This window comes from Triturus cristatus, chromosome 8 (genome assembly GCF_964204655.1).
Source record: "Triturus cristatus chromosome 8, aTriCri1.1, whole genome shotgun sequence".
NCBI lineage: Eukaryota > Metazoa > Chordata > Amphibia > Caudata > Salamandridae > Triturus > Triturus cristatus.
In genome coordinates, this window is record NC_140591.1 from 476,520,708 (window position 1) to 476,592,796 (window position 72,089).

Consider the following 72,089-nt stretch of genomic DNA (forward strand, 5'->3'; position numbering starts at 1 on the left):
CTGAGAGAGTTCAGTTATGGCTGCTTTTGCTAAAATAATCCGGGTTTGAGCAGAGTCGCTATCCCCACCCATCCGTATCTGAACTACCAGATTCTGCTCTGCTTCTACCAATTCTGTATATAACCGCTGCAATTTAGCCCTTTCCTTCCTTTGAGATTCCCAGCCGAACCGTGTTGTCTCGCCCCTTACCCCTGCCTTTAGCGTATCCCACACATTCTGAATACCTGTACTGTCAATATTTTCTTCCAAGAACCTAGGAATCCATAAAGACATATAATCAACATATTCCATGTCCTTAAACAGACCCCGATTAAACGTCCAATTTCTGGGATTAATCGTACAAACTGATGTATTTATTTCAAGCAGAAGCGGATTATGATCCGACATTACTCGCGGAAATCTAGTAATTCCGGAACCTTGAAGCAAAACAGGTGAAGCAAAAAAATAATCCAGCCTTGAGCAAATTCTATGCGGTGCAGAAAAATATGTAAAGCCAGGATCATCCGGATTAAAAAAAGCCCATACATCAGTTAGACTATGCAGATCTAATAAATGCTGTAGAGCACGGTATACCCTTGGCTTCCTCCCAGTATATACACTCCCTGTTTTATTTAAAGTTCCACATTCTATATTTATGTTCAAATCTCCACAGATAAGTCGCAGTCGCGCTGTGGAGAAGAGTCTTGCCGGTGGCAGTGGCAGGCTCTATCCGCTCGTGCTGTGTTTATTTCATGTGGCACACTGTTAGCGCTGATCCATAGCGTGGTATTTTAATTTTAGCGAGTAAGGCTAAATTTTAAAAGTTTTTGTGTGCTCACTTAATCTCCTGTCACTCACTTCCTTGCCGACTCCCGCCCCGGTCCGCCGCCTCCATTTCTGGGCGTTTGTTTGCGGAGGGTGAGGAGGAGCCAGCACTTCCGGGCTCGGGCGGCCAGGTCAGCGTTCTAGTTGCCCCTACTGCCTATAAATGTGTGTTGGCCAGCGACCGCGCAGCGGACGCGTGCAGCGGGCGCGCCGGAAGCGCGCCGAAGTCGAGCCAAAGTCAAGCCCGTCTGCGCCCATCCGCGGCCGGACGAGGCGCGGGGCCATACACCCTGGCCTACCAAATCCCCTCCACATACGGTATGATAAACAAATCTTGTTGAATTTTCGTCCTGCTATAACACTACCATGTCTACACTCTATGAAGGCTCTATCATTACACAACTGTTCTATATGCCCTTTTACTCCTGAAACTGGCTCCTTAATAGACCCCCCTAAAAAACTAATAAAAGCCGCACTGCTTAACTGTAGATCTCTCAGTAAACACTGCATCCAAGTTTATAATCTACTCGAGGATGAAGCACTTGATATTTTGCTGTTAACTGAAACCTGGCTTGGCGAACACTCTGACCCAGACATCATAGAGTCGTTGCCTCCTGGATATTCTCTCGCTAGGCTTGACAGGCAAGACGGTAGGGGTGGAGGAATAGCTATCGCTGTTAGAGCCCCACTGGAATGCTCCCTATCCCCCCTGACAATTGACCACTGCGAAGCCGCTTCATTCACTATCACACTGGGGCCCCAACGCTCCCTATCAGGTATTCTTATATACAGACCCCCAGGCAGACTGTTTGATTTTGCAGCTAGCCTAGTAGAGGCGACAGCACATCTCGCCTTGAGGAAATCCAGACTCCTGGTGCTTGGCGACATGAACATTCATTTTGATGATGTCCAAGACAAGGATGCCTCCTGTATAAAAGCTGAATTACTTTCCCTGCAGCTAGCTCTTAAAAACCAGGACCCTACTCACAGACAAGGTCACCTGCTCGACCCCATATTTGGCAACTGGAATGGAGTAGAAGCGCTTCCTCCAATACCCGTTCCCTGGTCTGACCACTTTGTCATTCCCTTACAAATATGGGTGTCCGAGTCTGAAACAAGGAGCGATAGCACGCAGATTTACCAATGTCGAAAGTGGAAAAACTTTAACTTAGACACTTTCATCGACAATCTTGAAGCGGCAGGACCTCCTGGAGGGTCCGACTGTGAGACCGCCTATACATGCCTTAAGAACTGTGTCCTAACTGCCCTAGACAATACCGCTCCCATCCGTAGGTCAGTAATTAACAAGAAGATGAGGAAACCCTCCCCGTGGTTTACTTCAGAACTTCAGGTTGCAAAATCTGCATGCAAAAAACTGGAACGTGAATGGCGCATTAAATTTTGCCCCACAGCCAAAAACCAATATAAAAAAGCGCAAGCGAGCTATTATAAACGTATCCGTTCCGCTAAAGCACTTCATTATAAGACCCGCATTGGAGAGGCTGAGAACTCCTCAAAGGAGCTTTTCAAAATTTTCAAAGAAATTTCGGTGGTAACTAATGAGAGCAATGCCCAGAATGACTCTGTTGAAACGTGCAATAATATTGCTAAATACTTTGCCAGTAAAATCACCAACATCTACGCAAACTTCTCTAAGGATTTGCCCTTGGGCTCTGACTTTATTGAGAATTTGGAGATCACTCATGCTAAGACATGCCTAAACTGCTTCTCTGTCCCTCCTACCACAACCTTAAATAGTATCTGTAAAAGCATCAAATCAGGCTCCCCTCGGGATCCTGCCCCTCCCAAGATACTAGCAGCTAGCCTTAAAGTCTTAGAACAACACTTTAGATACATTCTCCAACTCTCCTTTTCTACGGCCACCCTCCCTGCGGAGTGGAAGAAAGCCATTGTACTTCCGATAAAGAAAAAACCGAACATAAGTCAGGATATCCTAGAAAACCTGCGGCCCATCTCGTTGCTACCTTATCTGGCGAAGGTGGCCTAAAAAATAGCTAACAGCCAACTCATGGCCCATCTAGAGTCTAATAATGCCTTCCACAGTTCTCAATCAGGGTTTAGGGCAGGATACTCCACTGAAACCGCCCTTCTGAGAGCGACCGAAACCTTACGGGCAGGCGCTGATGAGGGCCAGACTATGGCACTGATTATGCTTGACCTTAGTGCCGCGTTCGACACTGTGGCACATTCCATCTTGCTGTAGTGTCTGAACAAAGCCGGGGTCACCCAGGAAGCACTGGGCTGGCTAAAAGCCTTTCTCACCAACCGCTGCTTCCAGGTTCAGAGAGGCATGTACCTCTCTGATAGCATAGCTTTAGAACAGGGGGTACCTCAGGGCTCTGCCCTGAGCCCCACCCTGTTCAATCTTTACATGGCCCCCTTGGCTGAAGTGGTTGAATCGTTCGGCATTGAATTAGTCTCATATGCCGACGATACCCAACTCCTCATCTCCCTGTCCCAAGCACCCTCCATTGCTGCCGACAACTTTAAAACCTGCATGCAGGCTCTGGCAGGCTGGATGACCCAGCACTGCCTGAAGCTAAATGGTTCAAAAACGGAGGTTCTGGTAATTGGAGGCAGGGATACGAGTTGGACCAAGGAGTGGTGGCCATCATGTCTGGGGCCGTTACCCACTCCCTGCAAAGCAGCTAAGAACCTGGGGATCTGGGTTGATCCCAGACTCTCCTATGACAACCATGTGCACAAAGTGGTAGGGAAATGCTTCGGGGTGATGAAGACCTTGAACCGTACCCTAGACCTCCTCCCTCTTGAAGCCAGGCGCACTATGACCCAAGCTCTAGTGACCTCGAGGATAGACTATGGAAATGTGCTTCTGCTCGGAACAACACAAAAAAACATCAGGAGACTTCAAGTACTCCAAAACACGGCAGCACGCCTAGTCCTTAGACTCCCAAATAGATCAGCCTCTAAACCAGCCCTAGCCACTCTGCACTGGCTCCCCATAAAAAAGAGAGTCCTATTTAAAGCACTTCTAATGTGCTACAGGATCATCTCACACAAAGCTCCCCCCTACATGACTGATCTGGCTATCCCCTACGAGCCTAACAGAACTCTCCGCTCTGGGGGAACTGGATTGCTTAAAATTCCCCGCGTCAAGAACGCCAGAATGGGTGGTTGTTCTTTTCGTGTAATGGCTGCCAAAGAATGGAACTCTCTCCCCATGAGTATCAGACTAGCGGATTCAGAGACCTTGTTCAGAAAACTTCTGAAAACCCATCTGTTTTCCCTTTAATTTCCCTCTCCTGGCTCTGACTTTTCTCCACAGCGCGGGGACACGCCGGGATGGCGTCACCATGCGCTTTACAAGCCCCTTTATTATTATTATTATTATTATTATAATGAGCGGGGAGGGCCATCCTACCAACTCAGAGCTAAGCCAATTAACTAATTCGGGATCGTCCAGTACTGGACCATAAACGGAACAAAGTGTAACATTTTTACCCTGAAAATTACCATATAACATTACCCAACGACCCAAGCTGTCAGCTGCAGAACGCATAATATTAGCCTTTCCTCGTCTTGCTAAGATTGCGACACCCCTAGTCTTAGCCTCAAATTTAGTCCAAGATAGAAGCTGGAATCCCTCAAACTCCAAAAATTTATGCCGACTGGCTTCAATATGTGTTTCCTGCAGGCAGAGAACATCTGCCCGCAGGAAACGCAGATCTTCCCTGATCCGGCATCGTTTGGACGGGTTATTAAGCCCACATATATTTATTGATGCAATTCTTATATTAGCCATACAAAAGAAAAGATAATTCCAGTAGCCGTTTTTTTAATCCTTTGCATATATTCAAATTTAATTAGGTTATCAAAAAATTAACTGCCAACTCCTCCCATAACAATTGTCCCCCAACAGCTCCCACCCCCTCTGAACCCCAACCCTCCCTCCCCCCCAGATACAGGCAATATAGGTCAGCAGACCCATATGATGGCACCCACTACCCGAGAGGCAGAAGGTCACTCCCTGTCTCTAAATTCTCTATCAAGCATACAGAAAAAAAAAGGGACAACCCGCTTGGTATACTAGCTAGATCTTTAACCTTCCCCCAATCCTTTTAAATATTCTTCAGCCTGAACCTCTGATGAGAACACGCGAACTCTGCCACCACAAATAACCTTTAAGCGTGCAGGATTCATTAAGAACACCTCACACCCCTTCTTTTGAAAAGGAGTAATCAGTGAGCGAAGCCGCCACCTTCGCTCCACTGTTGTGTGGCAAAAATCTGGGCATACGAAAAAGGTATGCCCTTCTACAGATCTTTTAGAATCAGGACGAGCTTTCTCAAAAATGGCTTGTCTCGAAAGAAAATTACCAAAAAAAATCAGGATTGCTCTCGGTTTAGCTCCCAGATCAGGACTCTTTTTCAACATAAGAGGAAACCGGTGGACTCTCTGTATCTACGTATCCCAAGACCAATGAGAAAGTTCTGGAAAGGCGGCTTTAAACAATTTTAGAACAAAACCTCTAATATCCTACCCCTCCACATTTTCTTCTATTCCTAATAATCTAAGATTATTTCTTCGAAGTCTATTTTCAGAGTCTTCCAATTTCCACATTATGTCGGCTAGTCTATCATCATTTGCTGTAGTTTTCAAATCGGTCTTCTGTAGACCCGTCTCTAGATCGTCAATTCTTTCCTCCAATGCTGCTGTCCTGGCGATTACCACGGAACATGCTTTTGTATTTCTTCGAATTGCACCCTGAATCTTCATCGTAGCGAATTGGGCCCTCTTGTGCTCTTGTCGCGCCTCCCCTTGTATTGACTTTAACAGAGCATAAATCTCAGAATTGGAAGGAGGGGAGTTAGATTCCTCCTGATCTTCTTTTTTTTCTTTTTTTTATAAGCACCGGGCCCCCCTAAACTTGCGAGACTGATAGCAGCCTGAGTGTAGTCCCATTGAAGTTTATCACTAACTTCAGAGCCATCACTGTCCACACCCCCTAAGCCACGATCGGAAACAGATTTAGGGTTGTCGCGGCGAAAAGAAGCCTTCTTAGACGTACCCGCAGTTCTTGGGGGGCTACCTAGCTCACCGCTTGAAGTAGAGTTATCATTAATAGAGCCTGCCAAGGACTCCATATCTGACTCCTCCGCTACAGAGAAAAAGCTGTCCCCATCCATAAGTTCATGTAGAGGGCCTTTAATCTTTTCTAACTTTCCTCCAATGGGGGTTTGAAAAGTATAGGAGGTTGCTACAGAGTCCTTCGAGCCCACTGGTTTCTCTCCATCAATAGGTTTGTCATTTATTTGAAGGAATGCAGCATTTGAAGATTCTGTTAAAAGTACAGAGTCAACCAAATCTCCAGTAATTTTAGCCGCCCCCTCAGATTTTTTTAGCCGTCATAGCCAGGGAGCCCTCGTTACACACCTTTAATAGACCCGCAGGGGTACTTAAAGTTACTGGTGGGTCCTGTGTCTGATTTTTGGTTACCATACTTCCTCCACCCAACATTCCTGGGACTATTAGTGGTTTCCCCTGGTCGGAGTTATCCAAAACGGAAAGAATCGTTCCTGGAAGGCTAAACATCGCCTTAGCAGAATTACTAGGCAGCAGCTTCTCGACAACTTTGTCTGCCTTATCTCCTTGTTTTCCTCTAATCGGGGCGACCTTACCAGCATTCACTCCCGAACATTTTCCAGCCAGTCTCCCACGCTTCTCCACCTTGTCCGCCTTGTCCGCACTCTCCACCTTCTCGAATGCAAGGTTTCTCCTCCCCCCGGCACCAGCGGTGATCGCGGATGACTCGTTCGCCGATTTCATTCCCGCTACTCCGGAACTCACTCCTCTGCGAACCGGCATCCCGGTGATCGCGGGAGCCTCGCTGACTGCGTTCCTCTCTTCCTCTGCTGGGAGCCACACCCGCCAGGCCCTCAGGTGCGCACGGCTCAGAAAGGCGGTGATCACCCGCCGCCAGGGTTCGTGAACGCCAAAAACGGTGAGCATAGAGATTTTTAGTCTCCTTTCTCGTTAGAAACTATTTACAAGACTTACAAATAATTTCCTTCCACGGTTGTCAGCATAATAATTCCAACACCAGCTAGTATTTCTGGTCAGAACTTCATATCTGTTTTTGAGCCAAACAGGAGCAGGGAGTGACCCTCACTCGGTGATCAAGCGGCCGCCATCTTGCCTTTACATAATCTCCGAAGATTGATTTGCTAATCACTTAAAGAAGTTAAGTTGGTATTAAACTCTGAATTTGACTACATCTAATCTGCTTTTAGAGAAACATGCCACTGAGAGATAAATGTCAATACATTATGTGTTCAATTTTTGTAATAATACTAATGATTACCATAGTATTAGTAAACTTTTATATACCACTCGAGAAATGCAAACACAATGAAAACACATACAAACCTGAATGATGAAGAGCAATTGAAAGCTTCATTTTTTGCATACAATAGAGAAGATTATTCAACAAACATGTATTCTAGATTAGTACTGGAATACACACATGCCATGGCAGTAAAGGACTGTTATGTCTGTGCTCAGACACCATCATCTGCTTCAGAAGAAGTCAATATTATCACATGCCATTATTTTATGAGATTACATGTAGTATGCTGCTTACATTTGTATATAGATGCAAACATTTTGAATATTTCTATTCTAAATAAGACTTAATTTTTAGAGTGCCTTTAGTAGAAAGTAGGAATTTACACTCAGAAAGAAAAGAAATGGACACAGCTTGGTACTATTTTATGCCACATAGATCTATAGTTAGTGTTAAGACTCATCAAAACAATCTAACCTGCTTAAGGAGACCACTAGAGAAAGCTTTAATTGTGGCTCTAGAGGAAAGAAACACTAATATAACACGTAGTTAAGATACACATAGTGATGTTTTGAAAAAAGCTTGGAAGAAGGAAGAAGATGAATTTAGAAAGAAAATGGTTTACCCGAAATTGAGATTCGACAGTCAACATAAAGGGACAATTTACGTTTACAGTACAAGGACATCCAAATGAACCAGACATGTAGGGATTAGTAGTTGTGCAATCATAATGAACAAAGGTACCCCCTATTCTGATTCTTTTAGGTCTGGGCAGAGGGGGAGAGAAAACACTATAAAAAGAAAGACACCCACCGGACCTGCATTTCTTCTCGTATGCCTACCAAGTGTTAAAGGTTCTGTTCCCCAAATGAAATTTTGATATCCATAACATGTTGTTTTATACAAAACCAAGCGTATTCCATTCTTCAAGATGACTCATAATTATTAATCTCAAACAACACATATCTTTGCAAAATCTTTGAACAGTCTACAGGCCTGATTTACAAAGGTAAACTGAGACAAAAGTCTAACTTTACAACTTTCGGTATACACAAAGGGCATTTACAAGTAGTAAAGGTAGACTTTTTTCAGTTAAACTTAAGTTTCGGTCTTATGTTTAAATGAGACAAACACTGAGACAAAAGTCTAACTTTACAACTCGTAAATGCCGTTTGTGAATATCGAAAGTTGTAAAGTTACACTTTCAACTCAGTATACCTTTGTGAATAGGGCCCTACATGTACATTCTAGTAATTCTTTCCATGTACTGTGACATAATAACTGTATCACAAATTGCGACATATTTTTGTCATTGCTGTAAAAACAAGAATGCAACAATGTAGAGAAAGTCCCCCACATACCAGATCCACTCACTCTTACATGCAACCGATATCAAACACTCTCTAAGACTCAACATTCTTACCACATCCCAGCATACTACACCTGCATTGGACAGACAGCAATGGAAAAACCAAATTACATTTTTATACGTTGAGATGTTGTGGGCTGGGATCCCACATTTAGGTGTGGGCATAAAGTTCAACCAACCTCCTTCTTCAAGACCACACAACAATGCAATGTATTCATATGGGGGAAAAAGATATCTAAATATATATTGCCCAGTTACTTAATCAAGTAAACACAATAAGATGATGGACAGAGTGCTGAAACTTTTCAACCACTCACCCCCAGTCACAGATCTGGGTTTGATCCATCATTCTTTTTCTCACTATGCCACCCCGGTTTGGACGCAGCCATATGCAAATCAGTCTTGACTCTCTTCCTCATGGGAACAGTCCAGCCCAATCTGCCAGGCCAGGTCCTCCCTGGACCAGAAACAAGTATCCTGGGACCAGTTTCAGGGTTCCACCCCATATCAACCAGGCTAGCTTGAATCCAGTGGCACAAAGAGCAAGGTACTCAGGTCTGGACATACCCTTGGCCACTTAGGGCAAACATAGCAACCACAAAAAGATGATGGACGGAGTGCTTTTAAAAAAAAATGTGTTTTATTGAGTATTCAACATGAATAGTAGAATACACCATAGTACACAAAAAAAATAAAAAAATAAGAAGAACAGAACCCACAATAAACGATCCTAGTACCCTCCCCCCTCGGCACATCAGATGACATTACATTGTTCATTTGGTGAATCCTAGGCATCGCAGACAAATATAAATGGTACATCAAAAATGGATTCCACAATTCAGGTAAACAAAGTCCTTGCAATGAGCAGCACATAGACAAAAAGATGTTACAGATCCGGATGACTCAATAAATATGCAGTGGGGCCCAGAAATCTTTGGGTCGTGAGGCCTCGGGCAGCTCCTCCGCATAGGCCTCCAGCTGGTCCCTGCAGTAAATTAAATTACAAATCAATTTTTTTTACAGTGGGAGTCGTTTTCGCCCCCCAGCACTGTGCCACAGCCCTCTTAGCCAACAGAGTAGAGACAGCGACAATACGTCGACTGCAGGGCTTTAGGCTCTTCACACTTCAGAGGCGGCAAACTTCCGGTGCACAGCGCACAGGTTCCAGCACAACATCAGTAAGTACGCTCACCACCCTGGACCAGAATGCAAATATCCCTGCGCACAGCCATGCCAGATGCAGAAAATCGGCATCCGCCTGTCCACACCTCACGCAGCAAGCAGTTTCACGCAAACCAAACCTACACAATTGCAGTGGAGTATAGAATAATTGATGTACGTACCTAAAATGGATTATGCAAAGATTGCAATTCGCAGTGAGGCGACCCGTTAACTCGCAGCAGGACTTCCAGTGTTCAAGCGGAAGGGTGGACCCCAGCACTGCATTCCATTTAAGATAAAAGAGGTGTTCCCCTGGTTCCCTCTCCCGCAGTGAAGCATTATATAGCCTAGTGATCAAACCCCGTCGCTCTGCCCCTGCCAGCACCGCCTGCAGTGCCAGCAGTGTTTTAGGTTCCGTCGGATAATTCAGGTAGATAGCTCTAATTGCTTGCCTTACTCTTACATAAGTAAACCCTAACATCGAGCCGTGGTGCAGACCCCCCTGTACATACTATAATGAGCGGAACTGACCCTGTTTACATAGGTCCCCCATCTGTGTAATGCCGACTGCTGCCAATGCCCGTAGCGTGGACCACTCTCTAGCCCCCGAAATATCAGGGTGTGTAGCCAACAGCAGAGACGGGGTGTATAGATATGGGAGCTGTGACCACTTGGCTAGAGCTCCCCAGGCCCATGCAGTGCAGTGTACAGGGTTGATCTTGGTCCTGGGCCACCCACACCCCCGAAAGGGTCGCCCACTCCAGTGGCATTGTGAGAACAGCATCAGACTCTATAGCAGTGTGGGGTTGAAACCGCTGTGGAAAGTGCCAGTAGTGCGAAAACTGCGCTTGCACGCATAGGTAATATAACCTAAAGTCGGGAGCCTCAAATCCACCCCGGTCGAATGGTTGCACAAGAACATCCCAACTGCACCTGGGCTTCTTACCACCCATTACAAATTTAAGTAAAGCAGATTGGAGCGTCCTGAATAGTGAGGCGTTCAACCTAATAGGGATATTTACAAATAGATAGAGAGGTTTGGGCAAAATGGACATTTTGAGAACCGCAATATGATGAGCTAGCGAGAGAGGCAACCTAGCCCACCGCTCCGCCTGCTCAGTGATCTTTGTGATAACTCGGCCATGGTTCATAGAGATGACCTGATCCGGATCTCTATGTAACCATATCCCCAAGCACTTCAACGGGTCCCGAGACCACGTCAGCGGGAAGTCCAGCGCCACCTCCCGCGTGCCAGCTGTAAGCGGGAACACCTTCGAGTTTGCCCAATTGATCCCTAGGCCGGAGAAAATCTCAAATTTGATATACTCTCGCAGCAATTCCGGTAAGTAAGTGTCAGGCTCGTGCACATACAATAGCATATCATCGGCGTACAGTGAGACCACTAGTGGTCTCTGACGAAAGCATAACGCAGCCGCCGCATGCCGCCGATGCAGCTTACAGGCAAGAGGCTCCATCGCCAATGCGAAGCAATGGCGACAAGTGGCACCCCTGCCGTGTGCCTCTTTCAATGGGAAAAGTTAACGACACCCAACCATTGATGCACACTCGTGCTACTGGCTCCGTGTACAACACCTTAATCCACTGGAGGAAGAACTGGGGGAGGCCCATCCTATTTAAAACAGTAAACATGTAGTCCCATTGAAGGGAATCAAAAGCCTTTGCTGCGTCAAGCAGCACTGCTCCTGCCTGAAAATCTGGGTTGAAATAATGTAGGGTTGAGAACGCCGTATGCAGGTTGTGCGTGGTAGACCTAGCAGTCACAAAACCCGACTGGTCAGGGAGGACCAAAAGGGGAACAAGCGGCTGAAGCCTGTTGGCAATGATCTTAGCCAATATCTTGGCATCTATATTAATAATCGAAAGGAGCCTGTAGGATTCTCACTGATTGGCAGACTTGTCAGGCTTCAGAAGTGTCACCAGAAGAGCCTCCTTGAGGGTGGGCGGGAGACACCCCTCCTCATAGGCCTCCGCATAGACTTTGAGAAGTCGAGGGGCCAGATCGTCCACATATGCCTTATAAAACTCACTGGGAAGCCTGTCTGGCCCCGCAGCCTTACATGTTGGGAGAGACATTATAGCAAGTTTTACGTCCTCAACATAAAATGGCTGTGTAGTGTATTCCCTGTGTTCCTGAGACAGCCATCCAAGTGCGACGTCATCAAGATAGGAGTGTATAGCCGCTATCGGCGCTGTGGCCCCGGTTGCATAGAGTTTGGTATAGAAGCTAAGAACTATTTCACTAATCTCGGGGGTGGTATAATGCGCAACCCCATCCTCATCCAGCAGCTCAGTGATACATTCCTGACTGCGTGGCTCTGCTAATGTTTGAGCCAGAGAGCAACCCTGTCGACCCCACTCCCCATAGTAGCGAGCTTTACAACGTCTGGATCTGTGCAACAAATCTTGATCCACCGTGTCATTATGCTCTGTAACAAGGTCCCGTATTGCGGATAACGTTCCTGGAGAGGGTTTCTTCTCATACACGCGCTCGAGTGTGGAAATTTCAGCAGCTAATTTATGTATCCTGCGCCTTAGGTCCCTCAAGACTCCAGCCTGTGCGCCCATGCAGATTCCCCTGATGGTCACTTTATATGCTTCCCACAGTACCCCAGCACTCACGGCAGAACCTGCGTTCTCCCTAAAGAAATTTTGGATTGCCACCCCAATAGTATGTTTGAAAACTGGGTCAGTTAGAGCAGCCTGCTGTAAACACCAAGCAAATGGCGGCCTGTCACATGTAGGGACCTGTAGTTCAAGGACCACCGGGGAGTGATTTGAGAGCGTCCTGGCCATATGACTAACTTTCACTGCCCAAGTGCAAACTGCCAAGTACCAAGCCAGAAATCTATGCGTGACCACGTACCATGTGCGGAGGATATGAAGGTGCTTTCCCGCACCCCAGGGTGCTGAATACGCCAAACATCATGCAAATTCCCCGCATCCATTATGCCCAGCAGGGCTTCAGAGGCCTGCTTGAGCTGCACTACACCAGTGCTCAACCGGTCCAGGGCCATATCTAGACATACTTTAAAGTCCCCTCCCCATAAAATCTCGACCCGAGGAAGCCCTGAGATGCGGCGCCATACATCCGCAAAAAAAGATGGATCATCTATAATCGGTCCATAGACATTGACCAGCAAGACATGCATACCACCCAATTGGCCATGAACCATCGCTACTCATCCCTGTTCGTCCGTTTCAGCACGAATAACATTAAATTGCACCCTCGTGAGTAAGTAGAGTAAGAGGACACTATTCTGCCAGTTGCCCAGCGTGCACCTACATTCTGTTCCGTGACTTTAGTGAGGCACGTCTCTTGAAGAAAGGCAAATTGTACATTCATCCTGTCCAAATACGCCAATACAGATCGGATTTTCTTGGGGTGTTCAGTCCCCGTACATTCCAGGTCAAAAACTTTACCTTACCACTCATTCAGCCAATACCATGGTAATCTAACACACATACAATAGAGTTTTTCCACGGATGCCCATACGTGCAGAATGTAACTCAGTTGCAGATTCACTACATAAGAATAGTGCCAGTCTACCCCCACTATCCCAACACCCCCAACTCCCCACCCACTTCAGCATCCCCAAAAGCCATCCCGAAGAAGTGTAACCCTTCCCCAACAAAGAGAAAAAACTGAAATTTGCATATGGGGTTCTCCCATTTGGGGGGTGTCAGAGCACTACTAGCCTCCCATCAAGTAGGAGGTGACTGAGCAGGTCTAGTACATGTGCCAACATTTATAAACATGACCACACTAGTGTTTATCTTGAAACGGGCCCAGAGTCACTAGGATGCACAAGAGGTCCAACATAAAGAGAAGCATATAGATAACATTACATTAAATGATACAAAATGTACCCCTGAATGATAGAGTGAAATGGCGATTCAACAGAATGCTGTCCCGCCTCCTTACCTCATCGTCTGGTACAGCGCTGGACTCGCGCCGTCTGCCCTTCAGTTGTTTGGCAGGTTCCAGAGCCACCTTTGGATTGGAAAAGATTTTTGAATCTCCGTTGGGGCCAATCCACAAATGAGCGGGATGCAACATTGCATAGGGGACCCCCTCTGTCTGCAGGAACTTTTTCACAGCACCAAATTCCCTTCTAGCAGACCGCACAGCAACTGTAAAGTCAGGGAAGAAGGCAAGTGTGTTACCTTGGTGAACAATATTACCCTTGTCCCTGGCCATCCACAAAATGGAGTCATGGTCCCTGTAATTTAACAGTCTCGCTATTATTGGGCGAGGAGGAGTGCTCGGGACAGGTCTCGCTGCAAGAGAGCGGTGGGCGCACTCGATGATAAACATGGTAGACAGCTGCTTGATGCCAAAAATGTCTTTGAGTAAGTTCTCCACAAATGTCTCCATCTTTCCCACATTCGTGGATTCCAGCAGCTCCTTGATTCTAATGTTATTGCGCCGGGACCGCGCTTTCAAATCCTCATTCTTGGCCTGAATGAGAGCCAGGACCTTCTCCATATTGAATGCCTTCCCAGTGACATCCTCTGTTGTAGATACCCGTTGTTCTACCTCCCCCATTCGGGTGTTCTGTTTTTCCTACTGCGCAGACATGTGATCCAGGCGCCATTGTGCCCTCAATGAATTAAAGGCTGCGCTGCATCGCCAACAGCGTGGTTTCAAGTGTGGGAGGGACATAACTTTGAGCATCGGCCTCCGAGTCCGAAGACGCTTCCTGCTGAGTGTTCGTACTTTTTCGCGCCTCAGACGTGAGGCGAGGTTGAGACTTGTCTGTTCTCCGCATATCCGCCACCGCTATGAGCCAATCTTATCACAGTGGTGATAGAGGAAAAGGGAGCTCAGTAGGTTGCACACACCACAATCCTGTACCATATAAGAGAAAGTTTCATGAGGTGATTCAGGCAGTGGGCTCCCAGGACCAATGAGCCCAGAGAATCCCCTCCCACAGGCGCTGCTAGTAGAGGATCACTCAACACAAGCCAGGGAGACTCAAAGGCCCACAATTGGCCTAGGCCAGACAGCAGGGTCCCCCAAAAGCGCTCCCAACAACGTACAGCCGTGCACGCCCAAGGCAGCGAGCAGGCCCAAGAAGCACAGCCCCGCAGATCACCAAACTAGTGCACCAGGCACGTCAGTCAACTATGCGCTGTGGACAGAGTTAGCGCAGCGCCCAACACACAGAGTCCATCAGCTGGAGTAGGCGGCACGCGGTGCTCCCAGCTCCAGTAGGTAATTGCTAGCAGTTGCTGCAATGCAGAGTTGGCAGAATCATGCAGCAGGCGACATCTATACAGCAGGCTGAAAAGCAGGTATGGGAGACACTCAGGCAAACCAGCATGGCGGCAGGCCCCACACCACCTTACTCCTCCAGTCGGCATCAGCTGGAAACGTAAAGGTAAGCCACCCTGTGTGACAGCTGATGTCAGCAGTCCCCCGCCACCCGTGTGCTCCCCCGGCACCCCCCACAGCTCACAGGACGCAGCACGTGCCAAAGACCTGCACCCACCGCTGCAGCCACAGGCCCAGGCAGGCCGTGCCCCACTCACCGCAGCCGGCACCCTCCATTGCAGTCCGGGCCTCAGGGAAACTCAGCCGGCCCCCTGCGCTGCCTCACACTTCTTCTCAGGCTCCGTATTCACCCAGTCGGCCCACGTTGCTCTTGCGGCAGACACCAAAGCAGCAGAGTCCCATCTATTCAGGGGCGGCGCAGAAGTCAATTGCCCTCCGCCCAGGAGCGATCCGCATTGCTCCCCCTCACCACACTGCATGGACAACGGGACCCACAGCAGGTGATCTCTGCCTCAGGGCAGCACCGTGGCTGCCATGTTTCGTGCACGAGCTCGGGACACAGCAGGCAGGATATGAACGCCGTGGCAGTCCTAAGCACTCCGCAATCCTCCCCAAGTGAAGCAGGTGGGTAACATCATGCAGTCCATGCCCTTTAGAGGCATAGATGCAGAGTTTTGAGGCAGATACTTTACGGATATTAGCTCAGCCGGGCAGAGCTACACTAGGGTGCGGCCATCTTGACATGCGCCCTCTAGCGCCCCCATGGACGGAGTGCTTAAAACTTTACAACCACTCACCCCTAGTCACAGATCTGGGTTTAATCCATTGTACTTTTGCTCACTATGCCACCCCTGTTTGGACCCAGCCATATGCAAATCATTCTTGACCATGTTCCTCATGGGAACATTCCAGCCCGAACTGCCAGGCCATGTTCTCCCTGGACCTGAAACAAGCATCCTGGGATCGTTTCGGGGTTTCACCCCTCATCAGCCAGGCTAGCTTGGATCCAGTGGCACAGTGAGCAAGGGACTCAGGTTTGGACATACCCTTGGCCACTTAGAGCAAACATAGCAAACACAAAAAGATGATGGATGCAGTGCTTAACACTTTTCAACCAATCACCCCCAGTCACAGATCTGGGTTTAATCCATCATACTTTTGCTCACTATGCCACCCCAGTTTGGACCCAGCCATATGTAAATCAGTCCTAACTCTGTTCCTCATAGGAACCGCCCAGCCCAAATTGGCATGCCAGATCCTCCCTGGACCGGAAACAACCATCCTGGGACCGGTATCGGGGTTTCACCCCTCATCAGAAAGGCCAGCTTGAATCCAATGGCACAGCGAGCAAGGGACCCACGTCTGGGCATACCCTTGGCCACTTAGGATGAACATTGCAAACACAAAAATATGATGGACGGAGTGCTTAAAACTTTTCAACTACTCACCCCCAGTCACAGATCTGGGTTTAATCCATTATACTTTTGCTCACTATGCCACCCCAGTTTGGACCCAGCCATATGCAAATCAGTCCTAACTATGTTCCTCATAGGAACAGCCCAGCCCAAACTGGCATGCCAGATCCTCCCTGGACCGGAAACAACCATCCTGGGACCGGTATCGGGGTTTCACCCCTCATCAGAAAGGCCAGCTTCAATCCAATGGCACAGCGAGCAAGGGACCCATGTCTGGGCATACCCTTGGCCACTTAGGATGAACATAGCAAACACAATGAGATGATGGACAGAGTGCTTAAAACTTTTCAACCACTCACCCCAGTCAGAGATCTGGGTTTAATCTATCGTTCTTTTGCTCACGATGCCACCCCAGTTTGCATCCAGCCATATGCATATCAGTCTTCACCCTGTTCCTCATGGGAACAGTCCAGCCCGAGCTGCCAGGTCCTCCCTGGACCGGAAACAAGCATCCTGGGACCAAACTAGGACCAGTTTTGGGGTTTAACCCTCATCAGTCAGGCTAGCTTGAATCCAGTGGCACAGCAAGCAAGGGAACCATGTCTGGGCATACCCCTGGCCACTTAGGGCGAACAGCATCACTAAAGATTACACTTTGGAAACCATTGTGCGTTCCTGAAGAAGGTGGATGGTCGAAGTTTGTGCCCACCTCGAAACGTGTGTTGACCATTTTCGGAAAAGGAATCCCAGCCCACAACATCTCAACCGATAAAAATTCAATCTGTTTTTCCGTTGTCATCTGTCTAATGCATGTGTGGCATGCTGGGATGTGGTATGAACATTGAGTCTTGGAGTGTTGATATCAGATGCATGAAAGAGTGAGTGGATCTGAGATGTGGGGGACTTTCTCTGCATTGTTTTATTCATGTTTTTGCAGCAATGACAAAAATATGTCTTAATTTGTGATATAATGGTTTTGTCACAGTACATTGAAAGAATTGCTAAAATGTACATGTAGACTGTTCAAACATTATACAAAGATATGTGTTGTTCAAGAATAACAAATATGAGTAATTTTGAAAAACAGAATAAACTTGGTTTTGTATTAAAAAATTGTATAGCTATCACAATTTCATTTGGAGAATAGAATATTTAGCACTTGGCAGGCATACAAGAAGAAATACAGTCAGGTTGGTGTTTTTCTTTTTATAGGGATTAGTAGCTGTGAACACACATTTGAATTAATAAGAGGGACATGGCAATTCCAGAGGTTTATTTTGTTTGTGGACCTACCTACCTGCTGACTGGGAGGGTGTCTTCTATCTAGCTGTGCTATTTCCTCAAATGTATCATTTTAATATTATAGATGCATAACAATGACACCAGCACACAGCCATACATGTGGTGCAGAAAATGGAGAAGAATTTATGGGAGACATATTTGGTGGAATCATTCCAACTGCAGGAGTCATATTAAATGATGAATGATTAGAAAACTGTCACCTGTTTTCAACAAGCTGGGAATTAGTACTTCTGAAGCTTTGTTAGCCGTAAACACTGAGCTTGTAGCCATACAATTAGTGGTTTTGCAAGATCGCTAAGCATTAGATATTTTAGTCACAGAAAAAGGCAGTCCGCAAGATGCTTAAACTAACCCCATTGCTGCTCCTACATACCTGACGAGAACAATAAAATACAAGATTTTGAAGGGAACATTTTAGACTTAAAACCTGAATTAGAAGAGTTGGAAACACATAGTAATTTTGAAAAATTTGGGAAAGGGAGCCATACCATTGAATTACAACAGCAGGAAGAGGTATATTGTAAGAAATACTTATGCCAATACTAATAATTGGGCTTTGTCTGTTATGCTTATTTGTTTTATTCAAGGACTGTAGATATTACTTACACAAGAGAAGGGACAGGGAAAGAAATCAAATATTTGAAAAAGAAATAACTTTAAACAACATTATGAATGACTATTACAGGAAATCATTGAAATTTCAAAGTCGAAAACGAAAAAGACAGGATACAGTTGGTGATGAAAGTGTCCTTTGAGTGGAACTCACATGTGAAATCAAGATAGGCAGATGGTTAAGATAACCATCAGATGGGGGACTAATAAGGTCTATTAATTAAAAAGCAAATTATTTAGTTTAGCAGCTAATTGTGCAATGATTAATGTAAAATTCAAAGATGAAATGACACGCATTTAAAATGTGCCAAACTGCAATAGGCAGTCATAGATATTTGTATAGGCCCATAGCAATGTTAAGAAGCAAGTTTCTTTTAACTAAAAGCAAACCTAATATTACTGAAACATGCACAACATCATTTAGAAAGCTTGATCTTAAAGTGAAATGCTCAACATAACAGCAGAAGGTTCCAGTTTAACAAATGTATTACTTTTCAATAAGCAACATCTTATTTGTAAATAATAATGACTTCCTATTTTCCCATGTCTCACAAAATGTTTGAATAGAATAGATGTACATTTTAAACAATGATAATTTGTGTTCTGTTAAATGAAATGTATTACCTAACCAGTCTGTTCTTTTTAGTATAGTACATTGTTGTCAGAGTAAAAACATTTTAAATGTAGAAGGCTAATATGTGTGCGAATGCCTATGGAAACCGAGGCTTATGTTTCCAGAACTTGACTACGCAAGAATGTCTGTAGCTAACTTGTGATAAAAAGTTACAAGCTGCATGTTGTTTCGTGAGAAAGGAAGAACTGGACCTGCTCAAAGTTGAGTGCTGCCAGTTGATTGGTCCACAGAGGAAGAAGCCTGCTACAATGTCTGCAACATGTATTCATGTCTTTTTTATTAGTCCATGTTCCTAGTTAGATTCAATGCTTCTCTAAAGGCTTTCCCCCGACCCATTCCTTTGTCCTAGGCTGACAGTTGTGACTACTGCTGATCCTGTTCATCTTTATTTTGATGCTTTATTTTACAGATTGCTAGGGAAACTGTATGACCGTTTGTTCATATTACTGAGACTAGGCTGAGTTACATGAACTACTCTTTATGGGAAGCTCTGGTGCTTTAATTTGGCTTTGAGCTTTGTGCTCCTTTGATATCACTATTTTCCTTGAATTTGAACTCTTCATGAGTTCTACTAACTCTGAAATTCTTGTCCTGATCTTTATAATAGGGTTTTATTCCTTTATGAAATTCGTTTGATGCACTATTTGATTATTTATTCTAACCAGGTCTTTTTATGAGATTTCTGTAAGCTGACTTGATTATCTGACTCATTTGAATAAAGAAAGAAAAATAAATCTTACTAATCTCTTAATAAGAATAAAGGTTTTGAAAACCATTCCAAACTCTCATCATTGACTGAACTTAAACTATTAATGCAAATTGATTTGAAATGCTGGAATAGCTCCTTGATAAAAAACACAGTAGCAAAGGTCCATCACCTGGTGAGAAGAAATTAGCACGGGAACGGGCCCTGACTTGACCCTGTATGTGATGGTAATCAGAAGGATGACCCATATTATTTAAATTTGGGACCAGTCCACGCTATCACAACTGTTAATCGTGATCACAACAGCAGAAGGAAATGTGAATTTAGATAATGGGCTCAGTGTGGTTGCTGGGCAGAGCAGGGTAATGTAGGTTCCATGAACGCCTATCAGCAAGGAACAAACATGATAGTTGCCACCTACATCCTTGCTTTTCTCAGCTAGCTACTCACTCCATCAATGATGACACCCTTTGACTGGATTACCATATCCTGACCAAGAAAATGGACAGGGTCAGGCAGATGACATCAGAAAGGGTATCTTATTCTCAAAAAGCAGGCCTCCCACATATAGTCTTCACAGACAACTGGTGAAGGTCAACGTAGTCTTCATCGACAACTGGTGAAGGTCAAGAGTGATAGTTACCATTTTGAAAAGATGAGAACAAGCAGTCATGTTCTCTAAACAGGTTTCAAGGAGACAGCAAAAGTTTGTGTAAATAGGGTATCGCTAGAGGAGTCACACTACATTACACAAATATTTATTAGAATTTTCAGCAAGGGAATCTTATATTAGGAATGGTTGATTGAAATAGTAATTTACTATTTCACTTACATAAATGACTAGACAGAAATTAGCAATGAAAATCAAATTTACTAGTAAAAGATGGCTGCAGTAGTTACAGAGCAATGTGGTTATCTTGATCTTTAACTTAACTCTATCACCTGATAAGAGAAGGTGCACAATACTTAAGTTTCTAATATCAAATCTTCCAATCGGGCTAGTTGCTGATTTGGATAGAGTAGCGAGTAAGGACCCTTGTTCCTTACCCTGCTTTTGCCCAGCGGACAGAATTGCATAGTATGCATTAAGGCAGTTAAGGTGTCTGCTACTGCTACCTACTGATTAAAACACCCAGGAATCTGAAAGGCCCATTAGAACCCAAAGTTCCCACAGGACTGTATCCAAGGGTTAATGTTAGACCTGTCATCCTTAGGGTGGTCTTTCCCCAGACTTCTTTGCCTTTTGCCTCCTGTTTTTGCTGATTCTTTTTGTTGGCACTTTTCCACTGTTGACCAGTGCTACAGTGCATGTGATTGTCCCCTAAACATGATGACATTGGCGTATACCTGATTGACATATATGTTGTACTGGTAGGTCCCTTGTAAAGTAATATACTATCTACCCAGGGCATGTACTTCAAATGCTTATAGTGGGCTGCAGCACTGATTTTGTCACCCACAGAAGTAGCCTTCCAAACCTGTCTCAGGCCTCCAGTCCCTGTGTGTGCAGTTTAAGACCACTTTGACTTGCCGTTTAAAACCCCTTGCTATGGCTTAAACTCCCTTTTTACTATATATAAGTCACCCCTAAGGTAGGCCCTAATTAGCCCTAAGGGCAGGGTGCCATGTAAGTAAAAATGCACCTTTATGTTTTGCATGTCCTGATAGTGACAACCAGACTCTCAAAGGCCAGCATAGGAAGTTCTTTAATATACTTTTAAGCTGTAATTCCTGATCAGAACGGAGTAGTTTTTTCATGTTTCATATCTTTGGAATGGTAATGATAAATCTGGTGAAGTTGGACTTAATATTACTGTTTTAGAAATGCCACTTGGACATTTCTCTGCTCTTGGCTCTTTTGAGCCTTACAGCCTGTCTCCAATACACATCTGGGTTGGGTGACAGCTACACTTTGAGAATCCGCTCTAGACAGCAACAAACCATGGAAGGTGAGGTTTGTCTGTATTCTGAGTACTTGTCTGCATTCATCTGCATTCAATGGGTCTTCCTAGGTAGTGTTCTGTCAACACACAAAGCACTTATTACCCCCCACAGATAGCCTGGCAGACAGACCTGGGTTGGAAGAGATACTTGTGCATATAGCTGCTTTGATGTCACCCCATACATAACTGGCACTTTTGGGTATAGGCAGAGGGCCTCTGACCCCTAAACCCAGACACTTCTGGATCTTGAATTGAACCTCCACCAGAAGGGCTGCTGTGCTGCTTAAAGGACTCACCTGGACTGTTTTTCTGGAAGAACTGCTTTTCTGCTTGTTGCCCTGCTGCTCCCTGACAAGGAAAGCTGGACCCTGCCTTCCCTCCAAGTAATCTCCAAGGGCTTTGCTTTCTTGCCTCTTGTTTTCTGAAGTCTCAGGGACACAAAAGACTTCCTACAATCCTGCTGGTACTGCCGTACTCTGCCATCTGTGAGTCCTACCCTTGCCTGAGGTGCCATCTCCAATTCTGGGCCTCAGAAGAGGTTTCTGCTGCTGTTTTATGCTTTAGATCATTTACTGAGATTTTATGAACAAATAACTTGTCCGACATACCAAGGCATACAAAATACCAAGGGCGGTAAGGGCCCTAAGCGGTTTATATACTTTAAGCAGGGGAGTCGGAACAAACCAACAAAATGCAATGCTAAAAAAAAAATTCAACTTACTCTATCCCCCCACCCCCCACCCTTTCCCCCGTCCACCGGGATATTCAAAGTTGTGGAAGCTAGCGGAGAGTCAGCTAACGAGTAGTAAATTATGGCGCTGGCAGTTGCTGATCGGAAAGACGCAAGAGTCGCAAATACCTAGGGCAGGTGAGTTCTCGAAATTCAGAAGCAAGAAGATGCAAGAATAGTTGCCAGAGCTCTCCGAAAGTGGAACCCTTCCCAGCCAGTGCAAGAGACATCTTCTCCATTCCATGGGCATGCCATAGTCATTGTAGCCAGCCCGTGAGTGTAGGGATCTGAGAGGTGCACCAATGTGTGAGAATATTCTGAGCTGCTGAGCCTAGAGCGATCGCGACTAAGCGGCCTCTTTGGGATTTAAGGGGGTATGTCAAGGGGTTTGGGAGACCTAGTAGGACGTTAGCAGGAAATCTCGGTATTTGTGTGTCCAAATATTTGTCTACCTCATCGAGGACTTGGGTCCAATACGCTTGTAACTTTTCGCAATCCCAGAGAAGGTGCACCAAGGTGCCAGGTTTACCACATCCACGACAACAGCCAGAGCTTTGTCATGGGTCCACCGAGTGGATGCGCGCAGGGGTGTAGTACCAATAGGTGGCTATTTTTGTCATCGTCTCGGTCAGAGCTGCATGGTAGGCAGAATGGCGAGCCCTATAATATACCCCCTCCCATTTTTTATGACTGAGTGACCTTCCCAGATCGCTCTCCCAGCGAGCCTGGCTAGCACTGTACATGTGTGTGTTCCTGGCCAAGAGCATTTGGTACAAGTCGGAGATGAGTTTTCTGTCTGATGTACATGTGAGAAGCCATTTTTCATATGTGGAGAGGTGTCAGTGAGCATGTGGCTTGACTTGTGGGTGTAGAGCCCAATGTCGAATCTGAAGGTACCGTAATCGCTCAGCCTCAGGTATCCCGTATTCCTGCTGAAATGATATGATCCTTTCCACATCAAAGAGATGACCCAGAGACCGACATTCGGAAGAGCGCGCACGTGGCTGCCACTCTGCCAAGCCAGTAAAGTGGATAGTGTTTCCATTGACCCAGTTCTTTGCGAATTCCTGAGCATAGGTTAGCGTAATTAATAGCTACAGTAGCTGGAATGGAGGGTGCCAATTGGATCCCTAGGTAGGTGACCGAGTCGTCTGACCACTGAATAGAGTGCTGCTCCTGGAGACACACCCGGGTAGCGGGGGACAGGGAAAGGTCCAGCGCCGCGGACTTTTCCATATTAACTCTAAACCCTGAGGCATTCGCAAAGCGTTCCAGTTCCTGAAAGCAAGCTCGCAACGCCGGCTCATGGTTTGACAGTGATCAATACGTCATCCACATATAAACTAATAGTGAGGACGTCACCTCAAAACTTGATCCCTGTTATTAGCGGGTGTTGTCTAATTTGCTGGGCCAAAGGCTCCATATAGAGCGCAAAAATAAGGGGCGAAAGGGGACACGTATGACCCTTTATGCGGACCGTGGCGGTGGGGAATCGATAACAGTTTAAGGTGTTCATTCTATGTTTATCGCCCAACCCCACCCATGTGAGCACTTGTTCCAAGTAGGGCCAGTGGACACTATCGAAGGCCTTCTCGGTGTTGATAGCGAGCAGCATGTACTCCCCTGACGTCCGGGATGTCTTTTCGATGAGGTGGAAGGCCCGTTTGGTGTTATCGCTCATTTGGCGGTGGGGAATAAAGCCTGCTTGATCCGGGTCTATCAGCCCCGGCATGGGAGGCCGCCAAAATGCCAGTGTACAATTTAATGTCAATGTTAAGGAGGTATATGGGACGAGACGCTCCGCAGGTAGTCTGGTCTCTCCCTGATTTGGGTAACACCACAATGGATGCTTCGAGCATATCTGCGGATATTGCCCCTGGTTGGGCAAAGGAATTAAAAAGCCTAGTCAAGATGGGAGCCACCAGAGCACAAAACGTTTTATAAAAGGCAGCGGAATAGCCATCAGGCCCAGGGGATTTAACTGGTTTAAGGTGTGAGATAGCTGCTATAATCTCTTCCAGCCTAATTTCCCTCTCTAGGTGATCTGTCTGAGCTTGAGTTAAGATGAGTAGGTCGGCCTCCGCGAGGTACGCAGAGCCAGCAGCGTTGTCCAGCGGCAGGCTCATATAGAGTTGAGCATAGAAGTCACGATAGACTTCGGCGATCTCAGAGTCGTCCGTTACCTGTCCACCATCCCCCCGGTGAATTCCCTGAACCCCCTGTCTCTGCCTGGCTTCCTGGAGCTTGTGAGCCAGAAGGCTGCCACATCTGTCTCCCCTGGTGTAATACGCGTGGCGTAAGCGAAGGGTCACAAACTCCACCCAGTCTTGGTTTAACGCCGCCAGCTGTTGTCGTATAGCCCGTAATTGACACCAAACGATAGGAGCCCCGGTTCATTGGTGGATCTGTTCTAGCTCCTTTGTTTTTTGGGTGAGATCGTCCCTCTTGCGTCTACGTTCCGCGTTGTCGGCCGTGGAGATAGCTACAAATTCCCCCCAGATGACCACTTTAAGTGCTGCCCATTGTGTTGCGAGGGAAGTGTCGTGATTAGCATTATGTAGAAGGTAATCCTTGCTGGCGCGCTATATCTTCTCCCTGACATCTGCGCAGAGAAGGAGAGTGTCGCGGAAGCACCACAGGCGCACGGGTCACTGCAGGGGAGGGAGTGTAAAGAAGGCGAGCACTGGGGCATGGTCCGACAGGGAGGCAACCCCTATTTCAACATCAGTCATGAGCGCGCGCAGAGGTGTGGAACCCCAGAGGTAGTCTAATGTAGCGTAAGATTTGTGTGCATTGGAGTAAAAGGAATACTCACGACTTTGGGGGTGGGAGCAGCGCCAAAGATCACTATGGCCTAGGTCTCACAGTCGTGCTAGTCCTGTCACGGAGAGCGTGTCCGTCTGTCCTGTGCGCTGGCATGACCTGTCCAGAACGTTGTCAAAGACTAGATTCAAGTTGCCCCCCAGCAGTAGCCTGCGGTCAGCTGTTGCTGTGGCTTTAGTAAGTGCAGTGTGTAGGAACTTCTCTTGGCCCTCGTTGGGAGCGTACACTGACCCGAGAGTGAACGTCAGGCCTCCCAAAATGAATTGATAGGTAAGAAGCCTCCCTCTAGTTTCAGCCTCTTTCTGAAGGACTTTACCCTGGAATGCACGGGAATATCACCAATGCAATTGTAATTACGGGGATTCATATTTTCCCTAGTAAACTGCTTCCAAAAGTGGAAAACCAGCTACCTATAGTGGAAAGGCATTTATTAGGTGTCTCCCAAACACCCTCAACCTCCAGTTGGGTCAAATCTTTATTGTTAGAAATGGGATTTCTGGTTGGCTAAGGCTTGCGCCAAAGCCAGGCAGAAACCACCACTCTAGTCAGGGCAAGGAAGTTACACGCCAAAGATAACCCCTGCTCACCCCCTTGGTAGCTTGGCACGAGCAGACAGGCTTATCCCTGAGGCGATGTGTAAAGCGTTTGCGCGCGCACCCAGCAACAACACCCAAGGCCCACCACAAAGGAAACTCCACACAAGGTATTCTATAAAAATAGCCTTTGTATTATACACAACACATTAGATAAAAACACACACTTTACAAGGTGCCAACAGGCACGGGCAGAATTTACAAGGGATTATATATACAGGGGACAGGGCCACATGGACCACTGTCCGGAATCAGCACTTTGTAGAAATTAGCACTTAGAACATAGGAATAATACCACAGTAGCACAAAATAACATGTAGCACACAACCGGTAACTACTGGTATCAGAAAGTACCACCTACGCAACCCTAACCACCTTAGGAGAAATAATGCGCAGGGAATCAGGACCTCACTAGCACCACCTGTACTAGGAGAAAGCAAACAACCACCTAAGTATCACAATACCTGTAGGGGTAATAGAACGTTACACATGATGCATGAAACATTCAGAGGTGTAGAGCAAGGGAAACACATGATGCATGAAAACATTCAGAGGTGTAGAGCAAGGAACAATTGCGCCAGAACTCATATACCACCACCTGTGGCAGTCCCCAGGCCAACTGGCCTTGTCCAGGCTAAGACGCCCAGTGTCCAGCAAAGTCAGGGGCAAGACTGCGCAGGAGGCACAGTCCAAAACTCAGAGGGGCACAACCTAAACGTGGCAGCTGGCCACTAAGTGCTGGGCAGCTATGGAACGAACTCAGGCACCGGCGTGCCTCTGTAGCCTTCTCTGGGCTATAAAACAATTGAAATGCTCCCTAGAGCCTTCGTGGCCCTAACCGTTACTGTGGGGCAAAGGGGGAGCGACCCGCTGCCATCTGGGGCCGCTCCGTAAAGAAACAACTGGTGCCCCCTGTTGGTGGAGCCTCGCTGGGCTCTTTCAAAGATCGCCCCGTCGTTGGAGCCTTCTCGGGGCTCTACACAGCACCAAAGAACAATGTCCCCTAGAGCCTCACCGGCTCGAGAAATAATGCCCCCAACGTCGGAGCCTCACGGGGCTCATGAGCACTGCCCCCGCACCCCCCAGCACCTGCGTGGAGTCCCCCAGCCCGTCTGTACTCACCGGCCGTTCTCCGGGGACTCCGCTCCTCTCCGGGCCGGAACTTCTAAGTGGAGCCTCGCAAGCTCCCGGCGGCCGACCCCCATCACAATGGCGGCACTTCCGCTTCCGTCCCGCGGCCCTGCCCACAACCAGGCGGGCCGCGGACTCGGCGGCGGTTTTGAACTGAAGCTCGGGCCGCGGCGGTGATTTCTCCTTCAATGATCGCGGGGTGGGCACCCGCAATAGAACAACCATAAGCGGGGTGGGCACCCGCATTAGTGATAACACGGCAATGAAGACGCAGGGTGGGCACCTGCATACAATTAGCGCAAAGACAGCGGGGTGGGCACCCGCGAGACCAGCATTACGGGGGGAATCCCTACGTCGGGATTCCCTCGGCGGAGATCGCAGCCCAGCGCTGCCAAGGCCCACATGTTCCTCCTTCCTGGGGGAAAAGATAGCGCTTTCCAGGCGCTAGGTCAATAAAGTCCTGGAGGCACAAAGAAATGGAGCAAAAAGCTCCCAGCAAAGAGGCCTTTAGAAAGTATGGGGCAATGGCAAAGAATGGTCCCAGAAGTCCTCCAGCGTCCAGGGCATCAGGGGCTGGGCAGGGCCCAGGGAGGCAAGCCTTCCCCTGAGCCCCAGCAGCAGCACGCCCCTGGCAGATTCAAGTACAGAACGAGAACATTTTGTAAGGGGACACAGCCCCTTTTTATACACCAAATCCCTTTGTTCTGGGTTCAGGGTGAGGGGGAAAACCAGTCGCAGCTGGTTGGGGAGCAACCTTGATGTGCTCAGCCCCTCACTCTATTCATTGGCAGGGCTAGGGTCGTCAGTCGCACCGCAGGGGGCGGGGCCAGCATTGTGTGTGGAAAACCCTGTCCTATTCAGGACCCAGGTGTACTCCTCCCACCCATCTAGCTGTTGATCTCCCCATTCACCACTGGGTGACTCATCCTGACTCTGGGGAATCCCTAGCCCGTCACATGACACGACCAGCCAATCACGCGACAGACACACTGCACACAGAAGTGCCCACTTCTAGAAGTGGCACTTCCACACTAGGTACATGCACGCCGCACACATCATCGCGCAGCATTCACTCCCACGAGTCCGCACATATCAAACTCGGGCCTGCACACCCCACGCATCAGGAACTACTAGGGACACATACATTCCCCATGCATTCCTATGGGAGGGCAGGCCTATCTCACCACATGCACTCAGAGTGTGCACGCACTTTACCCTGGGACACAGGGAAAGTGCGCAGAAACCAAAAATCACCACACCAAGTCACCAATAAAAAGCAAAAAGTTCAGGGGTGAACCTGCCAGAAGGGCCAAGTCCAACACAACCCCCTTCCAGCCAAAACGCAGGGCAGACCAATCACCACCGTGATGGACTTCCCTGCTTGGGGCGATAGAACACGGACGCAGGCCCGCACTGCGTTGACACTCTCCGGTTCTACGCAATTCTCAATCAACATGGTTCCATCTGAAAAAAAACAACCGAAAAGAACTCAGGCCCAACTAGGCTACCCCACTGGTACTACCTAGTTGTCCACGGCCAGGACCAGGCCCTAGGCCACCCAGATACCACTGGTCCTTGCCAAACCCAGAGTGGGGGGTAGTAACCCCTGGCATACAAGCCATTCTCCACTCTCCCTCTCAGTGTAGTTCCCAACTACCACTGATCCTTCAACCTAGGGTCCGCACCCTCAGGTTGACCAGAGGTCACGGGCAAGAATGCCCCACCCTACCTCTACTTCTGGGGTTCCGCACCCTCCCAGGGAAGCACCCACCAGAACACAACTCTCCCACCAGTTCAGGACCTCTCTCCACCAACTGGTCTACCACCTGGGATCCAAGTTCGCCGGCTGCACCGGGGTCAGAGGCGAGGCCGCCCTCCCTCTGCACCCCCTTCCAGAGTTCCGCACCATCCCAACTGGAGTGGTACCCCTAGAAGGCAAACCGGCCAGGACACTGACTACAGTCGTCCTTACGTCCAGATCCGGAAACACCGGCTACTGGCTCCCCAACCGAGGGACGTACCCTTTGGTCAGATGCCTGGCGGACCAGGACTTCCTAAGGGTGACACATACCTAGCGTGTCGTGTGACAGTCTGCCTGGCGCAGAGCTCACGACCTCCTGTCCCTCTGACAGTGCGTGAAGATGCCCCAGCAACCTGGCGCAGAGCTCACGACCTCCTGTCCCTCCGACAGTGCGTGAAGATGCCCCAGCAACCTGGCGCAGAGCTCACGACCTCCTGTCCCTCCGACAGTGCGTGAAGATGCCCCAGGACAGAAGTGGCGTCACCATGGTCACTCATTGGTGGCTCAGCCCATCTGGCCGGCTCCCTGACCCACTGGTTCCCACTGGGGACCTCTCCCCCTCTCACCCCTCACAACTGTACCCCACCTGCTATCAGGGGGGTATCACCTCACAATTGCCCGGAGAACCAGGACTTCCAGGGAGTACATATACCCTCCCGAGGGTGACACATACCTAGCGTGTCGTGTGACAGTCTGCCTGGCGCAGAGCTCACGACCTCCTGTCCCTCTGACAGTGCGTGAAGATGCCCCAGGACAGAAGTGGCGACACCACGGTCACTCAGTGGCGACTCAGCCCTCCTGGCTGGTCCCTGACCTACTGGTTCCCACTGGGGAATCCCTCCCCCTCTCACCCCTCACTCTGGACTTCCGCACCCTCCCATCTGGAGCGGTACCGCCAGACACCAGGACTACTGGAGCTCTGATTACAGACGCTCCACGTCCTCTAGACACTGGGAGATCCTCCTCAAATGACCTATTGGTACAGCCTAGGCCCCCGACCTGATGTTCCCTAAAGAAACCATCCAGGCCCTGACACTGGGTTTCGGGCACCTGGAGACACGCAGTCCCACCCACTCCTTCTCCGCAGAGACAGGCCGTGAGCCCCTACACCGAGACCTAGCTGGGCTACTCTGAACCTCTTCCACCACGCTGGGCTGGAAGACACCTCAGCCACTACTTTTGGAATCACTCCCCAATGCAAGCTCCCTATCCCAGAGAACTCACACCATTCATCCACACTCACACCCCCCCAGACTAGTAAGACAGTTTCTACCGCCCCTGATTTCTCAACCTGACCACCACGTGACACAGGTACCACTACCCCGGGAACTGGGAATGGGAATACATGCACTGGACACACATCTGCTGCCACCACTGGATCCCACCCTCTGGTGAATCCAGAAAACACAATGCACTAAGGGGGATGATCTACCCTCCCGAGCTAGGGACACCTAACTCACAGTGCACAAGAACACATTTCCAAATAAATGACATTTAAAAGCAAACTTTAAAACAATAATCCCTATACCATGTGATTTATCTAAATGCAGAGTTTTGTAGTGCGGCCAGTTGCTGCTGCGGTACAGCGCAAACGCAAGTCCAAATCCCACCGCTGATCACCAATGTTAGAAATGGGATTTCTGGTTGGCTGAGGCTTGCGCCAAAGCCAGGCAGAAACCACCACTCTAGTCAGGGCAAGGAAGTTACACGCCAAAGATAACCCCTGCTCACCCCCTTGGTAGCTTGGCACAAGCAGACAGGCTTATCCCTGAGGCGATGTGTAAAGCGTTTGCGCGCGCACCCAGCAACAACACCCAAGGCCCACCACAAAGGAAACTCCACACAAGGTATTCTATAAAAATAGCCTTTGTATTATACACAACACATTAGATAAAAACACACACTTTACAAGGTGCCAACAGGCACGGGCAGAATTTACAAGGGATTATATATACAGGGGACAGGGCCACATGGACCACTGTCCGGAATCAGCACTTTGTAGAAATTAGCACTTATAACATAGGAATAATACCACAGTAGCACAAAATAACATGTAGCACACAACCGGTAACTACTGGTATCAGAAAGTACCACCTACGCAACCCTAACCACCTTAGGAGAAATAATGCGCAGGGAATCAGGACCTCACTAGCACCACCTGTACTAGGAGAAAGCAAACAACCACCTAAGTATCACAATACCTGTAGGGGTAATAGAACGTTACACATGATGCATGAAACATTCAGAGGTGTAGAGCAAGGGAAACACATGATGCATGAAAACATTCAGAGGTGTAGAGCAAGGAACAATTGCGCCAGAACTCATATGCCACCACCTGTGGCAGTCCCCAGGCCAACTGGCCTTGTCCAGGCTAAGACGCCCTGTGTCCAGCAAAGTCAGGGGCAAGACTGCGCAGGAGGCACAGTCCAAAACTCAGAGGGGCACAACCTAAACGTGGCAGCTGCCCACTAAGTGCTGGGCAGCTGTGGAACGAACTCAGGCACCGGCGTGCCTCTGTAGCCTTCTCTGGGCTATAAAACAATTGAAATGCTCCCTAGAGCCTTCGTGGCCCTAACCGTTACTGTGGGGCAAAGGGGGAGCGGCCCGCTGCCATCTGGGGCCGCTCCGTAAAGAAACAACTGGTGCCCCCTGTTGGTGGAGCCTCTCTGGGCTCTTTCAAAGATCGCCCCGTCGTTGGAGCCTTCTCGGGGCTCTACACAGCACCAAAGAACAATGTCCCCTAGAGCCTCACCGGCTCGAGAAATAATGCCCCCAACGTCGGAGCCTCACGGGGCTCGTGAGCACTGCCCCCGCACCCCCCAGCACTTGCGTGGAGTCCCCCAGCCCGTCTGTACTCACCGGGCCGTTCTCCGGGGACTCCGCTCCTCTCCGGGCCGGAACTTCTAAGTGGAGCCTCGCAAGCACCCGGCGGCCGTCTCCCATCACAATGGCGGCACTTCCGCTTCCGTCCCGCGGCCCCGCCCACAACCAGGCGGGCCGCGGACTCGGCGGCGGTTTTGAACTGAAGCTCGGGCCGCGGCGGTGATTTCTCCTTCAATGATCGCGGGGTGGGCACCCGCAATAGAACAACCATAAGCGGGGTGGGCACCCGCATTAGTGATTACACGGCAATGAAGACGCAGGGTGGGCACCTGCATACAATTAGCGCAAAGACAGCGGGGTGGGAACCCGCGAGACCAGCATTACGGGGAGAATCCCTACGTCGGGATTCCCTCGGCGGAGATCGCAGCCCAGCGCTGCCGAGGCCCACATGTTCCTCCTTCCTGGGGGAAAAGATAGCGCTTTCCAGGCGCTAGGTCAATAAAGTCCTGGAGGCACAAAGAAATGGAGCAAAAAGCTCCCAGCAAAGAGGCCTTTAGAAAGTATGGGGCAATGGCAAAGAATGGTCCCAGAAGTCCTCCAGCGTCCAGGGCATCAGGGGCTGGGCAGGGCCCAGGGAGGCAAGCCTTCCCCTGAGCCCCAGCAGCAGCACACCCCTGGCAGATTCAAGTACAGAACGAGAACATTTTGTAAGGGGACACAGCCCCTTTTTATACACCAAATCCCTTTGTTCTGGGTTCAGGGTGAGGGGGAAAACCAGTCGCAGCTGGTTGGGGAGCACCCTTGATGTGCTCAGCCCCTCACTCTATTCATTGGCAGGGCTAGGGTCGTCAGTCGCACCGCAGGGGGCGGGGCCAGCATTGTGTGTGGAAAACCCTGTCCTATTCAGGACCCAGGTGTACTCCTCCCACCCATCTAGCTGTTGATCTCCCCATTCACCACTGGGTGACTCATCCTGACTCTGGGGAATCCCTAGCCCGTCACATGACACGACCAGCCAATCACGCGACAGACACACTGCACACAGAAGTGCCCACTTCTAGAAGTGGCACTTCCACACTAGGTACATGCACGCCGCACACATCATCGCGCAGCATTCACTCCCATGAGTCCGCACATACCAAACTCGGGCCTGCACACCCCACGCATCAGGAACTACTAGGGACACATACATTCCCCATGCATTCCTATGGGAGGGCAGGCCTATCTCACCACATGCACTCAGAGTGTGCACGCACTTTACCCTGGGACACAGGGAAAGTGCGCAGAAACCAAAAATCACCACACCAAGTCACCAATAAAAAGCAAAAAGTTCAGGGGTGAACCTGCCAGAAGGGCCAAGTCCACCATTTATGAATCTTTATGATATTCTTAATATATCCCTCAATACCTTTACTTTTATCTGGGATATCTGTACAGCAGTGCTTAACTTTCAACATGCCACAGACTCCACCCTCTTTTGCCAATAGTATATCAAGGGCAAGTCTAGTTTGTAAAACCATAAATCTGATCGCAACCATTTCAGTATTGATCATTAAGAATCCTCATGCTGTATCTGTTGATAAATGATCAACCACTGTGGATAATTGACGTATTTTATACGAATTCAATACGACTCCAACTGACGGTATCAGTGCACCAAATATGTTATCTTCTATTTCTGAAAAACTTGCTCTTTTATTTCTTGTTAATCCTTTACTTATTTCACTCATTTCAGTGTTCTTTCGGATGTGGTATACCTTCGGAAATACAATGGCAACATAAAAACTGCCATACCATCGTGCCGGTAACCTATAATAGGCATTTGCACTGCACACATAATAAATTCCAGGAAATACAGGATAAGTTCCTCCTTTTAATCCCCATCCCTCAATAATTAGGAAGGTATGTTCACATTCGCTAGTACCAATGAAGACACTGTTATATTCAGTTTTTAGTCTATGTAGACAGAATTTCCCCAATTTTGACAAATCTAGGGACATTGCAGCATGAGTCTTGCCTTTATTATAGTCCCCTTCTAAAGCACCAGATGGAGGTACATGTGACTTGCTCAACAGCTTTCATTTGGAAATCCTTCCTTCTTTCTTCTACTAAATTTAAAAAAAAATATTCTTCATCACGCAAAAGACAAGATAGGTTATTTTTACGAGCGTGTGTTATGTCTATAGGATTTGTTGTTAGGAACAATTCACCCATGAATTCTGCATTCTTACTACTAAGGACAGGGTTTAAATTTCTACGAATAGGAATTTCTGAACAGACTAAATCCATATTACTATAATAGTATTGCAACTTACCCGTAACATAAAACAAGCTAGTTATAACACTACAAGTTACACCATAAGTTAATGGAAGATGGTGATAGGTTGTACCTTCCAAGACAGAAGTAGGTAGTTTCATGCAAACATAACAATTACTCACATCCATTGTATTTACGTACTAATACAAGAGTTTAGTGAATACATTTAATGAGGAATCACTACTTGATTGGTCATGATAATACATGCTCTTATCCATTAATCTTAAATCTGTAGTATTCGTAGTTCTTTTAGTAACTGCACTCACTCTCTCACTAGTATTTGTGTTATTCTGAGTATTAGTTACCATTAGGATAGGAATCACAACTGTTAATAATAACCACATTAAGATTAGTACAACACATCCAATTGGCCGCACACTGCTCGTCTTACCAGCAAGTTGCCCCAAGGAACTATGGTCCATGTAGTGGCGACGGCGAGTACGCCTGTGCCACAGTGTTGAAAGGAAGGAAATGTAGCATTAGCCATCCCTGAACACGTGTTTCGAGGTAGTTGCTGATGAGCCCCGGACCAGCACCTGCGCGCCATGAGTGGTACTTTACCTGATAATACTTTTTTGGCAGTCTACGCGGCAACCCCACACACTCACCTACTCCCTGCTGATGAGAGGCAACTACCTCGAAACACGTGTCCAGGGATGGCTAATGCGACACTTACTTTCTTTGAACACTTTTGGCACAGGCGTAATCGCCGTCGCCACTACATGGACCACAGTTCCTTGGGGTAACATGCTGGTAGGACGAGCGGAGTGCGGCCAATTGGATTTTTTGTATTAAGGCTCCCTTGAGCAATTGGGCTGACGAGCCCCGGACCAGCACCTGCGCGCCATGAGTGGTACTTTACCTGATAATACTTTTTTGGCAGTCTACGCGGCAACCCCACACACTCACCTACTCCCTGCTGACGAGAGGCAACTACCTCGAAACACGTGTCCAGGGATGGCTAATGCGACACTTACTTTCTTCGAACATATTTGGCACAGGCGTAATCGCCGTCGCCACTACATGGACAACAGTTCCTTGGGGCAACATGCTGGTAGGACGAGCGGAGTGCGGTCAATTGGATTTTTTGTATTAAGGCTCCCTTGAGCAATTGGGCTGACGAGCCCCGGACCAGCACCTGCGCGCCATGAGTGGTACTTTACCTGATAATACTTTTTTGGCAGTCTACGTGGCAACCCCACACACTCACCTACTCCCTGCTGACGAGCGGCAACTACCTCGAAACACGTGTCCAGGGATGGCTAATGCGACACTTACTTTCTTCAAACACATTTGGCACAGGCGTAATCGCCGTCGCCACTACATGGACCACAGTTCCTTGGGGTAGCATGCTGGTAGGACGAGCGGAGTGCGGCCAATTGGATTTTTTGTATTAAGGCTCCCTTGAGCAATTGGGCTGACGAGCCCCGGACCAGCACCTGCTCGCCATGAGTGGTACTTTACCTGATAATACTTTTTTGGCAGTCTACGCGGCAACCCCACACACTCACCTACTCCCTGCTGACGAGAGGCAACTACCTCGAAACACGTGTCCAGGGATGGCTAATGCGACACTTACTTTCTTCGAACACTTTTGGCACAGGCGTAATCGCCGTCGCCACTAAATGGACCACAGTTCCTTGGGGTAACATGCTGGTAGGACGAGCGGAGTGCGGCCAATTGGATTTTTCGTATTAAGGCTCCCTTGAGCAATTGGGTTGACGAGCCCCAGACCAGCACCTGCGCGCCATGAGTGGTACTTTACCTGATAATACTTTTTTGGCAGTCTACGCCGCAACCCCACACACTCACCTACTCCCTGCTGACGAGAGGCAACTACCTCGAAACACATGTCCAGGGATGGCTAATGCGACACTTACTTTCTTCGAACACTTTTGGCACAGGCGTAATCGCCGTCGCCACTACATGGACCACAGTTCCTTGGGGTAACATGCTGGTAGGACGAGCGGAGTGCGGCCAATTGGATTTTTTGTATTAAGGCTCCCTTGAGCAATTGGGCTGACGAGCCCCGGACCAGCACCTGCGCGCCATGAGTGGTACTTTACCTGATAATACTTTTTTGGCAGTCTACGCGGCAACCCCACACATTCACCTACTCCCTGCTGACGAGAGGCAACTACCTCAAAACACGTGTCCTGGGATGGCTAATGCGACACTTACTTTCTTCGAACACTTTTGGCACAGGTGTAATCGCTGTCGCCACTACATGGACCACAGTTCCTTGGAGTAACATGCTGGTAGGATGAGCGGAGTGCGGCCAATTGGATTTTTTGTATTAAGGCTCCCTTGAGCAATTGGGCTGACGAGCACCGGACCAGCCCCTGCGCGCCATGAGTGGTACTTTACCTGATAATACTTTTTTGCCAGTCTACGCGGCAACCCTACACACTCACCTACTCCCTGCTGACGAGAGGCAACTACCTCGAAACACGTGTCCAGGGATGGCTAATGCGACACTTACTTTCTTCGAACACTTTTGGCACAGGCGTAATCGCCGTCGCCACTACATTGACCACAGTTCCTTGGGGTAACATGCTGGTAGGACGAGCGGAGTGCGGCCAATTGGAGTAAGGCTCCCTTGAGCAATTGGGCTGACGAGCCCCGGACCAGCACCTGCGCGCCATGAGTGGTACTTTACCTGATAATTCTTTTTGGCAGTCTACGCGGCAACCCCACACACTCACCTACTCCCTGCTGACGAGAGGCAACTACCTCGAAACACGTGTCCAGGGATGGCTAATGCGACACTTACTTTCTTCGAACACTTTTGGCACAGGCGTAATCGCCGTCGCCACTACATGGACCACAGTTCCTTGGGGTAACATGCTGGTAGGACGAGCGGAGTGCGGCCAATTGGATTTTTTGTATTAAGGCTCCCTTGAGCAATTGGGCTGACGAGCCCCGGACCAGCACCTGCGCGCCATGAGTGGTACTTTACCTGATAATACTTTTTTGCCAGTCTACACGGCAACCCCACACACTCACCTACTCCCTGCTGACGAGAGGCAACTACCTCAAAACACGTGTCCAGGGATGGCTAATGCGACACTTACTTTCTTCGAACACTTTTGGCACAGACGTAATCGCCGTCGCCACTACATGGACCACAGTTCCTTGGGGTAACATGCTGGTAGGATGAGCGGAGTGTGGCCAATTGGATTTTTTGTATTAAGACTCCCTTGAGCAATTGGGCTGATGAGCCCCGGACCAGCACCTGCGCGCCATGAGTGGTACTTTACCTGATAATACTTTTTTGGCAGTCTACCCGGCAACCCCACACACTCACCTACTCCCTGCTGACGAGAGGCAACTACCTCGAAACACGTGTCCAGGGATGGCTAATGCGACACTTACTTTCTTCGAACACTTTTGGCACAGGCGTAATCGCCGTCGCCACTACATGGACCACAGTTCCTTGGGGTAACATGCTGGTAGGACGAGCGGAGTGCGGCCAATTGGATTTTTTGTATCTCCCTTGAGCAATTGGGCTGACGAGCCCCGGACCAGCACCTGCGCGCCATGAGTGGTACTTTACCTGATAATACTTTTTTGGCAGTCTACGCGGCAACCCCACACACTCACCTACTCCCTGCTGACGAGCGGCAACTACCTCGAAACACGTGTCCAGGGATGGCTAATGCGACACTTACTTTCTTCGAACACATTTGGCACAGGCGTAATCGCCGTCGCCACTACATGGACCACAGTTCCTTGGGGTAGCATGCTGGTAGGACGAGCGGAGTGCGGCCAATTGGATTTTTTGTATTAAGGCTCCCTTGAGCAATTGGGCTGACGAGCCCCGGACCAGCACCTGCTCGCCATGAGTGGTACTTTACCTGATAATACTTTTTTGGCAGTCTACGCGGCAACCCCACACACTCACCTACTCCCTGCTGACGAGAGGCAACTACCTCGAAACACGTGTCCAGGGATGGCTAATGCGACACTTACTTTCTTCGAACACTTTTGGCACAGGCGTAATCGCCGTCGCCACTAAATGGACCACAGTTCCTTGGGGTAACATGCTGGTAGGACGAGCGGAGTGCGGCCAATTGGATTTTTTGTATTAAGGCTCCCTTGAGCAATTGGGCTGACGAGCCCCGGACCAGCACCTGCGCGCCATGAGTGGTACTTTACCTGATAATACTTTTTTGGCAGTCTACGCGGCAACCCCACACACTCACCTACTTCCTGCTGACGAGAGGCAACTACCTCGAAACACGTGTCCAGGGATGGCTAAGGCGACACTTACTTTCTTCGAACACTTTTGGCACAGGCGTAATCGCCGTCGCCACTACATGGACCACAGTTCCTTGGGGTAACATGCTGGTAGGACGAGCGGAGTGCGGCCAATTGGATTTTTTCACATTAAGATTAGTATTGTAATACTAGAGAAACAACATTTAGCACATCTCCGTTTTAAAGTAGATTTTGGATGTTCAGTTACCTGTACTTCCGCCATTTTAGTAGCTAATTTTTTCTCAAAATTTATTTTCTATATAAAAAAAAAAATGTCTATAATAAAAAATCCTTATGTGATCCCACACTTCAAAGGCTTCTGGCTTTTAGTCCGCTTCCTTTCCCCTTTCAATCTTTTCTTCTTTGGCTTGAACATTTCTCAATAAATCCACCCTTTGTATAAAAGTCTTTTCTGTAAGGTGGTTTCAGTTCCCTTTCATCAGATCCCTCAACGATGCCACTTTCTGGTTCTCCATTTAGATCAAGATTTTTGAAGTCTTCGAGTATTATATAGGTCCACTCTGGAGCCTTATATTTTCTATTTGGTACTCTTCCTCTATTTGACAATCTTAATGATCTTCTTCTTGATTGTTCTTGCTCTACCTGACTTGACACCTCATTTACCTGTTCTAGTTCTTTCCCTGTTCTCCTTTTCAGAATGCATCTCAGTCTTTTCACTCCACTCGGCCAGGGGTGGGCGGAATTTGCGTAGTCATGCAAAGCTCGTTCCGCTTGTTCTGCCCGTCTACAATGCTTTTTTCCTGTTCACAAACGCTGTTTGAGTGCTCAGGGAGAAATATCTTGTGAACATGCATTTTAAAAGCACAAACAAGCAAAAAATTCAGCAAAAACGTGGATCGTGGAATTTTTGGTAATTCCGCATTCTCCGCGGAACGCGAAATTACCTAAATCCTGCAAATTCCATGCGTGGAACGGAATTTACCGGCCAGGCCTAGTAATCACTCTTTCTGACCCTCTTTGACTGTACTGCTTTTTCACCATCTTCACCTATTTCAAGTGTCCTTTTATTTTCTCTTTTTCTTGATTTATTTTATTCTAAAATCCCTAATTTTTCTTCCTCTGTTGTTTGTCTTTGTTCTGTGCTCCCTACTCTTCTCTTTTGTTCTTCTGACTAGCTTTGATCTGAACTTTCTCCAAGTGATTCTTTTCCTCTTCCTAAATGGAGTGGATCTGAATTTTCTACAATGAATTCCTTTTCTTTTCCTGCTTGCAATTGAATTTGATCTAAGTTTTCTGCAATGCATTCTTCTTCTAATTCTAACTGAGCTGGATCTTAGTTTTATGCAATGAGTTCTTCTTCCAGTTCTGACTGAGCTGGACCTTGGTTTTCTGCAATGAGTTCTTCTTCCAATTCTGACTGAGCTAGATCTGGGTTTTCTGCAACAGTTCGTTCTGGTCTTTCAAATTCAAGCTCTCTTTTGGTCTTTACAGCAGTTTCTTCAGTCCCAGTAGCTGGTGCCCACCCTACTTGACTGGTACTTGGTTGTTCATCATCAATGCGCTCTAAAGAGTCTATTTCTCTGGTTCTTTCGACTTCACAACTTTCAGCTTTTGGCCCTTTTCTTTGTTCTACCAGTACTGCTTTGGTTGCTCAGGTGGACTTGGGACTCTTTGGGTATAACTGGCATGGATCCAATTTGGCAAGCCTGCACACTTCACTGCTGTTGTCGTAACCAATATGATTTGATGTGGTCCTTTCCACCTGGGTTCCTTACACGATTTCCTCATGTGCTTCTTCACCATGACCCAATCTCGACAAAAATCATGAGCTTGGTTTGGCTGTGCTTTGATCGCCTCCTCTCCAACCTGGTGAGACACAGAATGTACAAGATCAGCTAGTCCCTTGCAATAGTCCAACACTAGATCATCAGACGCATTCCAGACCTTTTTCCAAGACATCTATTGTGAGGACAAAAGGGTGGAAAAAACCAATGTCCGGAGCTGGCTTGAGGATATTTCACTTCCCTCCTTGAAGTCTGAACAGCAACACCAATTAAATCGGGACGTCACTCAAGCGGAGGTTAGGGAAGCCATATCTCGCTGCAAGAATGGGAAAGCCGTGGGCCCCGATGGGCTACCAGCGAAGATCTACAGACTAATGAGTGACAAGATTGTACCCACCTTAACGAAGCTCTTCAACCAGATATTTCAGGAGGGTTTTAAGCTCCGAGCTTTGTGGAACGACGCCACAATTATTCTGATTCTGAAACCTGGGAAAGGTCCATCAAGTTGCGGGTCATATAGGCCAATTTCACTTCTGAATGCGGACTATAAAATCTTCGCTTCAATTTTGGTGGCCAGATTGGGACTTGTGGCGGAAGATATTCTCCATCTGGATCAGAAGGGCTTCGTCAGGGGACGGCAATTATCAGATCTCACTTACGACTTTATAGGGGCGATTGACATGGCCTCAGCATATTCTCTCCCATTAGCAGCCATGACCCTCGACGCTACTAAAGCGTTCGACAGGGTGAATTGGATTTACCCGGCGGAAGTCCTGATGAAATTTAACTTAGGGCCTAACTGCTGTCGAGCAGTGCAGTTGATCTATCAGAATCTGACGGCCAGACTTTTGATGGTAAATGGTAATACCACGGAGCCTTTCAAGACCTCGAGGGGGACAAGGCAGGGCTGCCCATTCTCCCCTCTCCTTTTTGACCTATATATTGAGCCATTTGCTCAACAGCTCAGGGACGATCCTAACATCCAGTCGTTTAAATATGAGGAGTGGGAGAGGAGGGTAGCCCTATATGCTGGCGATATATTAGTTCTGTCGCCCAATCTGTTAACAACTTTCCCAGCTGTGATCAGCCTGGCGCAGGAGTTCGGTTTGGTCTCAGGCTATGAGATCACTGTCAAAAAGACAGAAGTTATGGTTTGGAATCTTGGAGGGACTAAGCATCAGCATCGGACTAGCTCTAAAATGAGATACTTGAGGAAAAACATTGTGCAAGACATCACTAAGATCGCCGAGACTATCCTGGCTGGGGTGGCTAAGGAGTCAAATATACACAGCTCTAACACCCTAGACAAATGAAACCTCCAAATTGACTACCGTGAGTGACAAAAGAAAGCTATAATTCCCATCACCCACCAAAGGTGGCTTATCATCATCTGGGAATTCAAGACTGAGCTAAGAGGACCAACCACTTTGATGGTAATGGTGGTCACTCTGTTGTCCCAGTAGTGAAACAAATGGTAGGGTGACGGTTGCAGTGCAGAAATTAAACAAAAAGTGCTATTAAAAATGGCTATCCAGATGCTATAAACTTTATTCTAGCGCTATCGTGATGCCATTGATAAAACCTGTGCGTAAACAGTTTAACAAATAACTGTTAGATCGATGGTCTACATGTTTCGGCAATCTGGACTGTGTGTCCAAGCTCTCATCAGGACCCAAATACGCTACTGCAAAATGTGATAAACAATATAAACACAAAAGTTTAAGATTTCCACCAGTAAAGTATACCATACAAGCTGGTTTGTTCTGTATGTCCCAATGGAACTGTTACAGGTAAGAAACCTAAATGTGAATTAGATAAAAGGAGGTTCAGCTGGGTGTTAATGGCAATATAGAACGTACGTATGAAAACATATTGTATATTCTCATTTGTCATAATCTAAGTGTTGACATGACTTAAAGTAAAATAATACTTAAACTGTGCACTTACCCGGATAGTTATGGGTATGCACCTCACCTCGCCTGGCATCTGCTCAGGATATTGAGGCACCGCTCTACAAAAGGTAATTTCAGGTAAACTTATTTAGAATTAATCCCAGTAGACAAGATATGTTCAAGTCACCGGAACTACCAGAAATAATCCTATGAGCATTATGCTAGACAAGAGTAAAAACACGGCAGAGGATTGGTCTAAAAACAGAGTTAGTGAAACACTTCTCTTAATAAATCTTTCTTTCAGGACAGGCAGTGGAAAACAATGACCGCACTTTGATGCCAGAAACAACAGTGTATATCTGTATATCTATAATGGGACACTGTTATGCATATTAGAGCAAACCGAACCATCATACATTGTACGACTCAGAGATATATTTAGCCAAGCTCCTAGATTCAGTTATTAAAATGAGGCGTGCAAAGTTCGCTAATATTATAACACAGAATGGGATGCATTTGTGGCATGTTCCTTGTCACGCTCCGTAAGACGAGAATATGACAGGGCTCCCCTGAATCTTGTGGTCACTAGATTTACAATACCAGAAAGACGTAAATATGACAGAGCTCCAATAAACCTCGTGGTCACTAGATTTAGAATACTAGAAGAAGTATTCAGAGCAAAAATCGCAAACAGACTGATGTTAACACGCTCTTACGCGGCGTTCCGATATGATAATTACATGGTTATTCAAGAAAATGAACGAGCGCAGCACTCACCTGTCCGTCGGTACCCCGCTCTGTCTTCTGAGCTTGAAGGGGAGGCACTCGACGGACGGGACTTGCGCCGTAATAACGTATCAGGTTGCATAGTACCAAGCACTTCCGGGTCAGTGTGCTCACACGTGGTTTGGGCCCACCAGCGTAATACCAGAAATGACCGGGAAATGTAGTTCTAAACAGTCAAATGCAGATTCGTGTAGTTTAAACGTGATTTAAGCATTAAAGGACACTCCACATGAGTATTAGGAATCACAAGCTGCCATTGTAGATGGTTTCAAAGTGGCCATATAGGAAATTATGCGCCAGTTGACCACAAGAGTTATATGCATAGTAAAAAATGATCCTACTATACTACATGTGCACAATAAGGTCGCATTAATGCCTATTCTGATCTTGCATAAATAGATGTGAGGCATAGTTACAGATGGAAACTCAAATGTCTCATCTCACTAAAGTGACGACCACGGGATTTCGTCATTCAGGCCACAACTGTCACTTTTGAGTTTAAAAACCCACTTCTGTTCTTTTAGGAACAGGAATTTGGTAAAGTCTGTGACATGGGCTGGAATGAACGGATGTTCTAAGACCACCCATCTCAAGTCTTCTGGCTTATGTTTAAGTGACAGGAAATGGTTAGTAAGTTTTGTGGCCTGTTTACTACGTCTGATCGTACTTTTGTGCTCATTTATGCGTGTCTTCACCCTGCGTGTGGTCATACCCACATAACGCAAGGAGCAGGGACAAGTTATTAGATATATAACCTTGTCTGTGTTGCAGTTAGTATGTTTTTTAAGGACCCACGGGATGCCAGTGCCTATGTCAATCGTCTTAGTGGCTTGTGTCTGTGGACATGCCGCACATTGGCCACATGGGAAATGTCCCTGAACTGGGGGCAGATCCCATAAGGTGTTGACGTTGGTTGAAACTTTGATTTTTGGTCTAGTATGAACAAGACTGTCTCTAAAATTAGTACCTCTTTTAAATGAAAAAAGAGGATAAGGCAAACTCTCACCGCCTGTATTTAGGACCCGCCAGTGTTTGCGCACCGTCTTCTGTACTTGGGTGGACCAAGTACTAAAGGTGTTGACAAACGTCATTCTAGACAACGGAGGCTTAGGCACGGGTGGTTCAATAAGGGCTCCTCGGTTATTGTTCGAGGCTCTTTTCCAAGCCCTTTTTACTAGGCGCTTCGGATAGTGTCTATCTCTCAATTGACTAGAGAGATCTTCTGCATGCTGATTGAAGGTGCTGGTCTCAGAACAATTTCTGCGAATTCGCAGAAACTGTCCAACTGGCAGATTTTCACGCAGTGATCTAGGATGATGGCTTTTAAAGCTCAAAAGTGAATTTTTTGAGAGCGGTTTTCTGTAAAGTTCACTGCCAAGTGTGCCTTCGTTCGGAAAAATCACTATGTCTAGAAAAGGCAAACGATTTTTGTCAGAAGTCACTGTAAACCGCAGGTAGTCATTCCTTGAGTTCAACCAGGCATGAAAATCAAGGAGTGATGACAAAGATCCTTGCCAGACCACCAGGATATAATCAATATACCTCTTCCAGACTTTAATCCGATCCCGGAAAGGATTAGTCTGAATGAGGATGTTGTTCTGCTCAAAGAGATGGACGTACAGATTGGCCAGGCTGGGAGCAAAAATGCTCCCCATTGATGTACCCGAGACTTGAAGGTATATTGTCTCCTCAAATTTGAAAACGTTTTCCATCATAGCTAGCCTGGCCAAGTCCATGATGAAGTGTACTGGTGTTATAGAGTCCAAATCTCTTGTGTCCAATAGACTCTCAATTGCTTGTAAAGTTTCTAGTTGTGGAATCGAGGTATATAAAGATTCCACGTCGAAACTTACTAGGAGATCTGTTGACACATCATAGTTTATATCTGGTAGCAACCGTAGGACATCCTTGGTATCTTGCAAATAAGTTGGCATTTCCTTGACCAGTGGGTGAAGGAAAAAGTCTACAAAAGTGGAGAGAGGTTCCAAAAGGGAACCTATCCCGGAGATGATGGGTCGTCCTGGAGTGGGTTTTTGATTCTTATGTATTTTCGGTAATACATAGAAATAAGGCATCACAGGATGTGGGGGTGTTAAGAAACGAGCTTACTGTTCTGTTATCCAGCCAGCTGTTTGTGCATCTTCAACCAAGACGAGAATCTCTCTAGTAAGTCTGGGGGTGGGATCTTCAGTCAGGCGTTTATATGACCTTGGGTCATTAAGTTGTCTAAGACATTCCCTGCGATATTCCTCAGTGTCTAGAATGACAATGGCCCCACCCTTATCGGCCGGTTTAATAATGATGGATTCATCATTAGCCAACAGAGTGAGGGCTTGTTTCTCACTTTTACTCAGATTGTGATAGACTTTATCTTTTCTAGATTCGAGACCTGTGATATCGTGGATGACAGTTTGTTCAAACACTTTGACTCGATCAGGTATTAAGTGAGTCGGAGGGTTGAATGTAGATGGTATTTTGAGACCTGTATTCTTATCAAAGGGATCATCCGGGGATGTAGAAAGTTCCTTATCTTTGAAGAAAAAATGTAACCGGATTTTGCGAAAGAATTTGGCCATTTCAACTCTGAGTTGGAACAAGTCTCCCTGATTGGTTGGGACATAGCCCAAACCTTTGTTAAGGACCTGTAGTTCAAGTGGCATCAGAGTCCTAGCACTCAAATTCACGACTAGATCGTTGTGTCCGTGCTGGTCCCTGGTTGTGGTTGTGGTTGCCCTTTCTTGCTGCGAGTATTGGGTAGTTGTTGGTCCATCTGCCAATGTACCTGCGGCTGCCCTCTCCTTTTGCCTCTGCTTCGTCCACGGCCTACCCCTAAAAAAGGCATTTGTCCGGGAAATGAAGGAGGTGGTACTGCAAAAGGGGGAATGTGTTGGGTAAAGGGGGGAATCTGATACCCCCAAGGGGCTGGTGGCCACCATGGTCCTCCTGATTGATAGGGATTGGGCATACCACGTCTTTGATAAGGACGAGACTGTTGTCCTCCTCCTCTCCTGGGTGGTTGCACATTGTTTTCGGTCTCTGAATCAGTAGAATAAGCATCAGATCCTGACGAGGAGTAGTTAGAGCCATATCTCCTCCCTTTCTTATTAAATTGTGGTGGAACATATTGCTCACTAGTGTAAGGATAGACTTTCTCCATAGAGAAGCGAGCCAAGTCTTTCTTAAACTTCTCTATTTTCGTCAATAGGATCGTGTCTTTGTGTTCCTTATTGGACCTATTTGTCTCTTCTAAATTCCTTTTGAAGACAGCACTAGATATGGTGGTCTTAATCTGGCCTTCAAGTGTCTGTATCTCGATAAGGATGGCATCCGCCACCCTTTTAGCTGTGTTTATGATGAGGATCAACCAATCGCGTGTACAACGCCACGCGATTAGTGACCAGTCTTTCAAAAATGCTTTATCTGAAAGAAACAGTCTGGGGGCATTGGTCACTATTAGGCCCATCGGGGCACTATTACTTCTCAGGTACTCAGTCATTATCGCACCATGGATGAAGGTGCGAGAATGAGAGTTTTTGAGATTAAGCAATGACTGCCAGTCGTCTTGTGTGGTGTTTGTGACTGTGGATAAAGAATCCAGAATACAAGGGTTCGTGCTAAGTATGGACTGAAGCACATCTTCATTGAAAGAGAGACCAGTAAACTCTGCCATGATGTACTACCGTTGAATAGCAATAAAGAATAAAAACTCTCCTAGAGTATGGAGAAGAGAAAGAAAGAAAGAGGGACCCGCAGCCGTGGCTACTCAGATACTGAATACAAAGAATTTCTCACAAAATGTGAAAGTGGAGGAGGGTCCAAGGGACAGTTTAAAGACCTGCTACAGCATAAATCCCCTTATCCATATACGTTTTACAACAAATACTGAGGGTCTAACGATCCAAATATACACAGCTCTAACACCCTAGACAAATGAAACCTCCAAATTGACTACCGTGAGTGACAAAAGAAAGCTATAATTCCCATCACCCACCAAAGGTGGCTTATCATCATCTGGGAATTCAAGACTGAGCTAAGAGGACCAACCACTCTGATGGTAATGGTGGTCACTCTGTTGTCCCAGTAGTGAAACAAATGGTAGGGTGACGGTTGCAGTGCAGAAATTAAACAAAAAGTGCTATTAAAAATGGCTATCCAGATGCTATAAACTTTATTCTAGCGCTATCGTGATGCCATTGATAAAACCTGTGCGTAAACAGTTTAACAAATAACTGTTAGATCGATGGTCTACATGTTTCGGCAATCTGGACTGTGTGTCCAAGCTCTCATCAGGACCCAAATACGCTACTGCAAAATGTGATAAACAATATAAACACAAAAGTTTAAGATTTCCACCAGTAAAGTATACCATACAACCTGGTTTGTTCTGTATGTCCCAATGGAACTGTTACAGGTAAGAAACCTAAATGTGAATTAGATAAAAGGAGGTTCAGCTGGGTGTTAATGGCAATATAGAACGTACGTATGAAAACATATTGGATATTCTCATTTGTCATAATCTAAGTGTTGACATGACTTAAAGTAAAATAATACTTAAACTGTGCACTTACCCGGATAGTTATGGGTATGCACCTCACCTCGCCTGGCATCTGCTCAGGAAATTGAGGCACCGCTCTACAAAAGGTAATTTCAGGTAAACTTATTTAGAATTAATCCCAGTAGACAAGATATGTTCAAGTCACCGGAACTACCAGAAATAATCCTATGAGCATTATGCTAGACAAGAGTAAAAACACGGCAGAGGATTGGTCTAAAAACAGAGTTAGTGAAACACTTCTCTTAATAAATCTTTCTTTCAGGACAGGCAGTGGAAAACAATGACCGCACTTTGATGTCAGAAACAACAGTGTATATCTGTATATCTATAATGGGACACTGTTATGCATATTAGAGCAAACCGAACCATCATACATTGTACGACTCAGAGATATATTTAGCCAAGCTCCTAGATTCAGTTATTAAAATGAGGCGTGCAAAGTTCGCTAATATTATAACACAGAATGGGATGCATTTGTGGCATGTTCCTTGTCACGCTCCGTAAGACGAGAATATGACAGGGCTCCCCTGAATCTTGTGGTCACTAGATTTACAATACCAGAAAGACGTAAATATGACAGAGCTCCAATAAACCTCGTGGTCACTAGATTTAGAATACTAGAAGAAGTATTCAGAGCAAAAATCGCAAACAGACTGATGTTAACACGCTCTTACGCGGCGTTCCGATATGATAATTACATGGTTATTCAAGAAAATGAACGAGCGCAGCACTCACCTGTCCGTCGGTACCCCGCTCTGTCTTCTGAGCTTGAAGGGGAGGCACTCGACGGACGGGACTTGCGCCGTAATAACGTATCAGGTTGCATAGTACCAAGCACTTCCGGGTCAGTGTGCTCACACGTGGTTTGGGCCCACCAGCGTAATACCGGAAATGACCGGGAAATGTAGTTCTAAACAGTCAAATGCAGATTTGTGTAGTTTAAACGTGATTTAAGCATTAAAGGACACTCCACATGAGTATTAGGAGTCACAAGCTGCCATTGTAGATGGTTTCAAAGTGGCCATATAGGAAATTATGCGCCAGTTGACCACAAGAGTTATATGCATAGTAAAAAATGATCCTACTATACTACATGTGCACAATAAGGTCGCATTAATGCCTATTCTGATCTTGCATAAATAGATGTGAGGCATAGTTACAGATGGAAACTCAAATGTCTCATCTCACTAAAGTGACGACCACGGGATTTCGTCATTCAGGCCACAACTGTCACTTTTGAGTTTAAAAACCCACTTCTGTTCTTTTAGGAACAGGAATTTGGTAAAGTCTGTGACATGGGCTGGAATGAACGGATGTTCTAAGACCACCCATCTCAAGTCTTCTGGCTTATGTTTAAGTGACAGGAAATGGTTAGTAAGTTTTGTGGCCTGTTTACTACGTCTGATCGTACTTTTGTGCTCATTTATGCGTGTCTTCACCCTGCGTGTGGTCATACCCACATAACGCAAGGAGCAGGGACAAGTTATTAGATATATAACCTTGTCTGTGTTGCAGTTAGTATGTTTTTTAAGGACCCACGGGATGCCAGTGCCTATGTCAATCGTCTTAGTGGCTTGTGTCTGTGGACATGCCACACATTGGCCACATGGGAAATGTCCCTGAACTGGGGGCAGATCCCATAAGGTGTTGACGTTGGTTGAAACTTTGATTTTTGGTCTAGTATGAACAAGACTGTCTCTAAAATTAGTACCTCTTTTAAATGAAAAAAGAGGATAAGGCAAACTCTCACCGCCTGTATTTAGGACCCGCCAGTGTTTGCGCACCGTCTTCTGTACTTGGGTGGACCAAGTACTAAAGGTGTTGACAAACGTCATTCTAGACAACGGAGGCTTAGGCACGGGTGGTTCAATAAGGGCTCCTCGGTTATTGTTCGAGGCTCTTTTCCAAGCCCTTTTTACTAGGCGCTTCGGATAGTGTCTATCTCTCAATTGACTAGAGAGATCTTCTGCATGCTGATTGAAGGTGCTGGTCTCAGAACAATTTCTGCGAATTCGCAGAAACTGTCCAACTGGCAGATTTTCACGCAGTGATCTAGGATGATGGCTGTTAAAGCTCAAAAGTGAATTTTTTGAGAGCGGTTTTCTGTAAAGTTCACTGCCAAGTGTGCCTTCGTTCGGAAAAATCACTATGTCTAGAAAAGGCAAACGATTTTTGTCAAAAGTCACTGTAAACCGCAGGTAGTCATTCTTTGAGTTCAACCAGGCATGAAAATCAAGGAGTGATGACAAAGATCCTTGCCAGACCACCAGGATATCATCAATATACCTCTTCCAGACTTTAATCCGATCCCGGAAAGGATTAGTCTGAATGAGGATGTTGTTCTGCTCAAAGAGATGGACGTACAGATTGGCCAGGCTGGGAGCAAAAATGCTCCCCATTGATGTACCCGAGACTTGAAGGTATATTGTCTCCTCAAATTTGAAAAAGTTTTCCATCATAGCTAGCCTGGCCAAGTCCATGATGAAGTGTACTGGTGTTATAGAGTCCAAATCTCTTGTGTCCAATAGACTCTCAATTGCTTGTAAAGTTTCTAGTTGTGGAATCGAGGTATATAAAGATTCCACGTCGAAACTTACTAGGAGATCTGTTGACACATCATAGTTTATATCTGGTAGCAACCGTAGGACATCCTTGGTATCTTGCAAATAAGTTGGCATTTCCTTGACCAGTGGGCGAAGGAAAAAGTCTACAAAAGTGGAGAGAGGTTCCAAAAGGGAACCTATCCCGGAGATGATGGGTCGTCCTGGAGTGGGTTTTTGATTCTTATGTATTTTCGATAATACATAGAAATAAGGCATCACAGGATGTGGGGGTGTTAAGAAACGAGCTTCCTGTTCTGTTATCCAGCCAGCTGTTTGTGCATCTTCAACCAAGACGAGAATCTCTCTAGTAAGTCTGGGGGTGGGATCTTCAGTCAGGCGTTTATATGACCTTGGGTCATTAAGTTGTCTAAGACATTCCCTGCGATATTCCTCAGTGTCTAGAATGACAATGGCCCCACCCTTATCGGCCGGTTTAATAATGATGGATTCATCATTAGCCAACATAGTGAGGGCTTGTTTCTCACTTTTACTCAGATTGTGATAGACTTTATCTTTTCTAGATTCGAGACCTGTGATATCGTGGATGACAGCTTGTTCAAACACTTTGACTCGATCAGGTATTAAGTGAGTCGGAGGGTTGAATGTAGATGGTATTTTGAGACCTGTATTCTTATCAAAGGGATCATCCGGGGATGTAGAAAGTTCCTTATCTTTGAAGAAAAAATGTAACCGGATTTTGCGAAAGAATTTGGCCATTTCAACTCTGAGTTGGAACAAGTCTCCCTGATTGGTTGGGACATAGCTCAAACCTTTGTTAAGGACCTGTAGTTCAAGTGGCATCAGAGTCCTAGCACTCAAATTCACGACTAGATCGTTGTGTCCGTGCTGGTCCCTGGTTGTGGTTGTGGTTGCCCTTTCTTGCTGCGAGTATTGGGTAGTTGTTGGTCCATCTGCCAATGTACCTGCGGCTGCCCTCTCCTTTTGCCTCTGCTTCGTCCACGGCCTACCCCTAAAAAAGGCATTTGTCCGGGAAATGAAGGAGGTGGTACTGCAAAAGGGGGAATGTGTTGGGTAAAGGGGGGAATCTGATACCCCCAAGGGGCTGGTGGCCACCATGGTCCTCCTGATTGATAGGGATTGGGCATACCACGTCTTTGATAAGGACGAGACTGTTGTCCTCCTCCTCTCCTGGGTGGTTGCACATTGTTTTCGGTCTCTGAATCAGTAGAATAAGCATCAGATCCTGACGAGGAGTAGTTAGAGCCATATCTCCTCCCTTTCTTATTAAATTGTGGTGGAACATATTGCTCACTAGTGTAAGGATAGACTTTCTCCATAGAGAAGCGAGCCAAGTCTTTCTTAAACTTCTCTATTTTCGTCAATAGGATCGTGTCTTTGTGTTCCTTATTGGACCTATTTGTCTCTTCTAAATTCCTTTTGAAGACAGCACTAGATATGGTGGTCTTAATCTGGCCTTCAAGTGTCTGTATCTCGATAAGGATGGCATCCGCCACCCTTTTAGCTGTGTTTATGATGAGGATCAACCAATCGCGTGTACAACGCCACGCGATTAGTGACCAGTCTTTCAAGAATGCTTTATCTGAAAGAAACAGTCTGGGGGCATTGGTCACTATTAGGCCCATCGGGGCACTATTACTTCTCAGGTACTCAGTCATTATCGCACCATGGATGAAGGTGCGAGAATGAGAGTTTTTGAGATTAAGCAATGACTGCCAGTCGTCTTGTGTGGTGTTTGTGACTGTGGATAAAGAATCCAGAATACAAGGGTTCGTGCTAAGTATGGACTGAAGCACATCTTCATTGAAAGAGAGACCAGTAAACTCTGCCATGATGTACTACCGTTGAATAGCAATAAAGAATAAAAACTCTCCTAGAGTATGGAGAAGAGAAAGAAAGAAAGAGGGACCCGCAGCCGTGGCTGCTCAGATACTGAATACAAAGAATTTCTCACAAAATGTGAAAGTGGAGGAGGGTTCAAGGGACAGTTTAAAGACCTGCTACAGCATAAATCCCCTTATCCATATACGTTTTACAACAAATACTGAGGGTCTAACGATCCAAATATACACAGCTCTAACACCCTAGACAAATGAAACCTCCAAATTGACTACCGTGAGTGACAAAAGAAAGCTATAATTCCCATCACCCACCAAAGGTGGCTTATCATCATCTGGGAATTCAAGACTGAGCTAAGAGGACCAACCACTCTGATGGTAATGGTGGTCACTCTGTTGTCCCAGTAGTGAAACAAATGGTAGGGTGACGGTTGCAGTGCAGAAATTAAACAAAAAGTGCTATTAAAAATGGCTATCCAGATGCTATAAACTTTATTCTAGCGCTATCGTGATGCCATTGAAAAAACCTGTGCGTAAACAGTTTAACAAATAACTGTTAGATCGATGGTCTACATGTTTCGGCAATCTGGACTGTGTGTCCAAGCTCTCATCAGGACCCAAATACGCTACTGCAAAATGTGATAAACAATATAAACACAAAAGTTTAAGATTTCCACCAGTAAAGTATACCATACAACCTGGTTTGTTCTGTATGTCCCAATGGAACTGTTACAGGTAAGAAACCTAAATGTGAATTAGATAAAAGGAGGTTCAGCTGGGTGTTAATGGCAATATAGAACGTACGTATGAAAACATATTGTATATTCTCATTTGTCATAATCTAAGTGTTGACATGACTTAAAGTAAAATAATACTTAAACTGTGCACTTACCCGGATAGTTATGGGTATGCACCTCACCTCGCCTGGCATCTGCTCAGGATATTGAGGCACCGCTCTACAAAAGGTAATTTCAGGTAAACTTATTTAGAATTAATCCCAGTAGACAAGATATGTTCAAGTCACCGGAACTACCAGAAATAACCCTATGAGCATTATGCTAGACAAGAGTAAAAACACGGCAGAGGATTGGTCTAAAAACAGAGTTAGTGAAACACTTCTCTTAATAAATCTTTCTTTCAGGACAGGCAGTGGAAAACAATGACCGCACTTTGATGTCAGAAACAACAGTGTATATCTGTATATCTATAATGGGACACTGTTATGCATATTAGAGCAAACCGAACCATCATACATTGTACGACTCAGAGATATATTTAGCCAAGCTCCTAGATTCAGTTATTAAAATGAGGCGTGCAAAGTTCGCTAATATTATAACACAGAATGGGATGCATTTGTGGCATGTTCCTTGTCACGCTCCGTAAGACGAGAATATGACAGGGCTCCCCTGAATCTTGTGGTCACTAGATTTACAATACCAGAAAGACGTAAATATGACAGAGCTCCAATAAACCTCGTGGTCACTAGATTTAGAATACTAGAAGAAGTATTCAGAGCAAAAATCGCAAACAGACTGATGTTAACACGCTCTTACGCGGCGTTCCGATATGATAATTACATGGTTATTCAAGAAAATGAACGAGCGCAGCACTCACCTGTCCGTCGGTACCCCGCTCTGTCTTCTGAGCTTGAAGGGGAGGCACTCGACGGACGGGACTTGCGCCGTAATAACGTATCAGGTTGCATAGTACCAAGCACTTCCGGGTCAGTGTGCTCACACGTGGTTTGGGCCTACCAGCGTAATACCGGAAATGACCGGGAAATGTAGTTCTAAACAGTCAAATGCAGATTCGTGTAGTTTAAACGTGATTTAAGCATTAAAGGACACTCCACATGAGTATTAGTAGTCACAAGCTGCCATTGTAGATGGTTTCAAAGTGGCCATATAGGAAATTATGCGCCAGTTGACCACAAGAGTTATATGCATAGTAAAAAATGATCCTACTATACTACATGTGCACAATAAGGTCGCATTAATGCCTATTCTGATCTTGCATAAATAGATGTGAGGCATAGTTACAGATGGAAACTCAAATGTCTCATCTCACTAAAGTGACGACCACGGGATTTCGTCATTCAGGCCACAACTGTCACTTTTGAGTTTAAAAACCCACTTCTGTTCTTTTAGGAACAGGAATTTGGTAAAGTCTGTGAAAGTACGATCAGACGTAGTAAACAGGCCACAAAACTTACTAACCATTTCCTGTCACTTAAACATAAGCCAGAAGACTTGAGATGGGTGGTCTTAGAACATCCGTTCATTCCAGCCCATGTCACAGACTTTACCAAATTCCTGTTCCTAAAAGAACAGAAGTGGGTTTTTAAACTCAAAAGTGACAGTTGTGGCCTGAATGACGAAATCCCGTGCGTGGCAACTCCCACATTTGTGAGTACCACTAATAGGCTTATTTCCAGTGATGGATTTCTGTACAAATAAGTTAGTAGTGGGTACTTTGGATTTAACCAACGAGTTTCTTAAGTTTTTATTACGTCTGAATGCAAAGATCGGCATCAAGAGGTTCTTTTTGGTGCAGTCCGTGTTTAGAATATGCCATTCTTTATTGATGGCTTGTCGGATTTTGTGATCAATGTTGGAATGAGTCGTAATGCAAACCAATTTCTCATCGGTTTTTGGTTCTTTAGGTTGCAGCAAAATGGTTCTGTCGTGATATTTAGCTCTTTTGTAAGCATCCTTGATGAGTCTATGGGGATACCCTCTACTTGCAAACTTTAGTTTGAGTTCCTCAGCATGTATATCATAGTTGGATATGGTGGTGCAGTTCCTGCGTAGCCTTAAAAATTGGCTAAAAGGGATGTTGTCCTTTTGGCTACGGGGGTGCGAATTCGCAGAAATTGTTCTGAGACCAGCACCTTCAATCAGCATGCAGAAGATCTCTCTAGTCAATTGAGAGATAGACACTATCCGAAGCGCCTAGTAAAAAGGGCTTGGAAAAGAGCCTCGAACAATAACCGAGGAGCCCTTATTGAACCACCCGTGCCTAAGCCTCCGTTGTCTAGAATGACGTTTGTCAACACCTTTAGTACTTGGTCCACCCAAGTACAGAAGACGGTGCGCAAACACTGGCGGGTCCTAAATACAGGCGGTGAGAGTTTGCCTTATCCTCTTTTTTCATTTAAAAGAGGTACTAATTTTAGAGACAGTCTTGTTCATACTAGACCAAAAATCAAAGTTTCAACCAACGTCAACACCTTATGGGATCTGCCCCCAGTTCAGGGACATTTCCCATGTGGCCAATGTGTGGCATGTCCACAGACACAAGCCACTAAGACGATTGACATAGGCACTGGCATCCCGTGGGTCCTTAAAAAACATACTAACTGCAACACAGACAAGGTTATATATCTAATAACTTGTCCCTGCTCCTTGGGTTATGTGGGTATGACCACACGCAGGGTGAAGACACGCATAAATGAGCACAAAAGTACGATCAGACGTAGTAAACAGGCCACAAAACTTACTAACCATTTCCTGTCACTTAAACATAAGCCAGAAGACTTGAGATGGGTGGTCTTAGAACATCCGTTCATTCCAGCCCATGTCACAGACTTTACCAAATTCCTGTTCCTAAAAGAACAGAAGTGGGTTTTTAAACTCAAAAGTGACAGTTGTGGCCTGAATGACGAAATCCCGTGGTCGTCACTTTAGTGAGATGAGACATTTGAGTTTCCATCTGTAACTATGCCTCACATCTATTTATGCAAGATCAGAATAGGCATTAATGCGACCTTATTGTGCACATGTAGTATAGTAGGATCATTTTTTACTATGCATATAACTCTTGTGGTCAACTGGCGCATAATTTCCTATATGGCCACTTTGAAACCATCTACAATGGCAGCTTGTGACTCCTAATACTCATGTGGAGTGTCCTTTAATGCTTAAATCACGTTTAAACTACACAAATCTGCATTTGACTGTTTAGAACTACATTTCCCGGTCATTTCCGGTATTACGCTGGTGGGCCCAAACCACGTGTGAGCACACTGACCCGGAAGTGCTTGGTACTATGCAACCTGATACGTTATTACGGCGCAAGTCCCGTCCGTCGAGTGCCTCCCCTTCAAGCTCAGAAGACAGAGCGGGGTACCGACGGACAGGTGAGTGCTGCGCTCGTTCATTTTCTTGAATAACCATGTAATTATCATATCGGAACGCCGCGTAAGAGCGTGTTAACATCAGTCTGTTTGCGATTTTTGCTCTGAATACTTCTTCTAGTATTCTAAATCTAGTGACCACGAGGTTTATTGGAGCTCTGTCATATTTACGTCTTTCTGGTATTGTAAATCTAGTGACCACAAGATTCAGGGGAGCCCTGTCATATTCTCGTCTTACGGAGCGTGACAAGGAACATGCCACAAATGCATCCCATTCTGTGTTATAATATTAGCGAACTTTGCACGCCTCATTTTAATAACTGAATCTAGGAGCTTGGCTAAATATATCTCTGAGTCGTACAATGTATGATGGTTCGGTTTGCTCTAATATGCATAACAGTGTCCCATTATAGATATACAGATATACACTGTTGTTTCTGACATCAAAGTGCGGTCATTGTTTTCCACTGCCTGTCCTGAAAGAAAGATTTATTAAGAGAAGTGTTTCACTAACTCTGTTTTTAGACCAATCCTCTGCCGTGTTTTTACTCTTGTCTAGCATAATGCTCATAGGATTATTTCTGGTAGTTCCGGTGACTTGAACATATCTTGTCTACTGGGATTAATTCTAAATAAGTTTACCTGAAATTACCTTTTGTAGAGCGGTGCCTCAATATCCTGAGCAGATGCCAGGCGAGGTGAGGTGCATACCCATAACTATCCGGGTAAGTGCACAGTTTAAGTATTATTTTACTTTAAGTCATGTCAACACTTAGATTATGACAAATGAGAATATACAATATGTTTTCATACGTACGTTCTATATTGCCATTAACACCCAGCTGAAGCTCCTTTTATCTAATTCACATTTAGGTTTCTTACCTGTAACAGTTCCATTGGGACATACAGAACAAACCAGGTTGTATGGTATACTTTACTGGTGGAAATCTTAAACTTTTGTGTTTATATTGTTTATCACATTTTGCAGTAGCGTATTTGGGTCCTGATGAGAGCTTGGACACACAGTCCAGATTGCCGAAACATGTAGACCATCGATCTAACAGTTATTTGTTAAACTGTTTACGCACAGGTTTTATCAATGGCATCACGATAGCGCTAGAATAAAGTTTATAGCATCTGGATAGCCATTTTTAATAGCACTTTTTGTTTAATTTCTGCACTGCAACCGTCACCCTACCATTTGTTTCACTACTGGGACAACAGAGTGACCACCATTACCATCAGAGTGGTTGGTCCTCTTAGCTCAGTCTTGAATTCCCACCTTTGGTGGGTGATGGGAATTATAGCTTTCTTTTGTCACTCACGGTAGTCAATTTGGAGGTTTCATTTGTCTAGGGTGTTAGAGCTGTGTATATTTGGATCGTTAGACCCTCAGTATTTGTTGTAAAACGTATATGGATAAGGGGATTTATGCTGTAGCAGGTCTTTAAACTGTCCCTTGGACCCTCCTCCACTTTCACATTTTGTGAGAAATTCTTTGTATTCAGTATATGAGCAGCCACGGCTGCGGGTCCCTCTTTCTTTCTTTCTCTTCTCCATACTCTAGGAGAGTTTTTATTCTTTATTGCTATTCAACGGTAGTACATCATGGCAGAGTTTACTGGTCTCTCTTTCAATGAAGATGTGCTTCAGTCCATACTTAGCACGAACCCTTGTATTCTGGATTCTTTATCCACAGTCACAAACACCACACAAGACGACTGGCAGTCATTGCTTAATCTCAAAAACTCTCATTCTCGCACCTTCATGCATGGTGCGATAATGACTGAGTACCTGAGAAGTAATAGTGCCCCGATGGGCCTAATAGTAACCAATGCCCCCAGACTGTTTCTTTCAGATAAAGCATTCTTGAAAGACTGGTCACTAATCGCGTGGCGTTGTACACGCGATTGGTTGATCCTCATCATAAACACAGCTAAAAGGGTGGCGGATGCCATCCTTATCGAGATACAGACACTTGAAGGCCAGATTAAGACCACCATATCTAGTGCTGTCTTCAAAAGGAATTTAGAAGAGACAAATAGGTCCAATAAGCAACACAAAGACACGATCCTATTGACGAAAATAGAGAAGTTTAAGAAAGACTTGGCTCGCTTCTCTATGGAGAAAGTCTATCCTTACACTAGTGAGCAATATGTTCCACCACAATTTAATAAGAAAGGGAGGAGATATGGCTCTAACTACTCCTCGTCAGGATCTGATGCTTATTCTACTGATTCAGAGACCGAAAACAATGTGCAACCACCCAGGAGAGGAGGAGGACAACAGTCTCGTCCTTATCAAAGACGTGGTATGCCCAATCCCTATCAATCAGGAGGACCATGGTGGCCACCAGCCCCTTGGGGGTATCAGATTCCCCCCTTTACCCAACACATTCCCCCTTTTGCAGTACCACCTCCTTCATTTCCCGGACAAATGCCTTTTTTAGGGGTAGGCCGTGGACGAAGCAGAGGCAAAAGGAGAGGGCAGCCGCAGGTACATTGGCAGATGGACCAACAACTACCCAATACTCGCAGCAAGAAAGGGCAACCACAACCACAACCAGGGACCAGCACGGACACAACGATCTAGTCATGAATTTGAGTGCTAGGACTCTGATGCCACTTGAACTACAGGTCCTTAACAAAGGTTTGGGCTATGTCCCAACCAATCAGGGAGACTTGTTCCAACTCAGAGTTGAAATGGCCAAATTCTTTCGCAAAATCCGGTTACATTTTTTCTTCAAAGATAAGGAACTTTCTACATCCCCGGATGATCCCTTTGATAAGAATACAGGTCTCAAAATACCATCTACATTCAACCCTCCGACTCACTTAATACCTGATCGAGTCAAAGTGTTTGAACAAGCTGTCATCCACGATATCACAGGTCTCGAATCTAGAAAAGATAAAGTCTATCACAATCTGAGTAAAAGTGAGAAACAAGCCCTCACTATGTTGGCTAATGATGAATCCATCATTATTAAACCGGCCGATAAGGGTGGGGCCATTGTCATTCTAGACACTGAGGAATATCGCAGGGAATGTCTTAGACAACTTAATGACCCAAGGTCATATAAACGCCTGACTGAAGATCCCACCCCCAGACTTACTAGAGAGATTCTCGTCTTGGTTGAAGATGCACAAACAGCTGGCTGGATAACAGAACAGGAAGCTCGTTTCTTAACACCCCCACATCCTGTGATGCCTTATTTCTATGTATTACCGAAAATACATAAGAATCAAAAACCCACTCCAGGACGACCCATCATCTCCGGGATAGGTTCCCTTTTGGAACCTCTCTCCACTTTTGTAGACTTTTTCCTTCGCCCACTGGTCAAGGAAATGCCAACTTATTTGCAAGATACCAAGGATGTCCTACGGTTGCTACCAGATATAAACTATGATGTGTCAACAGATCTCCTAGTAAGTTTCGACGTGGAATCTTTATATACCTTGATTCCACAACTAGAAACTTTACAAGCAATTGAGAGTCTATTGGACACAAGAGATTTGGACTCTATAACACCAGTACACTTCATCATGGACTTGGCCAGGCTAGCTATGATGGAAAACTTTTTCAAATTTGAGGAGACAATATACCTTCAAGTCTCGGGTACATCAATGGGGAGCATTTTTGCTCCCAGCCTGGCCAATCTGTACGTCCATCTCTTTGAGCAGAACAACATCCTCATTCAGACTAATCCTTTCCGGGATCGGATTAAAGTCTGGAAGAGGTATATTGATGATATCCTGGTGGTCTGGCAAGGATCTTTGTCATCACTCCTTGATTTTCATGCCTGGTTGAACTCAAGGAATGACTACCTGCGGTTTACAGTGACTTCTGACAAAAATCGTTTGCCTTTTCTAGACATAGTGATTTTTCCGAACGAAGGCACACTTGGCAGTGAACTTTACAGAAAACCGCTCTCAAAAAATTCACTTTTGAGCTTTAACAGCCATCATCCTAGATCACTGCGTGAAAATCTGCCAGTTGGACAGTTTCTGCGAATTCGCAGAAATTGTTCTGAGACCAGCACCTTCAATCAGCATGCAGAAGATCTCTCTAGTCAATTGAGAGATAGACACTATCCGAAGCGCCTAGTAAAAAGGGCTTGGAAAAGAGCCTCGAACAATAACCGAGGAGCCCTTATTGAACCACCCGTGCCTAAGCCTCCGTTGTCTAGAATGACGTTTGTCAACACCTTTAGTACTTGGTCCACCCAAGTACAGAAGACGGTGCGCAAACACTGGCGGGTCCTAAATACATGCGGTGAGAGTTTGCCTTATCCTCTTTTTTCATTTAAAAGAGGTACTAATTTTAGAGACAGTCTTGTTCATACTAGACCAAAAATCAAAGTTTCAACCAACGTCAACACCTTATGGGATCTGCCCCCAGTTCAGGGACATTTCCCATGTGGCCAATGTGCGGCATGTCCACAGACACAAGCCACTAAGACGATTGACATAGGCACTGGCATCCCGTGGGTCCTTAAAAAACATACTAACTGCAACACAGACAAGGTTATATATATAATAACTTGTCCCTGCTCCTTGCGTTATGTGGGTATGACCACACGCAGGGTGAAGACACGCATAAATGAGCACAAAAGTACGATCAGACGTAGTAAACAGGCCACAAAACTTACTAACCATTTCCTGTCACTTAAACATAAGCCAGAAGACTTGAGATGGGTGGTCTTAGAACATCCGTTCATTCCAGCCCATGTCACAGACTTTACCAAATTCCTGTTCCTAAAAGAACAGAAGTGGGTTTTTAAACTCAAAAGTGACAGTTGTGGCCTGAATGACGAAATCCCGTGGTCGTCACTTTAGTGAGATGAGACATTTGAGTTTCCATCTGTAACTATGCCTCACATCTATTTATGCAAGATCAGAATAGGCATTAATGCGACCTTATTGTGCACATGTAGTATAGTAGGATCATTTTTTACTATGCATATAACTCTTGTGGTCAACTGGCGCATAATTTCCTATATGGCCACTTTGAAACCATCTACAATGGCAGCTTGTGACTCCTAATACTCATGTGGAGTGTCCTTTAATGCTTAAATCACGTTTAAACTACACGAATCTGCATTTGACTGTTTAGAACTACATTTCCCGGTCATTTCCGGTATTACGCTGGTGGGCCCAAACCACGTGTGAGCACACTGACCCGGAAGTGCTTGGTACTATGCAACCTGATACGTTATTACGGCGCAAGTCCCGTCCGTCGAGTGCCTCCCCTTCAAGCTCAGAAGACAGAGCGGGGTACCGACGGACAGGTGAGTGCTGCGCTTGTTCATGTTCTTGAATAACCATGTAATTATCATATCGGAACGCCGCGTAAGAGCGTGTTAACATCAGTCTGTTTGCGATTTTTGCTCTGAATACTTCTTCTAGTATTCTAAATCTAGTGACCACGAGGTTTATTGGAGCTCTGTCATATTTACGTCTTTCTGGTATTGTAAATCTAGTGACCACAAGATTCAGGGGAGCCCTGTCATATTCTCGTCTTACGGAGCGTGACAAGGAACATGCCACAAATGCATCCCATTCTGTGTTATAATATTAGCGAACTTTGCACGCCTCATTTTAATAACTGAATCTAGGAGCTTGGCTAAATATATCTCTGAGTCGTACAATGTATGATGGTTCGGTTTGCTCTAATATGCATAAAAGTGTCCCATTATAGATATACAGATATACACTGTTGTTTCTGACATCAAAGTGCGGTCATTGTTTTCCACTGCCTGTCCTGAAAGAAAGATTTATTAAGAGAAGTGTTTCACTAACTCTGTTTTTAGACCAATCCTCTGCCGTGTTTTTACTCTTGTCTAGCATAATGCTCATAGGATTATTTCTGGTAGTTCCGGTGACTTGAACATATCTTGTCTACTGGGATTAATTCTAAATAAGTTTACCTGAAATTACCTTTTGTAGAGCGGTGCCTCAATATCCTGAGCAGATGCCAGGCGAGGTGAGGTGCATACCCATAACTATCCGGGTAAGTGCACAGTTTAAGTATTATTTTACTTTAAGTCATGTCAACACTTAGATTATGACAAATGAGAATATACAATATGTTTTCATACGTACGTTCTATATTGCCATTAACACCCAGCTGAACCTCCTTTTATCTAATTCACATTTAGGTTTCTTACCTGTAACAGTTCCATTGGGACATACAGAACAAACCAGGTTGTATGGTATACTTTACTGGTGGAAATCTTAAACTTTTGTGTTTATATTGTTTATCACATTTTGCAGTAGCGTATTTGGGTCCTGATGAGAGCTTGGACACACAGTCCAGATTGCCGAAACATGTAGACCATCGATCTAACAGTTATTTGTTAAACTGTTTACGCACAGGTTTTATCAATGGCATCACGATAGCGCTAGAATAAAGTTTATAGCATCTGGATAGCCATTTTCAATAGCACTTTTTGTTTAATTTCTGCACTGCAACCGTCACCCTACCATTTGTTTCACTACTGGGACAACAGAGTGACCACCATTACCATCAGAGTGGTTGGTCCTCTTAGCTCAGTCTTGAATTCCCAGATGATGATAAGCCACCTTTGGTGGGTGATGGGAATTATAGCTTTCTTTTGTCACTCACGGTAGTCAATTTGGAGGTTTCATTTGTCTAGGGTGTTAGAGCTGTGTATATTTGGATCGTTAGACCCTCAGTATTTGTTGTAAAACGTATATGGATAAGGGGATTTATGCTGTAGCAGGTCTTTAAACTGTCCCTTGGACCCTCCTCCACTTTCACATTTTGTGAGAAATTCTTTGTATTCAGTGGCTAAGGAGTGTCAGAGGCTGATGAAATCCTGGGCCCTATTCCCCTTATCCATCCTAGGAAGGGTCAATTTGGTTAAGATGTCAATACTCCCCAAGGTCACCTTTCTCTTTAACTGTATCCCCTTCACTTTAAAAAATCAGCTATTGACAAATTACAGCAAGATATTAATTCATTTGTCTGGGCATACAAGTCATCAAGAATAGCATGGAAAAAGTTGAGGTGGAGGAGAGAGAAAGGTGGCCTTGCTCTGCCGAATCTCCAGTTTTATGCTTGGGCTTTTCAACGTACACACTCGCGTATGCTTTTGAAAATGCCAGTGAATTCCGGAGCAGAGGGGAGGTTTCTAGCTATGCTTAGAGGTTCCAATCTACCTGAGGAGGGGTTTTTGTTTAAGTTTGGGGACCCAAAATGTTTTTAAAAGATTAAGCTGAAGGTTCTACAGGGATTTGCGAAAACTTGGGTGAAACTTAGGGGCTCAGCTGGGCTTGGCTCCTTTTCTAGCCTGGCTCCCCTCTGGGACTCTCCTGGTGCCCCAGAGTGTCTGAGGGATAGGCTTGCAGTACCCTTGAGAGAAGCTGGGTTGGTGGTTTGGGGGGAACTGGTCTCCGACGGTAATTTGGTTTCATGGGAACAACTTAAAGATAAAGTCGGAACAGGCCTTTCAAGGTTTAAATACCTTCAGTTGAAAAGATGGACCGAATCGAAATCGAAATTAAATCAAAAGAACCCTCTAGGGAGTGGCAGCTTTCTAGAACATCAGTTGGTGGCTAAGCCCCCTGGGAGGAAGGAGGTCTCTTTTTGGCATCAGGCCATAATTGAATCTGCGGACGGCGAATTTAAACTGGCTGAGAAACTGTGGGAGGGTTCCTTACCAGCACAAGATTGTGATCATTTATGGCAGAATTTGTGCAAGATCTTATATGAGGTAGTACAATCTGCATGGCTAAAGAGAAACCACCTGTTCACCATTCACAGGGTCTATTTCTCCCCATTAAAACTTTAAAAAATCACTAGGAGCCCACCGGTGTGCTGTAAGAAATGTGGGCTGGCCTCAGCTTCAGACACTCATATGTTTAAGGAATGTCCTGCCTTGGATACCTTTTGGGATAGTGAAGGTAACTTCTTGGCAAGTACTTTGGGCTCTTTATTTCATATCGACCTATCCCTGATTATTTTCTGTTTTGCAGATAAAGTTGTAGGGACTTCTAGATCACTGCTTTTCTATGCTATCCTACTAGCCAGGAGAGAAATTTGCAAAAGATGGACAGAATCCTTTCCTCCCTCCTTTTCAGACTGGTTGACTTCAGTCGTGGCGGTTTCCAAGTTAGATCTAGCTAGATCATGCAGGTAAAAGAAGACAGCATTTTGGGACCTGCTGCAACTCAGATTGGGCTCAGAGCTGCTTGATTGAGTTTTTTTTCCTTTTTTTTTCACTGAGTCCTATGATTATGCTACCTTACTCTCTTCGGACTATGCGAGGTACTCCCAGTCTCCTCCTTGCTAGTTTATACGGCGAGTGTTATCTAGCTCCTGGAGCTTGGCGGAAGAGTTATCTCAGTTGGTTTCTTCATCAGCATCCAAGTAGGTCCTGGTACCTGTAGGCGGGTCTTCCATTTCCAATGCCTACCTTTCTCAGCTCGCTGAGTATGGTATAGACATCTTGGGTGCGAAGTGAAGTGAGATCGGTGGCGAATGAGGATGCAAAAAAGAAAAGACAAACTAGATCATCAGTTATATTCACCAATTTGTTGCCAGGTACAAATGTTTGTCTCATTGCTCTTCCCATGAGGATTTCATGTGGACTTCATCCTGTTCTTCGGTCAGGAATGCTTCTAAGACTCATCAATACAAGGAGCAAAGCATCAGGCCATTTCAGTGAAGTGGATGCACACACATTCCCTAACCTGGATTTTATTGTGCCATTTAACTGTTTAACCACTCCAGAAGCTTCTGGTCGATAGGCACAATGCAATTTCTGCTCAATTTTGAAAGCTTCACAAATCAATTTAATTATCTCATTATTAAAACGTGGTCCTCTATCTCATTCCAAAGTGACTGGAAATCCAAAAGAGGAATGAGCTCTCTCAACAGAAGTTTGGCAACTGTGAGACTGTCATTCATCCTTGTAGGATAAGCTTCTACCCTTTGAAAAAACAGACACACAATGACAAGGACATACTTCAAACCGTTGCACGGTGGCAACTCAATGAAGTCTAGTTGCACTCTTGTAAATGGTCATTCTGCTTTTCAATCTTTCCCCAACTGACCACTGTCTGTCTCCCTGGGTTTTGCGGTTGGCAGGTCAAACATCTTTGGCAGAGACTTTCTGCAACTACCCTAAACTTTGGATTAAACCATGTTTGTCTGAAATGTCTAATCATGGCATCCCTCCCAACATGTGTGGTTCCATGATATACCATGGCCATTTGTGACAACAAACTATCTGGCATTATTGGTCTACCATCTGGACACACCCATACTTCATTGTCAGCTCTTCTTGTGCAACCTATTTTGATCCAGTGTCCCCTTTCCTTTGTGTCTGCCTCATCCTGTAACTATCTAACTTCATACCATGTTTCAAAAGCAGAGAAAAACATCAGTTGGCAATTGGTAACTTCTTTTTCCACCCCCCTGTTCAAACATATTGTATTTCTTGCACAAAATTGTGCCACTTAGTCTGCGTACCGATTAACCAATGTCACATAATCATTTCCTGACTTATGTGCGGCACATTTGACCACTGAAATTTCTTTGGCAACTGTAATGCTTCCAATAGTTCTTTAACATCTTTGCCATTCCTGATTGGAGATCCTGAAGAAGTCAGAAATCCCCTCTGTAGCCACAATTGGCTGAAGTCATGCACAATCCGAGAACCATATTGACTGTCCGTAAATATGGTTACCCTCAATTTCTTCCCCACTTTACAGGCTTTCGTTAAAGCGTATAATTCAGCTATTTGTGCAGACTTGACTCCTCTTAGACAGGAAGCTTCTATGATACCTGATACTGTACATACAGCCTATCCAGACATCAATTCTCCATTCTCCCTTCTCAAACATAACCCATCAACAAACAGTACAAAGTCTGACTCTTCCAGTGGAAGGTCAAGGAGGTTGGGTCTAGGCTTTGTACACTTCTCTGTCACATCCAACCAATCATGATCAATTTACTCTCTCACTTCTTCATCATATGAGTCAGGCAACAAGGTTGCTGGATTCATCATTGTGCATCTTGTCACACTCACATTTTCAGCACCCTATATTACTCTTTCATACTTAGTAAGCCGACAAGTGGTCAAATGTTGAGTACGAGTCCTTGTTAAAAGGATCTCAACTGAATGTGGTACAAACACCTTTATAGGGTGTCCCATCACTATTGATTCATTCTGTTCCAGACTCACACAAGTGGCAGCTACTGCTTTCAAGCAGCCAGGTAATGCCGCAGCTACTGGTTCCAGAGTATGCTACTGGGCGTTGTGACAATCTATGTCTCTGGGTTAATACTGAAAGTGCACAACCTTCCCTTTCACAACAGAACAAAGCAAACTCTTTCGTATAATCTGGCATTCGTAGTGCTGGCGCTTGACACAAACAACTTCTCAATTTAATGAATGATTCCTCACTTTCATCATCCCATTCAATTGGATCCATCATATCCTTTAGTGTCAACCTTATTAAAGGTTTTGCAAGAAGTGAAAATCCACTTATCCACTGACGACAATATCCAACCACTCAAAAAACATTCCCCCTTCCTTTTTAGTTTTAGGCAGGCTCATTTGTCGAATCACTTTTATCCTTTCTGGTGTCACCTTTCTGACTCCTCTCTCTATCTTATGTCCAAGAAATTGAACTTCTTGCAAAACTGTAATTTTTCTGGGAACACCTTGTGTCCTCCTTCCGCCAAATTATTCAGTAAAGCTATTGTGTCAGTGACTCAAGCCTCTCGTGTTTTTGATGCCACCAATAGGTCATCAATATACTGCACCAAAACTGAATTTCCGTGCATAACCAAATTCTCTAAACATCTTTTCAGAATCTGATTGAAAATTGAAGGATTCTCTGTGTACCCTTGAGGAACTCGGCACCATGCCAAAACACGGTCTCCGAACCGGAAAGCAAAAAGATATTGGCTGTCCGGATGCAATGGAATCGAAAAAAATGCTTGGCACAAATCAATCACCGTATACCAATGTGCGTCCCATAGTATCTGATAAAGAATCACTGTGGGGTTTGGTACTACAGGACAACAGGGTACTACTATTTAATTTATTTTCCTCAAATCTTGCACTATTCTATATTTTCTATTGGGCTTTTTAAGTCCCAAATTTGGCGAATGACAAGGACTGCTCAGCATTTCTTTTAGAATACCTTGTTCAATCATTTGATCAATTACTGGGGCAACTCCTGCTTTGACTTCAGGACTCATTCTGTATTGTGGTATATTTGGATAAATTGCACCTTCTTTTATCACAATTTTTTAACTGGGTCGACCTTTGCCATTAGACCAATCTCCTTTCCTGTGAAATCCCATACATTTGACCTCACTGTATTTCTCAGTTCATCAGGTAAGTCACTTTCAGTAAGAAGTGAAAACATCTCATCCACTTTTGTTCCCTGTTTTGCTAGCATCATTTTGAAAGCCACATCTTCATCCGGTGTCTGGAAGCCACACTATCAGGCGCACAAAAGATTGTGCAGTTCATCTTGCAAAGTAAGTCTCTACCTAATAGGTTTACTGGACTTGAGTCACATACCACAAATCAATCCAGGTCTCTGAAATTCCCAATATTCACTTCCATTGGTTTTGTGATTGGGGTCCTAATCTGTTTATTTGAGACTCCTACAACTTGTATAGTTTTTCTCGAGAGGGGTAGATTTGGGATTTCTGCTGTTCTTACAGTAGAACGGGTAGCACCAGTATCCACTAGGAAAGGGATGTCATTTCCTTCAACCTTTCCATCAACAAAAGGACCACCAAGGATGCGCCAAGTACGCACTCCTCCTCTCCCCTCAGGCACCATCATTGTTGCATTCCAGATTCACTCGCATCACTTTGCATCCAATATTGTTGAACTGTCTGTGTATTCTTACCACTTTCTGTCTATTTTAACCCAATCTGTTTCTTTAGGGGGTTTTTCCTTTTCAGGAAAGTAATCACTTGATTATATTTCTTCCTTACATCCTCTGACGGCGCACCTATCTTTGCGTCTCTAGGATATTCCTCAGCCGGCCAATCAACTGTAATTTTACATTCTGTCCATAGATCTGTGGGCACCACTATATCAAACAAACCATCCAAATCTTTCAACAAAACCATTGAAACTTTTACAAACCTCTCTACCTGCTTGTACCATTCAATTGGTTGCTCTCTCAATCTAGGGAAATTATTTGTAAAGGACAAACTATCCTGTCTACTCCATGGAACAAGAACATATCCACCACCTGGGACTTCTCTCATTGGACACATCCTTTCCACCTTTTCTACCTCCATCAACGGAAATGTGGATATTTCCTTTGTAGCTGATTCATCTTTCTTCCTCGACCATCTACTTCTCCATTTATCTATATCTCCCCATTTCTTCAAAATGTGTATTATTTTCTTTATTTGCAATCCTCTTCCTGATGCATTCAAACTTTCTAAATCCTTCTCAGTAAATTCTGATCTTTACGGTTTTTGTAGTATTTTTGATTTCTCTATATTCCAAATTCTAAAGTTGCTTCCACTATATTTTCATGAAGATTCTTTGTCCTCCAAGTTATACTTTTACACAAAAATAACAACTCTTCATCTCCATATGAACCTAATCTGTCAAGACCTATCATGCTAATAATAATGTCTTCCAAATCTACCCTCAATTTGCTGACATCTATAGTTTTGGGGGGCATTTTCTGTTTTTCTAATCCTTTTGCCCATTCCTCCAGGATCTTCAGGAGAAAATCCAGTAGAATTTCCTGCCACTGGAGGGATAGTTGGTACTTCCCTTCTTGCATCAATGGATGAAGTTCTTTTTGGAATTTCGGTCACAGCCTCAATATTTGGGAGATCTAACAATGAAACATTTGAATCACTCTCACTAGTTTGATCTTCTAATATGTCTATCTCCTTTCTAGCACTATTCTGTGTGACTACTATATTTTGTGATTTTGGTGTACTTCGTTTATCACCATACCATGGTATAAAAGGACCAATAGTTACTGACACTGTCAATGCTTCAGCATTTAAACCTAACTGATTTATTTTCTGAACCATCCCTTCTTTTGTTTTATTCAATGCATCACTTTATTTTTCTTGTGAGTCTCGAATAACGGTTGGATCATATAGAACTTGTGGAATCAACCGATTTCCCATCATAAGGAGCACTCGGAGTTGTATTTCTAGCACTTTCTTGATAAGGCGGGGTCTTTTTACTCAAATATCTTCTAATAACTCCTCATCAGACTCATCACACCCTATTCCTGTCCCACCTATGTGTTTCATTTTTTCCTTACACTTGCTCCCTTCCTTGTCTTCAGCCATCAATACTGGATATAAACCTTCTGATACTAGCCCTTCTCCATATTTTCATCTGATCCACCCGAGTGTCAAACGAATATCTATGTATGAATCCACTATTGACTCTTCTACCTCCTCTGTACTTTTCTCATTCGTATGCCTCAGTTTCCCATTCTTCCAAAGCCTCGTACTGTGTTAACCTAGCTCTCGTTTCTAATGAATTCATCCTGATTCTCAAATTCCGAAGAATTCTCCCATTAAATGTACCATGTTCTGGGAAAGCTAGAACACCATCACCTTTCGTATACTCCACCCAATTCTCCAACCATACACACGTATGATATCCACTTTCCATCATCATAAAGGAAGCTGGCATATTGGGAGGTGGCATAAGAATTCCTTCCCTAGTCACTATGCGCTTGTCCTTTTTAAAGAAATTCTTAATTTTATTAATCAGTTTCATCCTTCCGATTCTTGCAATTTAACTAATTCAGTTGGCAAAATCCCAAAAGCTCTTCCGTATTTTTACAAACCCTGTTCATTAACACTAGACCTATACCAGGCGACTCACACCAACAGTCCAATCAGGGTTCACTACGTATTCCATTCTTCAACCAACACCAGCACACTACCTGTCTATTAACCAATCAGAGCTTACAACACTCTCACTCATCTGACCAATGCCAGCGCGGCTCTTTGTGACTTCAGTATTACTCCTACTACTGACCCTCCCTTTACAATCTGCAATTTTCTCACTCCCGCTCCTTCAACCAATACCAGCGCGGCTCTCTGTGATGTCAGTATGGCTCCTGCTACTGACCCTCCCATTACAAGGTAATGCAACAATATCCTTTCTAACTTTTCTTTATAAAATGTTGTTAGTAACAAAATAAAAACAGAGCTACACTCCACTAAACCAAAGAAAGTTTCTTCACTCGCAACAAAAAGAAAATTCCTTCCGGTCACTAAGAGTAAAAACCACTGTCTACCCTTCACTTAAGCTCGGGGAGAACCTGTTACTTCTCTAGGGCTACCCCTCTTCTGGGTAAGGCCTAATTTTCACAGATAAGCCCTCTGCTACCTCTCACACCCTACTCTTATACGATATAGACCCTAATATAACACTGCCAGCCCTGCGTAGCTTCTCAGTATATGACAACAGACGAGGAACCTTCTGCAGTGTGATTTCCATTTACCACACTCTTATAAATTCTGTTCCCGGGATTCCCAGGTATCTCTGTACCTGTGCTTCCAGACTACATAGAATGCGACACTATCATTTAATGTTAAACATACAGTTAATAATCAGAAACAATAATCAATAATGATTGATCACCAAACTAATCAATAATAACCATCGCTCTGCTACCAGAAAATCTGATCAAGCAGAAGGCAAGGGATTAACACTTGACAGTCAACAATAAATTCAAAATTGGGCCCATATACGCATTCAAGTTTCCTGGCTGTTCCGCTGGGGGTCAAGTTTTATATTCACTTTGATCTTGAGTAGTTAATTCCTAACTAATCTTCACAGATCAACACTCTTTCTTTGGTCAATGGACCATTAGTCGAGTAGTTGATGGTGATATTAACACATTTAACTAATTATAACTTACAACTTTCATAAAAATAATCACAGACTCTGGGTAAGATTAATTAAATTTGATCTAATAACTCATTCAAAATGAACGCTCATTTGTACAGATTCACAGTGCAAATTCCATCAACTTTCATTGGAGAAAAAAACATGTTAGCTATCAAATAAATTCAATTCATAGACTCATTCAACAATTCAATGCATTAGGAGTGGATAGATAAAGAGACAAAAGGCATAATAACTCATACATTTGCAAATGATATGCAAATATAAGACAGAATAATAGTTATTAACTTGGAAAACGGGAAAACCCAACCCTCTGGCCAAAGGACTGGTGGAGGTCTCCTGATTAAGAATAAGGAGACAAAGACTATAGGACAGGATCAGGATAGGATAATACTTACTAAACTTCTCTAGAACCCCGACGCACCAGAGCGCATCCCTCTCTTACTCTTACTGCCTCCTCGATATTCTTCCGCAGTCTTCAATCTAATCAGGCTGTCTTTCAGGAATGAATCTTCCCAGTCTGTTCTTCTTCTTTGCAGCAGCAGGTCTTGATGGAGCGAGGACTCATATAAGAGAGACTTGCTCGGAATCCAATCATCTACGTAGTATGACGAACTATCGCTTGGAGGGAAATCTTTGCAGCTGGGTAGTTGTTTCCAATATGTCTGCATGTATTCCACATGATAATGCACATGCTTTGCTGAAACTAAATCATGCAAGTTTCCTAAAATGCTAATGCGTAAGATTTTTATAAGCAAATGGGATTAGAGTAGAGATAGGTGGTATACAGTGAAATCATTTATTTTTTATTTTAATATTCTTTTTCTTTGACCTCTCTATTAGTTCGTATTTGGGCCTCTGAGTGGGACTGAAGCTTGTGCACCATGAGACTATTTCACATGCGCAGTAATAACAAGCCAGGAGCCGCGATGCAAAGCCTTGAATGCCATCCAAAAGACAACAGCAACATACCCTGGGAACCAGCATGATGTCCTGTAAACAGAAGTACTTTACACAAAATTGCATACGTTGTATTGATTAAGATGTGAATCCGAGTGGGAAATATAGCTTGGTAAAAATAAATTGATGGGCGGGAACATCGAACAATACGCTTTAGAATAATATTAAAACTTAGCATGGTGTGATGATCATTCCCCCCTTGCTTGTCCAATCAGAATTAGGAGTTTCATAAACTTGAAACATTTAGGGGTGGTTTCTACCATTAGGAGAGTATTATTGAGGTAGTTTAGTTAGTTAGATAGAGCTCAAGATGCAGAGATGCTGAGAGGCTGAGATGCTGTCCGAGAATTGAGCAGACCCTACAGCAGAACCGAACTTCAGAACTCAGAGCCAGACCCAAATTAGAAGAAAATCGCGGAAGAATCGAGGAGGAAAATAGGTAAAGAGCTAAAGGAAGATCGCGGAAGAATCGAGGAGTAAGTGAGTATCAGAGAGGGGTGCGACGCAGGCGTCGGATCTAGAAGAGGTCACGTATCCTGTCCTGAATCCTGTCCTGAACCTTTGTCTCCTGACCTGTCCCAGGGGACCCATTCCAGCTCCTAGGCCAAGGGGTTGGTTTCCACACCATCCTAGGTAACTATACTTC